The sequence below is a fragment of the Labrus bergylta genome, chromosome 21, assembly GCF_963930695.1.
Source record: "Labrus bergylta chromosome 21, fLabBer1.1, whole genome shotgun sequence".
NCBI classification, from domain to species: Eukaryota; Metazoa; Chordata; class Actinopteri; order Labriformes; family Labridae; genus Labrus; species Labrus bergylta.
The window spans coordinates 7,085,257-7,156,721 of NC_089215.1; the positions used below are offsets into that span (position 1 = coordinate 7,085,257).

At 40.5% G+C, this 71,465-nt stretch overlaps 4 protein-coding genes across 6 annotated transcripts in view; 2 read left to right on the forward strand and 2 right to left on the reverse strand.

Moving 5' to 3' along the window:
- Positions 1-1,449: 1,449 nt before the first annotated feature.
- Positions 1,450-41,713, reverse strand: psme4b (proteasome activator subunit 4b). The gene is made up of 47 exons (XM_029279490.2): positions 41,410-41,713; positions 39,621-39,761; positions 36,046-36,162; positions 33,734-33,778; positions 33,418-33,567; positions 32,307-32,370; positions 31,552-31,626; positions 31,311-31,433; positions 31,117-31,209; positions 30,657-30,835; positions 28,862-28,948; positions 27,643-27,829; positions 27,170-27,259; positions 25,887-25,951; positions 25,507-25,657; positions 24,567-24,665; positions 24,282-24,351; positions 22,934-23,001; positions 22,097-22,300; positions 20,378-20,535; positions 19,366-19,461; positions 19,148-19,203; positions 18,949-19,005; positions 18,797-18,852; positions 18,581-18,679; positions 18,435-18,497; positions 17,025-17,120; positions 16,613-16,744; positions 15,704-15,913; positions 15,474-15,610; positions 15,258-15,311; positions 14,847-14,976; positions 14,604-14,685; positions 13,420-13,573; positions 12,938-13,004; positions 12,725-12,850; positions 12,299-12,451; positions 12,076-12,180; positions 10,491-10,582; positions 10,124-10,255; positions 9,735-9,937; positions 8,116-8,201; positions 7,808-7,936; positions 6,553-6,708; positions 5,325-5,463; positions 4,952-5,085; positions 1,450-2,675 (listed from the first exon to the last, which is right to left on the reverse strand). The coding sequence occupies exons 1-47, from the start codon at positions 41,601-41,603 to the stop codon at positions 2,541-2,543; spliced, it is 5,439 nt and encodes a 1,812-aa protein (XP_029135323.2). The 5' UTR covers positions 41,604-41,713; the 3' UTR covers positions 1,450-2,540.
- A 2,574-nt stretch (positions 41,714-44,287) lies between these two features.
- LOC109992209 (thrombospondin-2-like) lies at positions 44,288-60,033 on the forward strand. Of its 2 annotated transcripts, none has more exons than XM_065949442.1 (21): positions 44,288-44,584; positions 44,713-44,778; positions 44,922-45,058; positions 45,969-46,238; positions 47,156-47,249; positions 47,343-47,507; positions 47,810-47,986; positions 48,073-48,246; positions 48,571-48,701; positions 50,077-50,211; positions 50,316-50,534; positions 50,616-50,723; positions 50,828-50,987; positions 52,038-52,156; positions 53,132-53,366; positions 53,736-53,963; positions 54,062-54,192; positions 54,880-55,020; positions 55,198-55,295; positions 58,503-58,642; positions 59,662-60,033. In XM_065949442.1, the coding sequence occupies exons 1-21, from the start codon at positions 44,578-44,580 to the stop codon at positions 59,667-59,669; spliced, it is 2,943 nt and encodes a 980-aa protein (XP_065805514.1). In that variant the 5' UTR covers positions 44,288-44,577; the 3' UTR covers positions 59,670-60,033. The 2 variants fall into 2 exon arrangements, with proteins under 2 accessions (XP_065805514.1, XP_020500392.2); XM_020644736.3 differs by having other exon boundaries at positions 44,288-44,575.
- Positions 60,034-60,930: 897 nt separating this feature from the next.
- Positions 60,931-66,869, forward strand: LOC109992191 (potassium channel subfamily K member 1). Its single transcript, XM_020644714.3, has 3 exons — positions 60,931-61,405; positions 63,204-63,608; positions 64,610-66,869. Exons 1-3 carry the CDS (start codon positions 61,054-61,056, stop codon positions 64,900-64,902), a joined length of 1,050 nt encoding a protein of 349 aa, XP_020500370.2. The 5' UTR covers positions 60,931-61,053; the 3' UTR covers positions 64,903-66,869.
- Positions 66,870-66,987: 118 nt separating this feature from the next.
- Positions 66,988-71,465, reverse strand: part of entpd1 (ectonucleoside triphosphate diphosphohydrolase 1) — an 11,361-nt gene continuing 6,883 nt past the window's right edge. For both annotated transcript variants that reach the window (XM_020644713.3, XM_065949443.1), the window contains 3 exons: positions 70,868-70,981; positions 70,614-70,751; positions 66,988-67,615 (listed from right to left, as the gene is read on the reverse strand). In XM_020644713.3, the coding sequence (XP_020500369.2) occupies positions 67,409-67,615; positions 70,614-70,751; positions 70,868-70,981 (459 nt within the window). In that variant the 3' untranslated portion in view covers positions 66,988-67,408. The remainder of the gene's footprint in view (positions 67,616-70,613; positions 70,752-70,867; positions 70,982-71,465) is intronic.

A 71,465-nucleotide genomic window follows, 5' to 3' on the forward strand; every position in this document is an offset into this window, starting at 1 on the left:
ATGTTGTGATGACGATGTGTTAGTTTTAGCATGTAGCACATAGCTGAGACTCAGTGTAATCTCCTCAGGCGCTAGCATGGCTGTGGATTACAAGTCTTGTCTACGTCTCATTCTGTAATGCCACAACTTTGAATATAATCTAGCAAAACGTTTTTCTAACACACGACTACCATTTTAGCAAAGTCACTCTTTTCCGTACATCATCTAGCGTGTCAGATTAGGCTACAAGCCAACTAGCATTCCCAGAAAAAAACATATCTGATACTCTTTTGATCCACACAGGCATGAATCCAAAGTGTAATGTCTGACAGAGGACCCTGGTTTTAATAAGTGCTTTACATCTCTGGTCATAATGGGGTTAAATACTGAAGCGCTGTTGAAAATAATCATCAGAGAGAAATATGTGAGGCTGCTAGGCTAGGTAGCATGGCTTCTGGATCAACATTTTACTGACGTGCTTTTACAGTGACATGATTTGGAAACCACTTACATTACATCATGACCAGCTCTTCAGTACTGACATTTGGCAGATTCAAAACCTTTCATGAGAGCGGCAGCCATCTTTTTTTATTTCCCCCCCCAAAAACAAATATCAGTCATATGATTGGACGAAGGGCAAAAAACGCGGGAAAATACACCGAGAGAGGCGTTGCAGTTCCACCTCCACCTGTGATTTTTCTTAAAAAGAAGCTTTGGTTACAGCCCATGCTGCCTCCACAGCATCAGCAGGTTTGTAAATGCTGGTTATTATTTAAGATTTGGTGCAGGAAAATAATGCAGTAAGGCTTTCGGGTATCTAGTATTGCTTTTAAACCTTTACTCTCCTGTAGGTCAATCTTCCTTAACGTAATGTTATCACTGCTACATACAGTACAGGCATGACTCACTATTCTGCTTTCTTCTGTGTCTTTTGAGAAGTAACCTGATTAAATCATGCTCCAGCACCAATTCACACCACTGATACAATAATTCATATATAAAACCCATGACTTTCCAATACTTTAGAGAGATTTCTGCAAGGTTAGGTCATATATTGCCATTGTTTTATTGGGAAATAAAAAGCAAGGTCCAGACAGGAATCCTCAGAAGAGTCACATCCCTAAAAAAGCCTCAAAATTATTAAACCAGTTTTATTTGAGGTGAGCCATTTTGCTTACAATCAGGCTGGACGGATGTTTTTCTTTTGCATATTTAATCATAAAATAAAAGATGAAATTGCAGCTCTCGTTACAACACTATCACAGTTGACAGCCGTACGAGTACGCCCTGCTTATTCCACACAGTACTCACCAGATATGCTTCTCATTCTGTCAGCGTACCTCTCAGCACAGTAAACACATCAAAGTCAACATCACTGCATCAGAAAAATCAGCATGCAGACTGAAAATAGTGACAGCTCTATCTTTGATGTTGTTCCTCCTAAATACTCACAAACTCACACACAGATGCAACCAGTTACAAGTGTTTATTGACTGTGGTCTGTAGCAACATGTGTACAACATGTTTGGTTCAAAATGAAATGCTGTCCACACAGAAAGAAACACCTTGTATTTCTATCTGTGCAGAACTATAACCTGCTGTGTGTTATATGAATGTATGCAGATAACCGCAGTTGTTTTTTTTTTTAATGATCAGTATCTCTGACAAACATCTCCACAAGAAATAAAATACACTCCTCTCTTCATAAAGGATGAAGTTAATTTACAGTATTCACAGCAATACAACAGTTAATGATCAGAGAGGAGCTACAACAGAATGTGTTGTATAGGAATATGATACAAGTGGCATTACAGCATCGTTATATCATTTATAGTTGTATGCTTTAAAGCAGGTAATATCACATTTTATACAAGTACAATATATGATTATATATTTTTACTCTTGACTCTTGATCTGCTGTTACAAGTGAATTATACCCAACAAGAGATGAATTAAGTTTCTTATCTTATTCGCACATTGCATGTTAAGTTCTATGTTATACATGTAGTTTTGCATTCAGCGTTTGTAGTTTTCTACTAATATAAAATTGTAGTTTAATGTCATACACTATATGTTCTCTTATATTTACAGAATACAAATTGAGTTCCAACTTTTAAGTATTATTTAAATAACTTTTAAAAGTAGGTACAGTCAAGTACATAAATATAAAATAGAGATTTGAAAATATATTTCTGACTCATGAATATATATTTTTACAAGAAACAGAAAGTAATACATCTATAGGGTGGGTAGTGTAAAGTAAGATGGCCACCTTTGGGGCTGCTGAACTGTTTGTCAGGACAAAATAAATCCACTAGGTTAAATATTGGAAATCACTTTTGCCCAGGACTGCTTGTTTTTTTTTTTTTTTAAATGTGTGCTTGGTTTACTGAAGGCCAACATCGGCGGTGAGGTTCCAGACGCAGGGCTCTCCGCCACTGCAGCAACATCAGAGGTTATTTTAACAGGCGGCACTGAAGAGTGTTCAAAAGTGAAATCATATTTTTGGATGGGCAGGTCGGTCAGTCTGTGTTAGAGGACGTGGGAAGGCAGCTGGCTGTCTAGGCGTAGTAACAGGGCGACACCAGCAGGTCTGTGAGCACCAGCAGCTGGTCATCGGTGAACGACTGACGGTGCTCCTGCCAGTTATCGTGGTGGGTACGCCTGAACTCAGAGAGGGTCTTCTTCACCGTCAGCTTTGGACGAAAAAAAACCCAAACAAACTCATTATTAGCAAAAACATCAAAATAGCGAATGAGTGACATGGTGAACACAAATCTGTGCAGACATAACATAGGCACATGTACATGGGGCACGCACACTAACCACAAGGCCACCGGTGCCCCACATGAGATGTGTTTGAATGTACATATCAGGCCTGTATGATATATAATTACTTCAATATAAAAATAAACAAAGATTAAAGAGTGTATGATGGCTGTAACTCAGTTTTTACGTCTTTCTATTGCTCTTTAATATACAATGTTACACAATACTTGTAACTACTTTGTAACATGTCCCACCTGAAGCCAAAAAAGCTGTTTGTTGTTTTAAACCAACAAATTGGACACAATCAATCTGAAGGAAGCTAACAGTTAGCTTTGGCTTCTTCCAACTGCACCAACAGGTTTTTAAAGCATGGTCACTATACCTTGGCCTCAATCAAACAGGTCAAGTGTGCAAGTGTTCCGAGAGAGAAACGCTTTTTTTGGTTGCGACAAATTCAGACCTCTGCGATGTATTTATTGTGAATGCTCATACTGCGGTAACGACGCCATTGCGTTTTATTGTGCAGCCCTACACCTGAACACTTCAGGATGTTGTTGAGTCTTACGTCAACACTGAGCTCTTGAGCGATTATAGATGACGCCTTAAGAGTCGACAAATAAATTCACTAAGCACAAATGTTCAGAATCTGTCTATCTCAAGCTAGTTAACAGTTCGAACAAAGATGTTATATTTTTGGGGCGCTGGATAGCCTAGCGGTTACGCTGGGCACTCTATGTACGGAGGCCATATAGTCTTCATCGCAGTGGCCGTGGGTTCGAATCTGACCTCGGCCCTTTGCTGCATGTCATTCCCCACTCTCTCCTCCCAACCCTTCCTGTCTCTCTTCAGCTTTCCTATCCATATATTTCTAGTGTAATATATGACACATGGTCATTCTGCAGCGTCGTTAAAGTAAAAAACATACTAACAGTTTCTTTGGGTTATGCCAAAAAAATGCGAATTCCTTTCTTTTATAAAACTTGATTGAAAGCTTATCTGACATGGATTCAAATTGAATAAAACATCATATATGTTTAAACTTCGTATCAGCCCCCTTATGGGTAGCATAGTGCTCTTCTGCTCATAGAGAACTATAATGCTCCATCACTGTAGTAAACATTTCAGAGTGCTGTGTTTGTGTCTCACAATTTGGACATTTCCATTAGAGTCTGCAGTAAACTCCCACAATAAAGAGGATGTTGATTGTTCTTTTTATGTTGCCTCATTTGTGTGTTTGTGTTGGTTTTCTTTTTAGAAGTAAAAAGTTAAGAGCTGATAAAGGCCTTTAAAAAAAACAGCTACAACAATGAAAGCCCCCCCCCCCCCCCGCCCCCCCTCAGATTTAAGAGCGGAGCTGGAACGAGTCTGAACATTACAGCTGAAGAAAAAACAAAGACAGTGATGATGACTTCTGACCTGGAGACAGACACGTTAATATGACCCGCCACCACTGGAGTTTGTTGTTTCATCAAAAGCTAATGAAGTCATAATACATTATTAACGATAAATTGCCACACGTAACAATGTTGAAATTATTTAGAATGAAGCAAGTATGATTTGAAAGGTAGCTTGGCTTAGCAAGGACACAAGACATTCAACCAATAATCAATGTAACCAAGGATGTATACATGATTTAATCATCAAGTACATTTAATATACATGACGGCCGCCGACAAGAATTTTTGATTTCAGAGAGGGAGAGAAGATGCCTGCTGCCTGAAAACCTTAATGGACTACAAATTAGTAAGCCTGAGGAAACTAAAACACATTATACTCCTTTATTTCCTGAATAAAATCCTCCACTTTCATACAGAACTATTCTTTCCAGCAGCTTTTGTAAAAACCGAGTTATTCATCTACTTGCAAATATATATTTTTTAATGTGTTCCTTTGTGTGTTCTTTCTCATCTCTTTCACTTTGCAAGAAGAGAAGTGTCAAATTATCATCATCACCGGCTCCCCATCACTGTAATGTATTATTCAAACTCTGCACTACGGATTACATTGTATGTCTTTTTCATGCCTGAAGTGAGACCAAAGACACAATTTTCTCCTCAATTGGACAATGAAATTGTGTTCTTTCAGCTCACACAGTGTTGAGCTGGATGTTTGTGTGTATATATGTGTGTGTGTGTGTGTGTGTGTGTGTGTGTGTGTGTGTGTGTGTGTGTGTGTGTGTGTGTGTGTGTGTGTGTGTGTGTACCTCTATAGGCTGTGGGTCATTGAGGTGGTCGCTCAGGTTCATCAGAATCTGAGGCATCCAGTCCGGGACATCATAGGGGCTCGACAGAATGCATGCACTGAGGCCGAGCACTCCAGCATGGCGCCGCACCAAGTCTGCACACACACACACACACACACACACACACAAAACACACACACACACAAATGGGAGTTAAAATGGGCCTTAGAATTTCAAGGTTCGCAATTCCCGTGGGATAAGAAAGGGTAATAGGGCAAGTATTACTGTGATTGCCTCATTGTGTTATTTTGACGTGCATTTTGTGTGTGTGTGTGTGTGTGTGTGTGTGTGTGTGTGTGTGTGTGTGTGTGTGTGTGTGTGTGTGTGTGTGTACCTGTGGAGGACAGCTCTCCTCTGGCCTTGGGGAGGGGAGTCTGACTCAGCGTCTGGAGCTGTGTCTGCAGACTGGAGTCCAGGGGGAAGAACTGGCACTGCAGTAAACCACTGAGGGTGGTGCCTGCCATGTCCCTCACCTACAGGGAGGAGAAGGTAAGGAAGGAGGGAGGGAGGAATGTAGGAAACAAGGGAGGGAGACAGAGAGAGTGGGTAATATGTTTTAGATGTGGGTTCAAAATCAGAACAGACAAATAAAGGATGCAGTGGAGAGCAGGAGGCTGTTTCAGGGCGAGAAACGCTTTTGCAATTTATTAAAAGAGGCAAGAGGATCAGTGTGAAAGACGGAGGCACACAGGAGAGATGAGAAGAGGAAGAGGAGGAGGAGGAGGGATGCTGAGTTGAGCCGAGGTAACATTCACTTGCAGAACGTCGCCGCCTTCCTGCATCACTTTGCATAAATTATGAATAAGCGCTGAGTGACGACTGATGTATTGAAATAGACAATGAGACAAAGACAAAAGTCACACAGTCCTACACCTAACACCGTTGACAAAATACTCAAAAAGCCTATTTATAGTGGGAAAGAAACCCCAGGTGAAGTCTGGAGCTTATTGATTTTTCACCTGCACATCCAGCCCAATGAAAAAAAGGAGGTTTTAAAAAGCCCATAAGAGTAAACAAAGATGTGGACTGATCATACGATGCCATAACTCAACAAGGTTTCTGTGTATTCTATGCACAAGCAGCACAGTTGATTTCATCACACTTAATAAACAGACATGAATAATTCATAAACTTAACATTTAGTCAAGATAAGCAGTCAAAAAAATATGCATTTCCTGATGATATTTTGGGAATGAGCTGGCTTTATGACGTTATTTTTGACTTCACTTGAATTACAACCGGCTACAAAGCATGGCAAGGCAGCCATAGTGCTCCATCAACACCCCTGTAAGCACAAAGGAAGAGAAAGGCACCGAATAGGAAAATAAATTAAGAGCTGAGCAGTGAGGTAGAGTGTTATTTTTAAGCTATAACCTGAACAGAAAGAAGGGATTAAGATTTAGTGAGGAAAGACTAGGGGACAATAAGCGCCCATTTATAATCCTGTGACTGTTATACCTTACAGAGGGGCCGGAGCTGTATTAAAGCCAGTGTGTGTGTGTGTGTGTGTGTGTGTGTGTGTGTGTGTGTGTGTGTGTGCTGCCTTCTTGTGCATACATTACCTCGAGTTGTTCATCAAGCAGCAGCTGCATTACGAGCTCACGGATGCAGAGTACCTCCGCAGGAACACTGAGCAGGATAAACAAGTTGTAGAAAACCATAATCTGGAGGTAGGTCAGTACGGAGAAACGGGCGTGCCATGACCTGCTGCCTGCCATCTAGAGAGAGAGGAGAGAGAGACAGAGAGTTTTAAAAAATACAATAAAAGACAGCGTGTGGTGTGCCTGTTATTATGTGGACACAAGTGAATATATTGTGTACATGAGATTAATACTTTATGTGCAAAAGCTCTTCTCTTTTAGTTTTTTTTTTTGTTTTACCTGTCATAAAACTGAAATATGAACAACCATGCGTGAGGTTTGTGAGGCTTTATCTAGGTGCAGCAGTGCTTTGAGCTAAAGCTAATATATGACTGCTCTAAATAAACATGCTTACAGACTTAATGCTTGGCAGGCAGGAACCTGTCCTGATTTCTTTCTTTTATTTGCCTTGGGTGGCTCAATTTGGGAAATGAGTTATGCAGGGGTGGCATAAAGTCGTGTGCATACACGCCACACATCTAAATAGCATGATTTCCCATCTCTTTTTTTATTACTCATATCTACTTTTAGGACGATTAAGACGGTTGTTTAAATCACATGTATAGGTGGCAGTATATTCCTCTTCAATGCTCCTTAAAGGACTCAAAAAGAAAGAAGCACCTCCAAAGGTAACAGACTGTGGAGGACTGCCCCACACAGGCTTCATGTGTGTGGGTTGCACACATGAAGCTGCCTCCACTGTAGAACCAATAAATAAAAAGTTATAGAAAGGAACAACCATCCACCCATGAACAGAGAAGCACATACCAATGAAAACCACAAAACCTCCTGTCCAAGCGGGGCAGCGCCACTCACTCATATCAATCTTTCTCACAAACGAAGATGCATTTCAATAACGTCACCACGACATGAGATGTTGTTCCTACAAGATGAAGTCTGAGCAGCATGTCCACTGGAAACCAAACACCGCTGCTGCAATGCTTCCTTATCCCATCGACAATCAAATATGAATGATGGATGTGTATTTTAAAGGCATTCTCACACACACACAAAAAAAAAACTGCAGCAGAGATTCTATGAGCATCACAAAGTAGGCAAATTAAAAATAGCACAGGTTGTTTTTAGTCTAACAACACCGTGGGCAGCATTAGGCTCAGCACAGTGACAGCAGGCAGGTGGGGCAATGTGTCCGTGTGTTTAAGTGTGTGCATATTACCTCTTCCAGCGCGGCCAGCACCAGAGGGATGTGTTCGGGATACAGCAGGCCCTGGGACATGAGAGAGAGACACGTGCGTGCATCCTGCTTCATCTCATCATAGCTCTCATCAATCTCCACCGGGGCGATCTACAGGGAGAGAGAAAACGAGAGAGAGCGAGAGAGTTAGGTAGACACACAGCTACGCACCATTTTGAGTAAATGAAGAGAGAAATTGAGTTTAATGGGCAAGTAAGATTGAGTGGGTAATAATGCTGCGCTGGGACCTGTGTGTGTGCGTACGCGTGCGTGTTTGTGTGTGTTGTTACCTTGAAGAGTAAAGGCAGGAGCTGTAGTTGCTGCTGAACAGGGGTGGTGAAAGTTCGCCCCGCGCTCGCCATCAACCATTTCAACACTGCAGATTGCAAACACAAACACACAGAAGGAGGGCATTTTGGGTCACTGCCAAATAACAAAAAAAAAACAAAAAAACAACAGCCTCGGCGCTGTGACCTGACTGCATTGCACCGCTAATAAAACACAATCAATCATAATTTAGTGTCTAATGATTTGGATAATCTTCTAACAAGTTATTTATCTGAATAATGGAGACTGGAGTAGTAACCGAAACTGAAAGAGCAACAACACACTAAATACTGAGGCAAGAAAACAGATCTCATTTCAGTGTTTGGGTTGTAACACCATATAATATTCAGCAGGTGGAAATACAAATAGAGGACGGAAATATTAATTCAAAGTTAATGATCTGCTCTGAAACTGTGAAGAATTGTAACCACAGAAACACACACCTGACCTCAAGGAGCAAAATCATAAAACCTGTTTTTATCTTCCTTTGGTAAGGTGGAAAAACCTTTTGCATTGTGAGAGATAAAAATATGGCAATATTTTCTTCTGCTTTTCTTCCTTTTTCTTTAAAATTGTAGCTTTGTTTACTTGGTTTCTCGTGGTTTTAAGCCATTCAGGTGGCTTTCATTATTTTGAGCACAAATGAAAAAATAACAAAGTTAAAGATTTTTGCTGCAACTTTCTTGATGATCATCTCGCCTCTTTATGGAAAGAAATACTGAAGCTGACTTTAAGGGTTCTGATATTTGAAAACCTTCTCCAACAAAACCACAACTGCATAACTACACATCAGAAAAGAGAAGTGATTAAAATGTAGACTATTAAGAATTTAAAAAATACACCGAAAACAACGATTTAGTTAAAGCTCCTTTGAGGAACTTTTTGGCTGTGTTGATTTTAGAAACAAATAATCTCCTGGTTTATATTTTATGTTTAATATACAGTATATATATATATATCACAATGGCACTTGGTTTGGAAAAATGTAAAAAAGGCTGTTTCTGCAGCATGCTCTTTATCGCTTATGTGAAACCTACCCAACAGGACTATCAGGTTTATAAAATAACTATAGAAATGATCAGTCTTCTCTCCGGTGGTCTCGTTTACTACTGCAAATCATATGAAGGATATGAACATATGGAGAGCAGACCTGAGGAAGCCAGAATACTAATTGGTTGTTCGCAATGTTTTATATGAATTCAACTTTGAAGTCTATCTGAACAATCCTCATGTGCTCTGGATTACTCTGATCTTGATATAAACATATCCATACTTCAGTCTGTGTCATTTCCAGACCCTCCAGAATATAACCTTAGACGTCTCTTCATAACTTTTTTTTATGAAAGGCTTATAAAAAGACCTTGAAGCCCCTCTTCATGAACACCTCACTACCTTTTAAAGTAGATGTTAAAGGTAAAATCAATGAGGGGTCACAGCGTCCAGCTTTCACCTGGCATCACTGTGTCAGTCTTTTTCATCAAGAGAACGAGCTGCCCTGGTGTATTTTTTTTCCCCCTCCTCTCCTTCAGTCTATCCCCGGCCTATACCATGTCAGTTTACATGCTTGCATTCACATTCTGACCCGTCTTGAGCAGTTTGACAGCCTGGGTGCGCTCGTCCGTCTCCTGGGTGTTCTCCTCGTGGACGTGGTTGTGGATCTCCGGCTCCGACGTGAGGGGCTTGAGCCGCTCCAGGACCCGGGTGACAAACTCTGCCACGTGGGGGGAGGACGTGGGCGCCGTGTGGGGCAGAGCCACGTCTATCATAAAGATATAGGTCAGGACACTGGAGAGAGAGAGGAGGAGGAGGGAAAAACATAGAGAGGAGGAAAGTGGAAAAAAAAAAAAACAGAAGTTGAGATAAAAAGGCTTAGAATTTAAAAGACCAAACATTGCACACAAGTTAATTAGTTTAACCTTTTTAACCTTGATTATTTAATCCATAAGAGATAACACAGAGTTAATTTAGTACCTTCCAATGCGCTCCCTGACATTCTTATACACCTGGGTGAGTTTGGGCTCCAGGTATGCCAGCAGCCGGTGCAGCAGCTCAGAAACTCTCCACTGCTGCTGGGCCAGACCCCCCTGAAGCACGTACAGCAAACTGACAAACAGAGAGAGAGAGAGAGAGAGAGAGAGAGAGAGAGGGGCAGCGAAGAGGGGGTCGTTGTGTTACTGCAGCACGTCAGCTCAGGTTACCACTGCAGCCTGACATCAGAAACCTCAGAAATGCTGCGAGACATAAACATATACTGTGTGTGTGTGTGTGTGTGTGTGTGTGTGTGTGTGTGTGTGTGTGTGTGTGGTTTTTCATTGCACATGGATGCACACACACATACCTGGCATCTCTGAACGAGCCGCCCTCTCCGCTGAGCGGGCTCTCCATCAGTAGCTCCATCAGCCAGTGGAGTTTCCTCGGGTCCCGGCCCTCCTATTGGACAGCAGACAAAACAAGAAAAAAAGGGCTCAATTTTCTAGAGCAATATTTTCTACTAAGCAACCCTGACTCTTACCAACGTAAACTGTGGCTAAGTACAGCATCATTGTTGGTTCTTAACCTCTTCTTAACATTATATTCAAATGAGTAATAGGACGGTGACTCTCTAATTGACCGCGGTATCTACTGATGTGATGCTCTGAAGGTAAAACAGGACACCCAGGCTAAATGTGGTTTTCCTGAGTGGGATGGTGCCCTCCCTCCCCCCCCCTTAGCTGCACCTGAAGTGGTCCTGGTTGTTTGTGGCAGTTCTAAAGGTTATAAAGCCGCACAGAGGAGGGGAGCTAAGCAATCTAGAATCCTATAAAATAAACAAAGGTTTTCCCAACTAAACAGATATGTACTTCTTTAGGAGAGGGCTAATAATAACACATTACAGGACACATAATAATGTGGAACTGTGATTGATCATTTTATGCCAGAAAATTTCTCTGACTTTTCCTTGAGTTTGAGGCAGATTTAGTCACACTGGCTTCACACATTTTATGTAACATCCAAGTAAACATGGAAAATGAGAATCAAGATGAATGTCAAAAGACAAAAGACAAGCTAGGTGTTATAGTACGTCAGCTTGTGGTCTCTCTGTCGCTCTGCTTCACTAACACACCCACCTCCTACAGATACCCTCTTCTTTTACATTAGTAGCATTCTAATAGAACCTTATTAGCTTAGCATTTAATACACTGTACACCTGCAGCTGATGAAAATCTCATTCATTTCCCAGATATTTAATGATTAAGACACAAAGTTGCCTATTGTCTGGTTTTATCTGGCTGTTATAGTTATTATAGTGCGAGGTGAAAAGTGAAGGGATTAAAGTGAGAACAATTTAAGTTCAGATTGACCTAAATGTCCATAAAACAACTCGTGAAAATCATTTTCGATACATTTCTACCTCGACAAGCTGGAGGAGCGACAGACAGTGCTGTCTCTAGAGCAGGGGTGGGCAACTGGCGGCCCGGGGGCCACATGCGGCCCCCAGGTCAATTTTTACATATCAGTTAATTGGAAAATCTGCCATGAAATCATGAAAACCAGAAATATGTCCATAATAATATTTGATCACAAGTATATATTGAGTTAAATTTGAGACATAATTGACTGTGATGGTTTTTTGTGTGCTACAATGTGGCCCTCTGGCCGTGAGAATTAAATGAACGTGGCCCCTTGCTGTGAACGAAGTTGCCCATCCCTGCTCGAGAGTCATGTTAGCGACACACATAACTAAAGACGGTGAAGAGTCTTAGTGCGGAGATTGTGTTTTCAAAATCCAATTTTCACCCAATTGTTTGTTTCATTGATTTAAAACAAAAATCAATGAACCCTGATGTCCAACACATACACAGATGAATCCCACGTTTCCTCCACAGCCACTACGCCATGTAGCATGTTGTGTACAGTATATTGTACGCATGCGAGACACTCACACAGGCAGTGGCGATGCAGGTGCCCCAGTCTGTGTAGGTCTCCACTGTGATGTTGGTTAAAGCTGTTCTGATCAAAGGGCACAAAAGCTTCCACAGCCTGTCCACCTGACCAAACACACACACAATAATGAAAGTTTTTATTAATATTGACTTTTCTTATCAAAAAGTACTGCAGTGTGTGTGTGTTTATCCGTGTGTGTGTGTGTGTGTGTGTGTGCAGTACCTGGCTGAAACTCCAGAGTTTGCTGCCCCTGATTAGTCCTGCAGTAATCTCACACACACAGCGCTGCGAGCTCTCATGGGGATCGCTGGCAAGCTGCTCCAGGTGAGGCCATAGTAACGGCAGGAATACGTCACCATAGTTACGAAACAGCCCCTGTCAATCAAACGCAGAGGTTGGTTGGATGTAGAGGAACCGTTTTCTCTTTCTTTTCTTTTTTTTTTAACACCCCAGAAAGACAGATTACAGTCATTCGTTTGAGGCAGGGAAACTGTCAGCTGCCTGATGGGAAACAATGAATCACAGGAGTTGATGACACAAATTCCACCTCTTTGTTGCTCAATTCAGCCTGGCTAGACGCGGTATGCTGTGTCACTTCTTCGTTAAAAGGTTTGCCGGATCGATTGAGGCTGAGAGTTTAAATTGCACCTTGAAAAGGCAGAAGCGTCGCGGGTTGAAGCTGTCTTTTCCCTTCCGATCCTCCAGAGAGAGGAACTCCATGAGCTGGTCGATAAACTCCGGGTCCGAGAAATATTCAAAGATGATCTTTTCACCCTGAGTGACAAAACAGACAAATGCCTAAATGTAATAATAGCAATGTTGAGGCGGAAGATGAGGGGAATTTTGTGTGTGAGCACGCACCTCGCTCATCTCTTCATACTGCAGGTCATCTTTTGACTTCTCAGAAGCTGCATAGATCATCATTTCTCTAAAGAGGAGCGGGAGACAAAGGGGAGGCGGCTGTGATTTATAGATAACAACAAACAGAGAAAATATAGACAGACACACACTGGCTTCAAATAAGCAGCGAGGATAAATGAGTGATTAAAAAGCCAGTTAGTCAGCAGGCCCTCCACCTACACATCAATTCCTCTATCTAGGCCAAACAGTAAGCCGTTCAGTCAGCCTTATCTAGGCCAGGCCTCGACAGGAAGTCACTTCGACACCCTGCTAGTTATGCACCCGCCCAGATCAGTCACAGATCAGTCAGTCAGACGTAAAGTTAGCAGCGAAGAGAAGCATCAAATCAGCGCGGCAGTTAAGTCAATCAGCTACTTAGCTCCATCCAAGCAAGCAGTCAATCAGCCGTCCACTTCCTAAATCAACTCCGCTGTCCCCCTCACCTCGGCCATGTGTAGTAGCCCAAGTGTGTTTTCTCCACAAAGTGCTGAGAATCCCACTGCTCCTGACTCAGGGGGAGGTTGTTGCTGTCGTACTGAAGCCAGCAGTTCCCCTCACGATCCCCGACACACACGCCCTCTGGATCCTCCAAACCACCTGAGCACACGTGCAAACAGTAAGAGAACATGAAGAGCTGAAAAACATATCCTACACATATTGACAGCAGCAGCAATAAGATGTATCACAATAAGCCATAAGTGGTTAAACTGACCCCATGAGATGGACTGAGAAGGTTTGGGAAGTTATAAAATGGTACCCCATGAGACTCCAATGAACACTGATTAAAAGATGGACTCCTGCCATCAGCATACTGATTCATCGGCGTGATTTGACTCCACCTACTCATTCTGAATTTTACCTGTATGTTTGCCCGCTCCAACTCAAGGCACCTCTGTGCACATACTTTATATACGCTCATGCGACTACACACCTACACACACATCGGTGCATAACTCCCCTCCATAACCCATACCGTCCCCCTTCTCCTTTTCTTATAAAATGTTTGTTTATTCATCTTTTCTTATGTATAGGTTTTTGCTTTATTTTAAGTACTTTAATCAAAGTTTTTGCTTTGTTTGATTTTTATTCAACGTCGGTAATTATCTTCTTATCATATAGATTAATCTGTAAGGAGAAAAAACGAATTCATTTGATTATGTTGCTGAAACTCAAATTAAAAAAACTGAAATTAAAAAAGCTCCAAACCAGGAGACTACACGTTATAAAAATATACATTATGAAGGACTTGTTTTTCTGTTATTGGATAGATATCTTAGTATCTAGTCTGTAAAGAACGATCTGGAAGGATAAATGGTATTGCAACATGTCTAACATTTGGTATTCACATGACTGAAATGTCATTTGTGTGTGATTTTGTGTTTGTGGTGACTGCAGACTGTTGGTTAGTTTCTCAAATCAATAGGACATATTTTATTTCATGAAAATTAAAATGCAGTTTTATACTTTGTATTTCTTCATTGTGAAATACAAGTAGGATGTATTATGTTATTCATATTCGATGCTAAAGTTGCAGCTGTTACTGTGATGGCTGCATTGAGAGATGGCTAACATTACTGACTTGTCCCTTCATGTATTTATATTGTGTATTGTTTCTGATTAAACTCACTGATGTCTGATGGTTTAACAGCTTCTTTCTTTGTTGGTCTTTTCAGCTGTTTCAGGACTCCGGCCAGCGCTGAGATCGCCACCTACAGGACAGAAATATGCGCGGCGTTAAAGTATCGCTACAAAAAGCAGTTTCTACAGGTCAAGTAAAACAGGCTGTATTTGTCTTCTCTTGGATCTTTTAAACACAAACAATTGTAGATCCAGCTCACACACACACACAAACACACACACAGGCGCAGACCTTGCGTATACTGATGGAGTCATGTATGAGGCCCTGTGTGAAGAAGAGGACGGCGTCGTGGGGCAGAGGATGATCGTCTCGCAGCTGGAGAGACAACAAGTCTGTGGCCATGTGCTCAAACTTCCAGGGCCTGAGACAAAAAACAAGCGCAAGCAGAGAAATGTTTTTGGGACAAAATTTCTTGTGGTATCTCACTAAACATCTGTGGTTATTCTTGGCTCGAGAAATCTATTGAGTTTCTTTTAAACCATATTCTTTTTAAAGTAAGAGGTCAGAATCACGGCCTAGACACTGTAGGGGGAATATACCAGCATTTCAAACACAGCATAAAAAAACAACATATTCACTCGAAACTTTTACAAAGCAAGTGCATTTACTCATAATTCACAAACAGGCTGTTAGAAAACTTACAGGTCGCTGTCCTCAAGGCAATCCAAGAGATCATTGACCAGCTTCTCATATTTTCTGCATTAGAGAAGAAGAAGCATTACTCACAAGTACAACTTCTACGACTAAAAGTACAAGGCAATGAAAGTGAAAATATTATGAGCTCCTCTGTAACCTTGAGAGGAAAAAAACCAAGACTGCTTTAAAAGTGGATGAATGAACTGCAGTTTAAATTTCCACCTTGCTGTAACCACATTTCTGATTCGCTGGCGTTGAAGCCCCTCTTTCAGCTCCTCTACAGACGGTGCTTCTAAACAAGGGGTGGGCTTTTTGGACTGAGCGATGCGATTGGCTACCTCTACACAACCTTCAGATACCTAAAAGACAAAAGAGAAAAAAACAGGAGAGCATCAAGCTAAAGTTAATCAAACTGAGGCAGCGTTCTTGAGCGTTACAGATCATTTTCTCACAGTAAAATAGATTCCGATGGTGTCGTGCTGGCGGTGGATCCTGTCAATGATGTCATCCAGCAGTCGACCAATGGAGGGATCGTCCAGGGTCATGGTTGGAGACAGGCCACAACGGACCAGAGCGGGCCACACAGCCCCGACACAGTCCCAGTCCCTTGTACTGGCCAGACACATGCCACTGTGCACACTCAGCAGGCAGTACAGAGCGCCCTGTGCAACACACAAACACACACACAAAGACAAACACGAGAAAGATGCACTGGTAAATTGGCAAGCATGTGCTGTGTCTGAATGAATTGATCCTTCACAAAACAAAAACACAAAGCGTGGCCCTGATCGCTGAATTTCAAGGACAAATGAGAGTAAAAATGTCAATCTAGAAAACAGGGAGAAACTGTTTTCATCTTAAATCATGTTGAAAAGTAGATGTACCTCACTTTTGATAAAAGCGTCGGCTAAGTGAATTGTTGAATCGTGGAATTGTATATGTTCAGGTTGGAAAAGTGCTTCACACACATTTAAGAGAAAGTAATGAACATGTTCACAAAGTCACATAATTAAACATAACATATTACGTGTGCTTTATATGATTTAACGTCTGTATTACATATTTTAATTCGCAAACAAAAAGACAATCAAATAGGCAATCAAAGCGAACCTGACTGAAAAACAAGCAGCAGAAATGTAATTAAATGCAAAGTCAAGGGTGCGAAGTGCTGATTGGGTTAATGCAGCCGACAAATAAAAGAGCCTTTTAAGCTTCAGCACCACGGACAGCTACTGTTCTAGAAAGCCGGGGACAACAACTGATTACATCATACGGTTTTTGTATCTGTTTGTCTCTCTGTGTGTGTGTGTGTGTGTGTGTGTGTGTGTGTGTGTGTGTGTGTGTGTGTGTGTGTGTGTTACCTTAAACTGCTGCTGTGAGCCTTTTGTTAGTTGTGGGGAGAGCAGTTGGAGGATTTGGGGAATCAGGTCTCTGTAGGCGAAGCTTAATGTTCCCATAGCGGCCATCAGCACACTCTGGGCCCTGCTGCGAACCTGCACAGGGACACACACACATTCACATTCACATACACATTCACATACACATACACATGTACACATTCACATACATCCACAATTTCCCAGTTTGGGATCAATAAAGTAATTCTATTCTATTTTATTCTATACATGATCAGATGCGTATATATAAATCTTTAATCAGTCTATGACAGGACTAAAACGTCTATGCAAATACCATGAGGTAACTGAGAAGCAGCTGATGCCGTGATGGAAATGTTCTCGTTAATGTTCCTTGTGTGTGATGTGTCAGTCTCACCTGGCTGTAAGTGCTGGTCGAAAGCAGCAGCAGATTACAGAGCAGCTCCTGATGAACCACTTTATATTCACTGCCGTCCACCACCAGCTTCCTCATCTACTCGCACAGAAAGGCAATTTTAAAGCATTATCAAACCGCAGACTTCTCACTAAGAATAACACAACACACACGTTAGTTACAGCTACATCTGCGACCCTGTGCAAAGTGTGTCTGTGTCGGTCACAGATGAGTGTTTGTTCAATACATCTTTTTAATGGAATTAATGATTAAATGAATTAACTAAAAGGACAAAGAAATATAAGCAAATATCAAAAGCCCAAGAGTCCATGTGTAGAAAAGAGCCTAAGGGAGCTACAATACAACCAATCTCAGAACCCATCGACTCTCTATTGTCGGACATTGATAAAGCCTCTTAGAGCAAGTTTTCAGTGTAGGCAGTGGTTAATGTGAAAGGACTTCCAGGCCAAGATTTAGTTTTCCTTGGTTTGTCATAGTTTAGAGTCTGACAAGCAAAATGTGAAGCAAGAATGAAGTTGGTATTTAAACATTATCTAAGAAGGATTATTAGCAGATAACCTCCCAATACAAACTGAACACTGAACACTGTGCCTGACTCAATCACATTTTTAAACAATGTTTCTTAAGGCTGTATGGAGTGTGCAATAGGGTCATGGTGTTTTTGATCCATTTCTCCTATTTATGTTTATGTATTTATGAGATCTTGGGCATTATTGGCAATGTGCATGATCAACTGTTTGTGGTTTTAATTGGTATGTGCTTCTCTGTTTACATGTGGATTGTTGTTTTTATTGTTTTCATTTATTGATGCTACTGAGGGGGGCAGCTAAATGTATGCAGCGCTCGGGTCCAAGATAAACCTCCCCAAGGGGTAAGTAAAGTGCATCGCATCCCATCGCATCCCTTCCTGCGTATCGTTTCTTAAGACATGAATTAAAGCTAAATCCTTATAAGATGACTGCCGATGGGTTCCCCTTCTTCACAAAGACCATTTCCCTGTGTACAGCTAATTCCTGCTGAAAGGCTAGTGACTTCAAATAGTAACCTAAACACTTACAACTTACAATGTAATACAGCTGATGCTCTTTACATAAAATCAGCTCTATATGGGTTTATAGGTAATCTTTCCTGTCCAACATTTAGCCAACACATGGGTATCAACTTAATGTTAGTTTCCATAACTTCAATTTCATGTATCAAAATTCAAGAAATCTGCTTATGCTGTTGGTACTCGATGTAAACAATTCTTTTGTAATAGCTCCTTTACTAGCAGCAAGCCTTTTTCTAAACATTCATGGCTCAGAAAAGCTGCGGTGCCATCTTATCCAAATAAAAACCCTGAAAACAAAAGTCAGCCTCGATTTTTAAAAGTGTGTGTGTTGTTGAGCTAACCTCATGTTGGAGCAGAACCCTGTCAATGAGCAGCGCTCTGATGTGCTGCTTTTTCCCGAGAAGCTGCGAGAAGAAAAAGCAGAAACACTCAAATCACCCTGCGAGAGACTGATTTCAACGGACAACAAACCCTTCCTCAAACTCACCCTGTTTTCCATGGACTTCTTAACCAGAGTGAAGCTTTTCCAGCGCGAGTCAAACTCTTTCTTGTGAGTGCCGCGGAAAAACATGAGGTCACTGATGATCTGTAGTCAAGACAGAAACACACAGAGGGTGCTGTGAGACCTTTTGCTGGCCTACCGCAGGATACAATCATAACATCCCCAGACATGAATAATAGAAAAATCACAAGGGCTGGACACCTTAATGATGACAAAGAGCGACTTTGTGTCATCCTCAGAGTGCTCCAGGATGTGATCTGGATGGAGAGGAGTGGATACAGATTAATTGTGCTCCACATTTGAAAACAGAGAAGAGGAGTTAGGAGTGTTTTGGAGTTAACGTCTTCACTCACGTAGCAGCAGTCTCATGGTTTGGCAGATGGACTCTCTGTAGTTCTCCCGTGAATCATCTGGAGGGGAGGAGACACGCAGACGTCCCGTATGGACACAGAATGCAAAATGAGCGGCCTTATCGCACACAGTAACTGATGAGGGAGCTGCTGCTTGTGCATGTGTGCCGCGTGGCTGCTTGTTTGTGGGGTTTTGTCTTACCGTATTCAACGCCTATGTGCAGCTTGATCTCGCCCAGATTTACCATGGAGGGCACGCTGAGAGGAAACAAAATGTACACGGGGAAAAAAAACGTGACAAGCCTGCAGGAAAATGTGTGTTCATTTAGGCGTGTGATAGTGTGTGTGTGTGTGTGTGTGTGTGTGTGTGTGTGTGTGTGTGTGTGTGTGTGTGTGTGTGTGTGTAGCTGCAGGACTCACAGGTCAGATACGTGTGGTCCATCCAGAGGGGGCAGCATGCTCCCAGCTCCGAGGAGGCAGTGCTGCACGATGGCAAGACTCTGCAACAGCTCCTCCCTGTGAATCACAGCACACGTTACAGCTTTTTCAAGGTAGTGTAACTGTACGCATGTGTGTCTTTAACGTGGATTGAACTCTTTGAACTCGCACCTTATTTATTAATTAATATCGGAGGTTTTATGTATGGTTGCAGCATAGGTGAAGAGTTCAAGACAAATTTCTCACTCTGTGGGACAGAGTTCATCTCCATCTCAATGCAAGACCCTTTCAGAGTAAAAGTAAAAAGCTGAGTTACAGTAAAAAAAAAAAAAAACTCTGTTGTTCTCCTTTGCCTTTGAATGATTATATTCTTTCCTGCGCCCTTATTTTCTCTGTAGATCATGTGGCACCTTAAAATAAATAAAACTGCACCTTTCCGTAGCTGTATTTGACATTTTAAACTATTTAATCCAACACTCACTGTTTCATTGTGTCAACTATTTTACACAGCATTCTCTTTTATTTACATTGGGGTTTTTTTTTTAAACTATTTTTACATTTCTTGACTGTAGGAGGATTGTTTTTCTTATTTGTATGTTTACTATAATGCAACAATAAGACAAATCCCTTTGATTACCTACTTGGTAATAAACCCTGATTCTTCTGATTATTGCTTCCTTTTTCTTTTCTTGCTCTATAGATTTGTCATTTCCTTGCCTATGTTAAGCACATTTAAATGCCTTTGTGTTAAAATCACGCAACATAAATAAACCCGCCTGGACTTGAGTGACTAATAACTTTTCCCCCACTTCTGTCCCAGGTTAGGGTTTCAACAAAAGGTCTACAAATATTTAAAACAGATGTTAAACTTTAATTTGGACGCAAATTAATCTCATTCATCATTACTGAAAGGCTATAGGTTTCTTTGTTTTGTTTGTATCTGTGCCTAACTGTGTTTAAAAGAGGAAAACTAAGCGAAGGAACAGCAGCACACCTGCTCATTGGCTGATCTCCAGAGATGTGGCTCTTGATTCGCTGCAGCTCCGGGTGCAGGAGGCGGGACAGCAGCTGGAAAACAAAGTTCTCCTCCTCCTGACTGGGCACGTGCCAACACACACCCAATGCTGCCACATCTCCAGCTCTGCCCCAGTCCTGGAGAAGGAGAGAGAGAGAGAGAGAGAGAGAGAGAGAGGGAGAGGTTTTTTTTTTTCCCCACTGGAACAGCTGGCAAGAACACCAGCACAACCAGTACTTTATGCCTCATAATTACAATCCTGTCCCAACGTGTGGGATTTAATTTATTGTTGAGGACAAGGACAGTCAAAAAAAAGAGATTCAGAACAAATTACCCAACAAGTCTACTTTGGTGTGACGGATGAAACTCAACGAGAGAGAAATTCAAAGAAAATCAAATCCAAACAAAACAAAACAAAACACAGACTCAGAGACCATGAACTGCAGATTAAAAAAAGGGAATAATTTAAATTCTGCAGAGTAATGAAGGTATAATTGCAACTACCTACGTAAAAACCCAAACACACTTCTCCTGCACTCAAAACAATTTCAAGGTTTTGGAAAAAACCCGAGAAGCTTTTCTCTCAGGGTAAACACAGTAGATCAGTTCGTCTCCCGCTGGCACAAAGCAAGACAGAAAAAAAGAAGAAATAAACCTCAAACTTGCATCCAGCAGCTCTACAGGAACATTATTCAAATTAAATGAACGAAGAGTTTGGCAAATCCATTAAATACAAACTAAGAGTTTATCTTATACGCAAGAACATTTACAGCTACCACCTTAATGGTTTGGAGTGACCAGAAGCTAACGCTAGCCAATGTTAGCAAACAGTGTAACAGACTTTACTGAGTCACTGAGCTGACTTCTTAACCCTTCACTCTATCTGCTTCTCTTACGCTATAAGTAAGCAATCAGAGCTTTATATGTCGGTATATGACATTGAATTTTAAACTCATGGTTCCATTTGGAGTTTAATTGCTGATAAAACATGGTATACCTTCAAGCATGGCTTATTCACGGTTGACAAGTCGCTCTCACAAAATCCCGAATTACATTGTTCAGGGTTCATTTTGATGTAAAGAAACGATAAAGATTTGTCTGTTTATTTTTCCAGCCTGCACATTAAGAGTAAAGCCTAGATAGCCATAATTAGCATTCCAATATCGATCATAGTGAATTACAAATGCAGCTTGCAGTGATCGCAGCATTTGCGAACTCCTTGTTCCTCTCCAGTCCGAGCCTCTGCAAAAAATAATCACTTGTATGGTCACAACTGGCTCTAGAGAACCGATATGATAGCATAAATTCCCAATTTGTGGCTGACGTCACTTTGAATACGAAGCTTTATTGTCAATATTCAGATGTGCAAGAAAAAGATTTTAAAAAATGTTTATGATGGCAGGAGTTAAACCTATAAATATAATCTGAAATGTTGAAATAATTTTAGAAATAAAAACAGTTTAACATCAAATACATTTTTAAAACAGCTTAATAAAAGTGACGCACTGTGTCAATACGTTTTACACAGCAACAATGATATATTTAAAAGAATTGACAGTTCAATTTTATAAAGACTTTTTAAAGAAGAGTCAAGAAACATGGTTCAACTGTAGTTTATCAGATTGATTTTCAACACTTGCTTTCTTCCTCCATGTTGCATAGCATTAAAAAAAGGCGTGTTTTTGAGTGTGTGTTTACCCGTATAGGGAGGTCAGTATTGAATCCTCCAGGGGTGCTGCGGTACTCGGTTGGATATATGAGGGACAGCGAGCGGAGCGTGTGCTCCAGCAGATTGCAGGCGAGTGTGTACGCTCTTTTACAGCGCAGACGCACGCACACACACAGGATCCGCTCCAGGTCCCCTTGGTATTTCAACAGCTGTTCACCATCCACACGGGTTATCTAAAAACAACACACAAACACACACACACACACAAGCACGAGAACATGCAGACACACATACACAAGCAGTTTAGTGGAGGGTTCTGTCTTAAATATTGAGTTTCTCCTGTAAATCACAGCATCTGGCTCGCTCCCACTCGCATTAAGCTCCCAGGAGTAATAAAACAAAAGAGAGAGGGTATCAATATGTTCTGGTTAACGACAAAGCTCTTTGATATTTATGACCGAACAGGGTTAACACTGCAAAAAATGTCACTTCAGTCATCACTTTTTCCTCATTCAATGTTGCTTTTATATTCTAATTTTTCCAAACGGGTGAATCTCTCCCTCTGGTCCTCGCATGCTAGGTGTTTTTATTTGATCCTGGAGCGTCATAGAGACACATTTGAAGTGTAATAGTCGATAAATCCCTTCAGTGGTGATGAGGCAATGACGCCTGACTTCAAATAATTCTCAGAGCAAATTGATCCGTAAAAGGGACCAAGTGAATTTCCCCAACCTAGTGCCAGTCTTTTCAATCAATTTGAGATTAGATAACATTTTAAAGGCGAGAACGATATGAAACGCACGAGGAGAATTCTGATTTTCTTTCAGTGTTGAAAGAACTCCGGATGTGATGGATCCTCCTCTCACCTCAGAGAGCAGCTGGAGGTTCCACAGCAGCTCCTTATCCAGCTCGTCCTCACTCCGCAGCTCCTCATCTGTACACACACACACACACACATACACACACACACACAAACAAGCACACAAGCACACACACACGAACTGTATGAAGAAGCTGAGTAATGTACTGTATTGCTCCCCTGACAGAATGAGCTCTTACAGCTGAAATCTGAGGTCATTTCAGGTTTTTTTAAAAGAGCTAGCAGCCTACAACAGTTCAAATTAAATCTATACGACTATAACCTGAAAAATGACATGCTCATTGGCATTGAAGTAGCAAGCATATAATCATGCAAAAGTTAGCTTTTAGCTGAAAACACATGTAGCCAAGTACGGCAGCCTCAGGAAGTAGCAAACAGGACTGTAGCCTACGGAAGCCCTAAGTGGACATGCATCCATACACTTTGTTTACTCTGTTTCTTCCTGTGATTAAAAGTAACAACAAGTCGTTTTCTCAATATCCTCGATTCACTTATCTTATCATCTTGAGATAGAAATGCTGGTTTTCCTGTGATGAGTCATTTTTTTGTTGTTTACTTGGTTGTTATTTCTATCAATATTACGATATAAAAGCTAGTTTTCTGATTATCATGGAATAATTTATCTTCTCTCAAGATAACAACCCGGATTTCTTGTCATAGTGGGATAATTTCCTGCAGCCTGGAAAAACAAGACGAAACAATGGGGTGGTCACTGCGATGGGCCAGACAGATTATGACATGCCATGCTGCCATTGCCCACACTAATGAGGTGGGTTACGTTTTTTTTTCTTCTTTTGTGATGTTGTAACTCGTTTTTTTTTGGAAAACAGAGTAGATGAAATGTGTAGATGCAAGTCTGCTTAGAGCTCCCATAGTAGTTCCTACGCTTCATGTTGTAATGTAATTTAATGAAAGGTAAATTTTCTTTAAATCTGGCACTTATTTTGTTACATTAAGAATCTGCTTTGGCAGCCAGAAAGTTAGCATCACCTTGCCTCACTGGACAGACAGCAAATGTGATTTGTCCGTTGGATTTAAGATTCTTGCACACAACAAGGTTGATGGCAAACAGAAGTGAAATCATCATGAAATAATCATAAACGCAAAAGCGCCAGAGGTAAAACGGCAACAAACAAACAAACTACAACACAGCTGCAAGACTTCAGAGTCACCACGAGAGATTTTGTGCCGCCTTCATGAAAACACAGTACAGAATCTACTTTACACACATGTGCACTTACACTACACTGTTCTACACACACACACACACACACACACACACACACACACACACACACACACACACACACACACACACACAGCATGGTACTGACTGTCTGTTATGTGGAAAATGACGCTGCAGCAGTGAGGGACGAACAGACGGAGAGACTCGGCAGGATGACACTGCAAACAGACACACACAAACAAGCACACGCATTTTAGATACACGAGTGGAAGTCCGAGCAAGCAGAAAGTGACGCCACCGAAAACATGAGCAAAATGAAACAAGCCACACACGAGAGGTGAAGAAGATAACAGGCAGAAAATGAAGCCGTGACGACAATACGACATGTCATTTAAAGCAAAGAAAACTGATTGACTATTTTGTGCACATGTACCTTTGCCGCAGCTCTGCACATGTCAGCCACCATCCTGCCCGACACACACGTCTCAAAGACGTTGCAGGTGGCAAAGTTATACACCTTCTGCAACGCCATCTGACACAAAGACATTGTTTGGAAAGATCAGATGATGCTTATGTTAAACTGTAAAGAGCCCATATTATGCCCTTTTTGGGGTTCGTATATTTAATCTATGTACCTACTTTTGTACGTTCACAATAGATAAAGTCCGAAAAAAGTGTCTGTTTTCATGTACTGCTCCTCCTTGCTCCCTCTACGCTCTGAGTCCGTCAGCTACGCTCTGTTGAGCCCACACTGTTAGACCCCACGTGGGCCAAGTCTGCTCTGATTGGTCTGCCGATCCGCTCTGTCGTTATTGGTCAGTTGCTCAGCACGCGTCTCGGAAATTTCAACATGAGCTGCAGGGCTTGCCACAACAAGCCACTGGACCTAGATCAGTGATCTCACACTGACAATGACGGCGCACTGACAAATTTTATCGAGGGAGGCTAGAACCGAGCGTTACATGCAGCTAATGCTACAGCTAACAGGAGGACGTAGGAGAAGTTTCCGCGGACTTTGAATTTTTGCACATAGATGTACCTAAACATGCACAGGACACTTGGAAAACACACTAAAGGGCATATAAAACCAGAAAAAGCATAATATGGGACCTTTAAAGTTTGAACCTTCAAAGTTGCAATGATACAACATTGAAGATTAATAAAAACATTACAACAATCTCACAGAATCAGTTCTGTTTTATAGTACTGGAAATTAGAAACTGTTTAAAAAGGTATCTTTAGGGCCTTTAGATTACATCAACTTTAATTCAAAGATAGACCTTTTGAGTGTGTGTGTGTGTGTGTGTGTGTGTGTGTGTGTGTGTGTGTGTGTGTGTGTGTGTGTGTGTGTGTGTGTGTGTGTGTAGCACTACCTTGTATATCTGTTTGGAGCATTGTGTGAGGATGGTGCTAACAGTAGACGAAAGGCCAAGCTCCACCAGACTCTCCAGATGAGTCTGTGTATCTGTCTCCATCTCGTCCCTCGTCTGTTCCAGAGTACTGCTGTCTATCAGAGCAAAACACCTGCACAAGCACACACACACACAGAAAAACAGTTATACACTTGACAGCGATGAAAATGTCAACAAACAACATTACGGTGAAAAAAAACCCAGAGGAAGGCTGTTTTACATGGCCAGCAGAGCCAGTGATGCACACGGGTGCATTTCAAACAGAAGGAGATACATTCATACTCAAACACTGACAACAAGGCTTTACACAGTGACAGTTTTACTAATTTATTTGTCTCTACCTGTCCAGAAACTGGAGAACGAAGTCTTCAAACTCAGCCGAAGCAAAACACAGATCTTTTTCAGTCTAACAGGGAGAAATGGAAATGATGGGTTAGTGTTTTTATGTAACATGAGAGTGCTTTATGACAACACATGTTTGATATATTTTAATATATTTATGTAATATTAAATATTTATTTATTTGACCCAAAATCATGAGAAGAAGGGGGTCAAGGGACAAAGAAACAGTCAATTATTCTTTTGCCAAGTGGAGAGAGGAGATTTATAAAACTCATGTTTGCGTGCTGCATGTAAAGCAGTCATAGGGATAGTTAGCTTCACTTTAAAAACTGCTTTTCAGAGGTTAGACAATCAACCTACAGAGATCCCTTGAAGACAACATAAGTCTGGTTTGTATAAAGTACAAAATCAGATATTTAGCAATGGTAATTTGCAATATTTTGGTTACAGTATGTGCTGGGCTAATGGTCTCCTGCTAGTAAGGCAATGAAAATGTTATTGATAACAAGACTCATATAAATCAACAGCTTGACTTTTTTATATTTCATCATTTTTTAAATTAGAAAATAAGATACCATTTGCTGATTAGTAAACTTTTGAGAAGCTAGTAGAGAATTGTTAGTGAGAGAGAGTCAAACTGTTGTCCTCTGTTTCCAGTTGTTATGGCTGCATATTTAACACACAGACAGGGAGGTATCCATCTCTACGGAGATGTCAGACTAGTTACAGTTCAGTCCACTGTAAGATTTGTTTCATTGTCAAACTGCACAGATCCTCCATTGAAAATGTTGTACATTTTGTGTTTCTTATATTTTTACATTTTTAAATTGCATATTATATACTGTAATTGCTTCCATATTTTATTATTTAAGTTCTTGCTATTTTCGCTTTATTTCATTTGTTAACTGTTTTTGCACCAATACACCAAGTCAAATTCCTTGTATGTGTACTTGGCAATAAAAACCGATTCTGATTCTGATTAAGCACCATCACTGTGATGACAACACTCCAGTAATCTCAGGTTAACCCACAATTTATCACTTTAAATTTCTTTCACTTTTGTATATGCAGGACAAAGAAGCGATAACATGTGAATTAGTAAGCGTTTAAGGAGCTAGTCAGTGGATTCGGCTGTCTTCAGAGTCAAGCTAGCTGTTTCTCTCAGTTTGTACTTTTTGTGCTACGCTAAGCTAATGGCACAAGATTTGAACATGTTGATCTGTACTTATTGTGTTTATTCCATCCTTCATGACTGAAATGCCGATGCATGTTTCGTGCGTACCTCTGTGAGTTCACTGTATCGGGAAGGAGCAGACGAACAGTCCACTAAAGGCACCAGGGTGGTGAAAGTGGCGATGAATTGGAAAGTTATCTGAAAAAAAAGGGCGATACAACGAGAAACGGATTAATTTACATCATCTGACATGATCGGGGCCTTAAGTCAAATAATCGACCACATGTCGAAGGACTGATCTCTTCAAATGTATTCATTCATTCTGAGCTGATGGATGAATTTAGTCAGGAGACAATGAGCACTCAGAGGAATAAAACCAATCCATTTTACAATCCAAGCAGAAAGTGAGGGCTGGGACCGGGTAATTACGACTTCTTGAAACTGAGATATTCATTCCACTTTCAGGAATTATAAATAGGATAGACCCGAGTACGCTGAGAGGGAATTTAATCAGCAAGAGCTGAATTGTCTACTTGTCTGACAATTCTTCTTCATTACTAATCAACACATCCATTACTCACCATGCACTTGCTGAAGTCGTTTGGGTCAACCCCTGGCAGAGAGCCCATGAGCAATGGGAGCACGTGTGCACGGCCCTCTGGGTAACGGTTGTTAGGGGAAACCAGGCTCCGAGCCATGCCGATCATGCAGCTGAGCGTGGCTGTTAGGGTGTGCGGCTCCGTCAGGGTCTCCATCGCTGCGTACATCCTGGTTTTCAGAACATACGAGGAGGTAAATAATTAGCTAACCCTGTCAGAATTAACTAGTTCGTTACAATTTATGTTTTTGATTTTTATCGTGATTAACCACATGCTAATTTTTCCATTTGGGCACACTGTGGGTAAGCCTCCACAGAGACTCACTGTAGTCACAGTGACGGTAAAGAACGACACTGCTGCATCCTGGAATGTCTCATTTCACTTAAAGAAAACTCCAAAAGCTCAGCTGACGAGTCAAATATAATATCCACCTTATGACATCACACATTTCACTTTTCAACCATTCCTTTGAGCTGTTTTCGTTTAGTTTTTGACCTGTAATGACTTTCTTTTTCTACGGTTATACATTTCTAAGTTAATGTCCTAACCTTTGATCTACCAGAAGGTCCTTATTTTAATTCAAAATAAAAGCAGGGTTAAATTGGAACAGTTAGTAAATTAGTCTCAGCTTAAGAAAGTACAAAAATTCAAAATAAAAGACGTAGGTTTTTATTTTATTTTTAAAAGCAAATAATCGAATTTCAAACATGGGAAACTCCAGAACACAAAAAGTAACAGCAAGAGTCTGATGACTATGAAATCTACTTTATGTGTTGATTTTGTCATTTTAATTCATGCTAAAATAAATAGAAAAATTGTTCTTGGTTACTGTTCTTATTCTTTTTCAGTGTTGCTTTGGTTTGTGCAATTTGAATTTCTTAGTGCTTCCTGTTCATGACAGATTCTATATACTGCATATATAAAGTTGAGTTGAGTTAATCCAGTGAAACATACAAACATTTCATGGATACATCACAAACATGCACCGCAAAAAGCTAAGTTAGCATACCATTAATGATACTAAATTGTCAAAATATAAAAAAATATAGGATTTAAAACGACTGTGCTCGAGTTTTAGCCCATAGCTACCTAACCCCGAACTAACCAGAAACATAAAGCAAGAATGTCTCCCAGATAAAAAGTTAGAAAAGATGTGTAAGACAACTTTTTTACATTAAAATATTATCTTATAAAGTCTTACTTCTCAAGTACAGGTGGGATAACGAGTTCCGGTGTGAGGAGAGCGAGGTTCTGCAGAGCGTAGGCTGCGTCTGTGCTCCCGGTTTTACTGAAAATCATCAGAGGATGGAATTAAACACTCAAAAACATACATCACTGCGTCATCAACAAAAACAACACACACCCACACACACACAGGCAGAACAACCCAGGTGACCGGTCTTTGTCCAGATTAGGATTGCTGTTGCTGAGGCCTCCATCTCCAGGTCAGAGACTGATCTAACTAGTAAGACACAGGAGGGTTTGAACTTGTTATATAACTGCCTGGCACTGATTCAAATGTCATGGTAACTATCCAGTAAACAATGAGAGGGGGAATTGTAGGTCAGACCATGTTTAACTAGTCCATGGTAGGATGAATTTTAGGTGCTGAATTTGCCTGTAAAAAGGTTATGCATTCATTTCTTTGTCACTTATAATCAATGTTGTGCTGATCTTATTTTTATTCTGTCAATTTCGCTTTGTATTTTTTTTTTTATGATGACCAATCTGGCACTAGAATTTCCTCCAGGATTTTCTTGCAAAAACATGGCTGTAACTTCATCTCAAAGGCTGCATTCTTTATAAAAGCCCCTCCAAACAATGCACTGAAGTAGTACCGTTAAAATGCTGTTACATAATGTAACCTAAATAACGCCCAAACTTCCTCTTTCAGCCACAGGGTAAGCTGTGATATTTAGCTGAAAAGAAGAACTGTTTTTATCACTACTGATAAAACACATTACTTTGTGTTGGAAAAACAAATCTGTGGTCAGAATCTATTTGTGAACTAAAATCCAGCCCAAAAGATACAAGTTTGTTTTTTGTCATTAAAACTGATTAACAGGAACACTGATTGGCTCTGACTGTGTAAAACAACGCTAACACCTTCTCCCACTATCACACCTATGGTTTCTAATTCTGCCTGAGTGGAAATAGTTTCTTTCGGCCTTCCTACACACGGTCTTTGTTTGAAATGTCATCGAGCTGCTCGCATAAAAACTGTTGTATTGTAAATGTATCTTTGTTTGGACATCTCTTTATCTCCCTCTTTTGTTCAATGTTATGGTGCTTTGACTTTTCCAGCTATAAAGTATTCATCACAGGGAATAACAACTTGTTCTATGTTCATGTTTCTCTGTCTTTCATCTGAACACTTTGTACATCATGCTTAAAAAGTGCTCTATAAATAAAACACTCCCTGAGTGGTGCTCAGTTACTTTGTTGTATTTGTAGAGATCAAGCTGTTCGAGATCAGATGTAAGAGACACAGACATATAATTAAGTGCAAGTATATTGTTTATAATGTACAGTATGTATGTATAGATGGATTCATGGGATTCAGTAAAGACTGGCGAATGGAAAAGGGATTTTCAACGAGACAGAAAAAACTCATTAGGTGCCTCACCGATTCATGCAGATCTGTTCATCTTGTCTCACTTCAACGACAGTAAAATATTTCTATTGAATGTATGTAATGAAAGCTGGTTTAGCTCCTTTTATAAAGGCTAGAGTTAATTGTTGCTGTGGATCAGTGTCTATCTGTAGATTCAAATTGATCTTTTTTGGCGAATAAATATATCCGTTTTAAATCAATAATAATATTTCCAAATCAATATTTTATGTCAAAGTATTGATCTATTGGTATAATTTATAGTGAGCAGGTGTTTTTTCATCTGTTATTACAGCATGCTCACTATAAATATCCTTTTTCTTCGATTGTACACACAAAGCTGAGGTTGTTATTTTATGTGCCAATAACTACCATATTGCAGTACCTGAACATGGCCAGCAGGGCGGCCCCAATCAAGCTGCGGGTGAAGTCCTGCAAGTCCTCATCAGTCAGCCTCTGGCTCTCAGGAACCAGCGTGATCCAGCTGGGGTCAGCATTGCGCTCCCGATGCACGCGGCGCACGACGCTCGCTGGGAGACGCTGAAGCAACCTCATCAGTCGGGCCTGCACACGCAAAACACGCACACACATTAAACATCAGCGTTATCGTCCAGAGACAGCTTCACACAGTGTGCAGTAAACAGATCTGTGATATCGCTCTTTTCTTCAGCAGTTGTGCACTTCATTATAGCGCTGTTAGCACGAGGAGAGCCTGCAGAGTGCTGAATGACAGGTCATAAATCACACGAGTGTGACAAGAAGCAGCTGAAAATGTGTTTGCAGTGGGCTCAGGGTGTGTGCAAGTGTGTGTGCGTATATGTGTGTGTGTGTGTGTGCATGTGTACCTGCCAGCGACCATGATTGGAAGGATGGTAGAAGGAGGCGATGCTGTTGAAGAGGCAGGTCAGCTCCTTCTGCGCAGGGTTTCCTGGTCCACCCTGCAGGGAAAACAAACAAGGTCAAAACCTTAGCCAAACAGAAATAAAAGCATATTTCTCTAAAGTTTAACTTAAGAGGACACAGTATCCAAAATGTGTACCAGAAGTGCTGTGATCCACAACACCAAGTGCCCGGTGTCATAGGAGTTGGTCAGATACCTCGGCGCGACCATCTGACTGACCCCAACTGGAAGATTGAAACTGCGCAGGATCCTTGTGAAGATCTGCACACACACAGTTATTGTACAGTTTTACCTCACATACACACACAGGCCAGCAGTGTTCCATTAAAGACATTAACAGACACACTAATGCATCCCCATAATTCTGCTAATGACTCACTGTGGGAATATAAGGTGTCCAGTCCACGTATCCGATGTTATCGTTGGCGAGGCGAGCCAACAGGTTCACTAGGTGCTGCGGAAAAACACCAGACAAACATTGGAATACAGAGAACATTCCCAGAAGTGAAGGTTGCTATAACAGGAATTACAGAAAATATAACAAATCTTAAAGTCCAAGAGAAGAGAGCAGAGCCAGGTCAAATCAGTCTTTAAAGTTGAAAGAAAGCAGAAGAAAGGCAAAAAATGGAAAGTTGTATCTGCATGCCGAGTGGAAACTGCCAAAATGTACAAGATTCAAATGTTTCAATCAACAGGAAGTGAAGGAAAGTGTCTGTTGATTCTGAGAAAACTGAGAAGCTCAGTGCTGTATTGCTCAATGATTTGTGGTTGTTTTGGCAGATTTGTGTGTTGATTTAAAAAAAGGGGAGTGGTCAGCAATTTCAACTTTATTTTGAATTGAATTAAGACATTTGAGGCAGTGAAATGTTAACAAAGCAGGAATTAAAGAACTAGACATTTTGTGCTTGTTACTTTTCCTTTGGCCTCTTTTTTTGTTACTGGTCTTGATATGGGGGGTTGATGGGGGCTATTGTCAATTGTAATTTCCATCTACCACGGTAAATTTGGATAGGATTATACTTCAGATACTTAAAAAAAGGAAACTGTTAAGGATTGTGCAACTGTGTGTGTGTTTGCGTGTGTGTGTGTGTGTGTGTGTGTGTGTGTGTGTGTGTGTGTGTGTGTGTCTCCTACCCCTTCCCAGCTTGGCTGATTCTGCACTGATGTCCAAAGACTCATCAGCTCATCAAACCACAGCCTGAAAACACACAAACACACAGTGATACTGACACTCATGACGCAATCACACATCTGAAGCTAATGTCCTCTTACCGATCTACAATTCCTAAAAATTATGAAACCCCCCCCCCCACCCCATGTGGATCCCATGGAAAAATTTGAAGGGAAAAAAGAGAGTATTAAAGATGATGTATTATGGAAACTTTGCGGAAACTGCAGATAATTCCAGGACTTAATCCAGACAAATCACTCCTGAGAGAGAGAACACACTTAAGAATGTCGTTAATGCTGTGAAGAGGCTCTAAAGCTGGAAGCAAACCATGGAGGGTGAGAAAGAAAAGGAGCAATGGTTTTCCAAGGAAACGAAATATGAACAAAATAAGGCGAGTGCGAGCAGTGCTCACGCAAGAAACACATTATTCATAGAGACTAATGAATGTGGTGACGCCTTCAGACTGGCAGCAAGGAGGCAAAAAATAAAATAAAAAGACAAAGTTCTACAACCAACTTCAAAAGTACAACTTCAAAAAATAGGAGAAAAATGGTGGGAGTGATTTGTATTAAATAATGCAGAGCTTGGCCTGTTGTAAATGGCTTGCAGGAATACTTTATTATTACAATACAGGTCAGTTTTCAGAAACTTAAATAAGAATCATTCCTGTTTAGATTCAAACTAATGTCAAACTCTTTTCTGATGTCTACTTTTATGCACATGAACCCTGAATTACATCGCTAACAGGCTGTAGTGGATTTGATTTTAAGGAGGTTTTAATGAACACAGAGCACAAACATGAGGTTCTTCATTACGTACACCCTTAAAGCAACAAATGACGTTAAGAAAAATACATGATTTAACGACACACTGAAGGTTACGTTTCCATCACAGAACCAAACATGACTAAAAAAACGCAACACGTTTAACCTTTTGCTGCTGGCCCTGATTGTTCTGTAAATAAACAGAGTTCTCTTCCTAAAACTTTAGAGACCCTTGATGTTTGCTCTGGCTGAGTATAGCTGCGCTTGCCGTTTAATCTAATTTCTGAACAGAGCCGCCTCAGTCACTTACTGGAAGCCCTGGCCGTGCTCCTGTGGGGGCATGATGGTGGGCAGGAAGAGCTCCATGTTGCTGATGGCCTTCTGCATGGCCACGTCAAACACACACAACAGGGGGCGCCACTCATCCAGCATCTCCTGGGTGGATGACACCGGGAAATACCTGGGAAATTCAGACACACACACACACACAGGACAGGCATGAGCCCAAAGAGATAAAGACAAGCTGGATAAACAAATACACACACAGATCTACTGTACACAACTGAAGATCAAAGCAATACATTATCCAGCACATAAATGGCATGATCACAGAGGATGAGACTTACAGTCTGCAGCTTTTGATCAAAGCCTTCAGAATGTGGTCCACTGAGCTGCAAACAAGCACAGACACGAGGTGTGTGAGAGCTGGAAAATGGATTATACTTTAAGCATTTTGTGAGATGCTTCAGTAATAAACAAAAAAACAGGCTGCAAAGTGTAATTATTGTCTCCATTAATCTATTGTTTGCTTAAAATTTGAGATAACTCTTTGAGTCAATATACAGGTAAGAAAAAAGTGCCAACTGAAATGTTCAGAGCCCAAGGTAACGTTTTAAAATAGCGAGGCGTGTAGCACCAACAGTCCTAAAAACCGAGAGACAAAAAACAGAGTGATTACAAAAAAGGAGAACGAAAAGGAGACTGGTTGGCCTTCTTGGCCCACAGACTTTGGGATAACATCACACACATTAAATAGCTTTCTTGTGCTCTGGGAAAATGATCGCTAATAAAACCCTCATGGTTTAAAAATGTAATCAAGACTATCAAAGTTAGTTTACCATCCATAAAAAACTCACTACATTTACAAATCATTTCATTATTTTTCCTAAGAAATCAATCCAGACTTATGCAACAGTAATGCTGCTCAATCATCACTTATGTGGTGATTGTGTCTGCAGAGACTCAGTCCTCTGCCTGGATTTTGATAGTCCATGTTGTTTTGGTTGACTCGAGGCGTTTCTGGGTGGGGGGAGCTGATGTCTATCCTCCAGCCAATGACATCGCACAGGTGAGTTTGGAGTGGATACAATCCAGCGATTGGAAGCGCTTCAAACTGACAAATATGAAAGACGCCGTAGCAGCAAGGAAAAGAAAATATAGTCATAGCGAGGCGAAACGCCAAGTGCATAAAGCTCATTCTGACACGAGGGTGAACCTTCAATTGGCTCTCCACCGTGGACGTGGAGGTGGTCTGCTTTCTGTTGGACAGGCTGGTGCCAAACACCAGCAGTTAGCTTGTGCTAGCGTGATAAATTATCGGCTTTTCCTGTCAAAGTAAATGTAATATTCTTGGCTAGTTTCCAGTGTAGGTAAAAGCAGTTAATGTGCAGGTTTAAGTCCTGCAGTGAGTGTTCTTCCGGGTGTGATGAGCCCAGGAGGACGGGGGATGTTGTTTTTATGAGCTGCAGGAAACATTTCTACTGACTCCACATTTAAAATTTTGTCTGTGTTAGCTGGGCTGGGCGATATAGACCAAAAAATATATATATCTCAATATTTTTTTCAGTACAGATATTTAAAAAAAACAAATTCAGTTCCAAGTCAAATCCATATGGGTAAAATGCCAAATATCACACAGGCCCTTTTATTAACAGCCATGCGTAGATAAAAATGACTAAATAAACTACCCATTTGTGAGATAAAGAATAATAACATTGTATTAAAAATGTTCCTTAAATTAAATACAAAATGTACCTTTCCTGCATAAAAGAATACACACAGCTGTTTTTGTTATCATGCAGATGGTTTTTGAGTTTTGTTCAGAGAGGGAGAGAGGCGGGGCAGAGTGAAGAAGGACAGACAGTGAGAGGAGAAACGGGTGAACTGTTGAACGATTTTCAACCCAACAAACTTCAGCGACTTCATGTCGCTGTCTTAGCCTATACCTCGTTCGAAAATCTATGGATGCATCTTGATATATTGCCCAGCCCTAAGTGTTATGGTGCTTTTGACTTGCAATGTAAAAAAGGGCTAGAGTGTCGACAAACACTCAGACTAAGCTGCAACTTCAACACAGAAAACAATCCTGTATTAGCCATCCATCCAGGCTAAAACTGATCTATCAAAACTTCAGTGGGCCAGACAAACCCATTTTGTACTTTGTATTTAGAAATAATTCATTAAAAATCATTATGGAAGGAATGTCTACTATCTATCTATCTGTCTATCGCTTTCTGAATCCCGTTCTCACAGTTGCAGGTTGTTTACAACATGGCAGCCTTCCACAGGGCACAGAGGTAAGTGAAAAATCTCCCTGAAAAGGTCATGTGTCTTCACTGTCTTGCCATCAGTAAACCACTTTTGGCACAGTCACTTTACCCAAAAGGGCTCCTCTCTCTTATCTCATTACAGTAAAGGACACCAAAGGGTCAAAGAGCCAGGCGAGGAAAGCCTGTTCCCTGTCTATGGCTAAGTTAAGTTAGTTAGCTGCTTGCATTTGTCTCATTTTAGAACATTTCAAAATGTCCAACTTCTCATATTACAGATATGATTTGAACTAAAAAAAAATGTTAATAAATCCCAAAAGGGGGTATTGAACCATTGAAACTGTCAAGAACTACACAGATATTTAAAAAGTACAAGTAAATGTAAAACATACTTGGGGAACCAGACGAGTCCGAGGTGCTCAGTCTTGGAGTAGACGACCCTCTCGTACAGATCATAGAGCGGTCGCCATTGCAATTGAATGTCTTCCCTTGACAGCAGTTCCTTCTTCCTATTTACAAAAAAAAAGGAGTCAAATATTGAGTGTGTGTCAGGTGTGAACCTCTCAAAATAAAAACCTAAGTCAAGGCAAGGTGACAGTGCTAATGTTGGGTTGGAGTGAGAAACCACAGGGTGTCTGATAAAGTCAGTAATTGTGGGAAAATGAATCAGTACGTCGAGGAGCTGTGCTCAACATGATGTCTGCCAGACCTCTGACTTGCATGCAAACACGTCACTGTAATTCTTGGTTCAATACAGCATAAAGAGGAGGACAGCTGCAGGTGATGGTAATTTGTAGGTGTAGACTCAGCTGGTGTAAAATGTTCACAACACAAACCAAATTTTGAGCGGGAGTGGGAGGACCCGTTATCTGGAGCCCATAATGACGTTCTTGCAAACACAAAAATGATGACCGTCTAATTTGCTGTGTGTGTGATGTGATTGGTCGGTTCGTGTCAAGTCTGATTGCATGTTGATAACTGAGCAGTTTCAAGTGTTGAATCTATTCACTGTAATGCAATATGTTTGTGTTGATTATGGAACACATTATTTTGAAAACAAGTAAATGACGTCTGTAGTTAATAAATGTTACATAATAAATAAATATTACAGCCGTTAGCGTGCTTACATTGTGGAGGACAATGTAATGCCACAAAAAGAGGCTATTGAGAACCATGAGGGGAATAAAGAAGGGGTTCTCTCTGACCGGCTTGCATTGTTGTTGTTAGTTAGCACGTTAGCTAAAAGTACGCTACTACTGCTGAGTGCTGGTGCTCCTCAGGTCAATGTTAGCCACAGCTAGCAGTGCTAGCTAGCTAGCTAGCAGGAGTTGTGTGTCGCTGTTTTCATTTTTCAGTAATTTGAAATGAATCTGCTTCATGATGAAGTTTTCATCTCAAGCAAGCTACAATCATGTTTCTAATCAGCTGGTTATGGAAAATATAGCAAAACTTATAGCATTCAACTGAATTAATTCAACACCTGGAGAGATGACGTAGAAAATGAAATACATGAAGCTGCTGGAGTTATGTAAGCTACACCTGAAATCAACTATTTTTTTTGTTTGGATCCTGATTGTTTGTGGTTGTTGTCTAGTTTTTCAATTAATTGTGCTTGCTTTGTACATTTAATAACCCCCATACAGGCCTACCCAGGATGAATGTTTGTTTTTTTTTTTTTAGAAATCATTAGTATTTGCTCTAAACTATCAAGCTCCTCAAACACACTTCCCTGGCTTCATTGTTGCTCCATAGAGAGGAATGAATTAAAGTCTTTATGCCAATACAAATGTTTATGTGTTAGCAAAACAGCACTGAAGTTTTATTTTACTATGATTTTTGATTTTTCAAACACCCTGTTGAGCTATTAGTCTGCAGTTCCTGGATTGCCACTGATGAGTGCTTTAAAGCTTTAACCTCCCCCCCTCCCGAGGTACTTTGACGTTGCTGCTTTCATTGCACTCTATTACTTCCGTCTTCTGCCTTGTCTCCGTCTTTTTTTCTAAATTCCCAATTTTTGAAAAATAAACCCAACAAAAAAAGAGTTGTAAAAGAGTCCCAGCAGTGAGCAATAGCACAATTTCCCCATCCTCAGATTCCTCTCGTCTCCTGTCTCCCTCCCCCCCGATCATTCATCAGTGGAACTGAGTCTCAATGGGGAAATTTGAAAAATGAAGAGAAGAAGAGTCAATCAGGGAAATGACGGTGAAATGCGAGGCAAGACTTTAAAAACAAAAAGCCTATTGAGACCTGATGCGTGACGTTGAGTATCAAATTAATCTCTGAGCTGTGAAAACCTGGCACTTCATATACGGTTAGCCCAGATCTTTCTCTTTTCATCTCATGGAAAACACTCAGATAAATGACATGTAACTTAAGGTCCCGTTTTGTGATGGATGTGGAAATCATGGAAACAACTAGAGACAAATGGAAGTGATGAATGAGGGCTTCTTGGAGACTATCGCGCAGACACTCGAGTTTGGAAGAGGTGATTTGAGGAACAAAAGGAGCAAAGAAATGATGACATAGGTCAAGTCTTAAAGAGTCATTTATGTTAGTAGTGTTTAGTGTTAGGCCAACAAACCTCATTATCCTTCATATGAAGTGTTTGTCTGCTATGTTGTGACTGGAGCCCCTGAATCCAAGGCTGTGTACATCTTAAGTCAAAGACCGATTTTCTAGACTTATAATTAGCCTCCCCGTCGCTAGATACAAAAGTTAAGCAGGATCATTTATTATGTAAATCCAAAGGTTTACTTTTCCACTGACAGGACACTCTTTCTTTTGTATATCAGACATCTTTTAAAGGTTTATTTTGGGGCTTTATTTCTGCCTTTAGTTAGAGTAAGGAGAGTGGAAAGAGTCAGAAATTAGGGAGAGAGAGAGAGAGAGAGAGAGAGAGAGAGAGAGAGAGAGAGAGAGAGAGAGAGAGAGAGAGTGGGAATTACATGCAGGAAAGAAGCCAGAGGTCGTATTCGAACCCGGGGCTGCCCGCTTTGAGGACTACAGCCTCCATACAAAGGGCGCATGCACCAACCACTACGCTTCTAGCGCCCCATATTATAACATTTTTGATATTCCTTTAGATATGTATATTTAGTATTTGGACTGCCATTTCATTTAAACTAAATCAACACAGATCTAATACTAAATATTCAAGAATACCTAGACCTTATGAAAGAAGTACATGTGACGTTAGTACCGTTAAGTAGACTTCTATATTGAAGAGCGGGTTGGTATTTTAAAACAGTTTGTACTTTTTCTTGGAGATAGCTCATACAGCTTCAACTGAACATCTATTTCAGAGGATTGTGCAGTGTCTTGGACGTACAGTGTTTGCTCTCTGAGTGCTTTCTGAATCACTTTCTCGAGACCACGGGTTGTTAAAATAGCAGCGTTCGAAGAGCCAGCGAGGTAAGTGAAAAATCCACTCCAACACGTCACAAGCATTCCCATCATTATCCCACCTGCGGCACACACTGTTTACCAACCAGGCTGCTCTCTGATCTCATTAAAGGATACCAAAGTACGCGAGATGCTGATGCTGTGAAGTCCAGCTTTCTGACGTCAAGAGCTCTCATGGCAAAAAAAAAAGATTAAAGTATTTCTTTCATAATTTATTAGTCATACAGTTATTTCACTGTGCTGTACTGAGTTGTATAACCCATCTCAATATCAAGGGGAGGGCAGCACAGACATGTTTCTCCCCAGCCACGTGCTCCAGCTCCTCCTAGGGGGATCCCGAGGTTTTCCCAGGCCAGATGGAAAATGCAACTCCCTCATGCTCTGGGTCTGCCCTGCGATCCACAGGGAGGCCTGAAACCCTTCAACCTGATTTATTTTATTAATGTGAAGGTGTAGCGGTTCTCCAAGCTTCCTACCCTGCCTTTGTGACTGAGAGACTCAGATATATTTGTGTAAGCATTTTGTGTATTTGTGCGTTTTTTTTTTTTTTTTTTGTCACACCCACTTGAGAAGCTGAATGAGCAGCTTTGCGTAGCTCTGCATCATGTGAGGCTCCAGGTCCGGCAGCGTGACCAACTCGTACAGCAGCTTGATGAAGAGGATGTGGTCCTCTTTGCTGAATCTTCGTCCGTAAAGCTGCAGAAACCTGAAGTTGAGGAATAAGGGGTGGTGACTCAAGATGTTCAGGGTTCATTTTCACCTTAATAATACAGATTCTAATAAATAGACATGAGTATTTGCTGGTTGTGAGTATCCCTCCTTTACCAGCATTGGACAAAATACATACTATAATTATTTTTAACACGTGCATACTCCACCATAAATCAAAAACAAGCTGTGCTCCAAAGAACCCCAATTTTAAAGTTAAGATACAATTTTTTACAGCAAGTTATTTAAAAAATATATATACAGCCATAACATTTGTGATAGGAAAACAATGACTGTTTAAATGTTGAGCTTTAACTAACATTAGCGTACACTCTCTGCTAGCGGCTCTTCCTAATGTTTTTAATTTCCGGGCTGTTATTTTACAATAACTTAAGCATGAATCTGTTTTAATTATTTTTAACGAAAAAAATAAATAAATAAAAAGGGAAAGCATGATCGCTTATATTTTAGTTAGCTTAAAATGAGATGGCACTTTTTGCAGCAGGGTTGTTTACTAACCTCAATTAGCAAATGATCCACAAAACAAGGCCGTTTTATGGTTAAAAACTAAGTTTCTTTGACCCTTATTGGCTTCCATTATGTCCTTTGTTAGCCAATAAGGGTCAAAGAAACTTTATTTTTAACCATAAAACTGCCTTGTTTTGTGTTTATACTTGTTTTCATTGTCTACACTTCAGATAAAAGAAATACAGTTTCAAAAAGGGAGAATGGAAAACACCAAATGATGACACTTTGACCAACATTTCACTTTCTGCTAACACAGCACTTTCAGTTTGCCATTTACTAATGAATATGCACCTAGGCTATTATCTTTTCCGAACCCTAGAGGTGTTCATAAAAGCAAACGCAGCCTAATTTCTGTGTAGGCTACCGTTTAGAAGGAGTTTCTGGCAAGGGTTTATAAATTATTGTTATGGATCTGTGCATTCACTGTGCATACTTAATACCATCTTTTAGTCAATGTAACTGGAGGTATTTTTAGTACCGGTATTTAAATGGATCATCTCGTGGTGACAAGAGAAGTGTACAGCAGATCCCTACCTGCTTCCTCTAGCTGACCCACATCCTCAACCAGAGTCTGAAAATATGCAGCTTCAGTGGCCCACTTCCTCAATGTAAGACCTTAACTCACCTCCTACTCGGAGTTGATGCCAACAAGAAAAAGTGATTTAAAAGTCAGTTTTATTTACAGTTAAGGGGTAAATCTCTTCTCTCTGTGAAGGCAGACAGCACTTGTCTGTAAGTCCAGACAAAAAACACCACATGGTCTATCATTAAATACTCCTTTAACAGATAGGCTATTTATATTTCTTTATTCCACATTTATTCCTTGATATTGAATATTTCAGGTTTAAAGTTTAAATGTATAGCAGATGTGGCCATTTTTAATGATTCACTACACACCATCATTGAATATAGCATTACTTTGACTATAAGGGCCCTTAAATGAACCTTAGTTATAATGTTTTTGGTGTTTCTGTGCCAAATAAACTCATTGATACTTTAGTAAATTCAGGGTTGGGTTTTTTTGGGGACAGCTTGCATTAGGCTATAGAATAAAATATACATTGCCATCCTAGGACTAATTCTGGATTTAATTTAGTTAACCTTGCTAAAACACTTACGAGAAGAGTTTCCTGGACCAGAAAGCAACCCCGGGCCAAAGCTCCCTGAGGAGGACAGCTCTGGACAGGTTCGCTTTGATTTCCGCCAGCAGCTCCGTGGCCTCCCGCTCCAACCGGTCCGAGTACGGCAGCAAGCCGTTATACACGATCTCCTTTTGGGGGGTGAACCCAGCGGTGTCCCCCTCCACAACCATACCTGGACACTTCTCTGCCTGTTGTGCGCGCGTAAAAACAAAAAAAGGAGCAGAAAAAACGTCCCTCTAATAAACCAAGTGTCTTCTTGGAAGTGCAGGGCTGAAGTTAGTGCACATAATCCGCAGTGTTCAGGAGCCGAGCGGAAGACAGGCGATCACTGGGGAAAGTGTGTCACGATAATTAAGCCTTTGTAAAGCCCCGAGCAACCGGCGGGCAGGTACAGCAGGCACTCTGACCTGCAGCGTCAGGTGCTGCGTCAACTCTCACCTCTTACGTCACAGATACCCACTTGCAGCAAACATTTAAACAATTCTTGGTGCCAAATATGAGAAATATATTTTGTGTAAGAACTCACTATTACCCTATATGCTGAAAATTAATTAAATAAAAAAATAAAAAAATCACTATTCATTTTCAACATTACAATTAGCCAAGGCTACAAATTTCCATTAAAGCTATTGCAAGCGTGGCACCCCAAATTTACAGGGTAAAAGTGAATTTTAAAACTCTTACTTACAAAAACTTAAACAATTAAAATGAATAATTTTGTCAGCTTAAAGAGGATATTCTTCTTATTTTCAACCTATCTTTTTTTTCATTCCTTTTTTGTTGTTGAGAGAATGTTAAACTATCAAATCTTTGGATACATTTATGTTAAACACATGCTTGCAAATTGTTTTTCCTCTCTAGCTATAGAGTTTTATTTCGGGCGATGTGAAGACTTCAATGTACAGGTGCTGCTAGGTAGGCTAATCGATACAGGTGTTGCTTGCTAGGAAGAACCCTTGGCTGGGAGGAGAGTCATGATGGACTACAAGTCCCAGAGGCTGTATAAGTGCGTGTTGCTACCTAATCTGCCATATAATAGGATTTTCTAATAGCCTAACTGGATTAATTACCCTCTGTTCTACTGACCCACAGTGACTGTCGGGAACGATATGTACTCGGTGTGTGGGGTGAATGTTGTGAGTCAGCATATCTATCTATCTATCTATCTGTCTATCTATCTATCTATCTATCTATCTATCTATCTATCTATCTATCTATCTATCTATCTATATAAGAATAACTCTGATTTTAATTTCAGTTACAAAGTTCTTTACAGAGGCAGCAAATTAAAAGAGGCAAGTCATAAAATAATCAGGTTTTTTTTTATGACAAATATAGGCTATCTTTACAGTTTAGGCATATAGGCCTATTAGAAAAACATATTTTTTGAAGAAATAAAAGAATATAAAAACTACAATATCATCTCACAGGGGCTCGGAGGTGAAAGTAAGTCTTATAAGGTGACTTAAAACTGAAACCATTTCCCCCTGACCTCCTCCGTGCACTCTTGCATTATGTGCCCCCTTCCATGTAAATCCCTTTACTTTTAGCCGGTGTAATTCTCTGACCGTGTAATTCTCTGACCACTACATACTTAGAGCTGTTATCACAGGAGGGTCTGTCTGCAGTTCATAACAGCAGTCAGGTCTCACAGTCATCATGGCTTAGCGCATAATGCAGAAAGCCCCTTTGAGTTCACTGGTCTGGTTACATTTAGAGAGATGGGCCATTTGCTGCAGCCCTACATCAACCTTTTTTCTTAAGCTGTCTGATTGCATAAAGTGCCCTGTTTCTCAACCTGGCTTCAATCTCACTGGTGGTGTTCCTGTTGCTTTTGCAGGTCTGTCTGCTGCTCATCGCAACCTGAGCCATGTGCTGTCTTTAAAACAATTTTCTCTCTATAGACAAAAGAACTGACTTCAGGCTCCCAGAACTGAATGTGCCTTTTACTTAGCGCACCATAACTTTTTCCCAAGGTCCTTTTTTCTTTTATACCCCCTTAGATTTTATTACTTTTTGTGGCTTCTCAGAGAAGTGACAGGCAGCACCTGTTTTCACTGTCTCTACCAATGACCCACATCCAAAAAGAAACATCGGGTCTGTCCCGGTTTGTTCCTCGTTGTGAGGTTTTTTTTTCTGCTCTCTGGAACTGGGGAATTTGTTGATGTGTTTGTGCGAAAGTCTGTGTTTGTATGGGCACAGTCGCACACATCTGTGAAATTCATTATTCCACAAGTGGAGGCTACAGACGGAAAATATGATTCAGGAGGATGATGATGCCTCTTTGACTCGGCGGGGAGACGACCAAACAGAGAAAAGAGAGAAATAAAGGGAGAGAGAGAGAGAGGGGGAAAGAAGGATAGAGAGATAATGGTCCCATTGGAAGAGGTTTTTATATTTCACTATTTTACTCATCTTTACCTCAGAATGTGCAGACGTCAAGACAGAAGAATCTTAAGAAACACACATGAACACACACATCAAGCCTCTCATATTCACCAGGGATTAATTGGGTTGCCAGTTTTCCCGCTCCAAATATTTTTGGAAACTCGGACAGCCAATCTATATGTGTGTGTGCGTGTGTGTGTATATTTTTTGTGTGTGTTTGAGTTTGTTGAGTGACAAGTATGAACGACATGTCTCACACACACACACACACACACACACACACACACACACACACACACACACACACACAGATCCTTCTATCCAGCTGGGTTTCTTGCTGGGAGATATGCAGCCCAGCTCATCGCCAGACAGACGGTTAAAATATGGCCCCCGCTCCTGCCTCACACACACACACACACACACAGGCGCACACACACACACACACACACACACACACACACACACACTCAGAGAAATACATAACCACATTAGGACTTTCTGCAGAGCTGTCTGCATGTTCTCTACTCTTACCAACCTTTCCCTTTTTTTATTTTTGACACATTTTAAAACTAATTTCTGAAAGCTGTGACGGGCCAGATTCCAAGGTGGGAAGGACACAAGGAGACAAGGAAACAAGGGAGAGTGAAAAAGAGGTAGAGATTCCATCACAGCCTCTGTGGAGCTGCAGCAGGGACCATCCTTCCTGCCGGGATTTTTAATTGCTGAGAAAAGCAGAGCAGCGAGGAGCACGCAGGTATGCAAGGTTAATTCCCTCTTCATCTTCTTCTTCTTTTATCTCCTCTGCTGCAGCCCTGCTTGTGTTGTGTGCTGGTGTTGCAGTATAGCAGCTATACTTCATGGTGAATGCATATGTGATTAATGTGTGAACAGGAATGAGTCCGCTGAGAGGTTTCCCCCTGATTCTGATATTCCTCCATGCAGCAGCTGTGCGTGCAGGTACCAAACATCCTCAAAGAGACACTCAGAATATCTGCATTAAAATGCATGTGCAAAGCCAGATTCTTCATAATCTTATTAAATTATTTATTAATGCAGATCTACAATCTGGCACTGATGACACACGTGTGCCTTCTCTACAGGTGTGGGTGGTGTAAAGGTGGAAAATGTGTCGTCACAAATCTGTCGTCATCCGTGTGATGAGCTGGTGGGTTTGCTCACTGAAATCCAAGGCCTGAGGATTGTAACCAGCAACCTGCTGGAAGACCTGGACAGAGTAGTAAGTAGTCACATGTATGATCTGCATGTTTGCAATTGTTTTTCTTTTGTATGTAACTTTCTGATGCTGCTTTTATTTCAATAAGAAGGAATTGAACTTAACATCAAATAGACATTATTAGAAAAAACATGTAATAACCTTTTAAAGGAGTGTTTCAAAAATGTAAAAGAAAGTGATATTTCAGACCTTTTTAATCAGTGAGTAAGAGGTCTTATAAGGCTCTTAAACAACTTAAATCCAGCTGTTTAATTATGGATAAACTGAAGGTATAAAATAAAATGCTAATAATCAGAAATTTGTAAAGGGAGGGGTCAAGTGAATTAAAAATATAAGTAAATGACAACATTATATATATTTAAACAAAAAGCTAGTCCTATTTTCTTGTTTAAAGATGCCCTGTTTGCACATTTAAATTCATCACTTTAAAGTTCTGACGTAGAAAATATGTCCGATCCCTTGTCCCTTATTAAAAGAAACTAAAAAAGGCATTTTATAGTTTAACATTTCTACAGCAATAAAACACTACAAAAATAGTTTTGGTGTTATGGTTTTCGACAAATAGAGCCAGTTAATGTGAATGCCGGCTAAATCAAAACTTCACACTGTATTTGCTGGGGGAGATTTCATTATGAAGTCTGTCTTCTTCCAGGGAAAATTGAACAAGTGGCATAATAACTTTCTGGCGGGAAGCTCCGTGGTTTGTGGTGGATGTCTTGGTAATTTGGGGGGGGGAAACATAAACAGAAAAACCACCAGTGTTAAAATGTTGCCAGTGAATTAACTCAAGCACCATTCAAGTCAAATTCAAAAGGTCTCTGTGTACAATGGAGGGGAATAGATACAAATCAACATGTGTTGTAGTTTTTCTGATGAGGATTTTACCGTTTGTGTGTGATTTTTGTATTCTCAGTCAAAAGAGAATGAAGAGATGCGTCTTTCTTTGGCTGAGCTGAGCAGCAATAGCAGCAGCCGGAGCAACAGCAGTGGAAGCAGTCGTAGAAGCAGCGGCCGAGGTGATTGGCACGGTGACGGCCGCGGCAATGACTATGGAGGAGGGAACCTCGATGGTTATGACCCTGATGTAGACAGAGCTGAGGAGGTGTGGTGCGTCCAGGACGGGCGGGTGTACGACCATGGGGATGACTGGGAGGTGGACAGCTGCACCTTCTGTACCTGCCAGGTCAGTGTTTCACCAACCTGATGCAAATGAAATCTAAAATATTCAAGGCAGGGGGTTGCCTATCAAGTCTCTGAGGCACAGAGAACAGAGTTAAAATAATCATCTTGATAAAAAGGTACACCCTGACTTTATATTCCTGAATCTTTCTGTTTTATTTGCAGTGCAGAACAGTTTGTTTTTTTTGTCCAAGGCATCTCTCAATTCCGGTTCTGTTTAAAGTTTAACTCCAGATTCAAGTCTCTCTCTTTTTTTATAATTAAAAAACATTTCCTCTCTTGACTTGTATCTGACTTCTGCAAGACTTTGATTACTTGGGAGTTGACTCTGTTGATGACACGTGTAACCTTACATTTTCTTTTGCAAATATTCTTTTTCAATCCAGGAAATAAAATAAATTCACAAATCTTCCTCCTCTATTGTAGCGTCACCTTACAGGAAGGGTTCAACAGTTTGGAAAATTCGCTTATTCCCTTTCATGCCGGTAGTTAGATTAAAAAAAAAAAAAAAAATCAATTCCACTTTCAGACTTAAGAGTGGGATTGATCTCCTCTCACTCTTGGCAAGAAATCAAATAAGCACATTTTCCAAAACGTGAAACAATTTCATTGTAATTTATTAAACAGTTGGGGAGATGCTAAAGTTTGACTTAAACCCAGTGTGGTTTCATTTAATTCCTCTGCTGCCGTTTTTCCAGTCCATATTTCATGCTTGCTTCGTCCTCCTCTCTGCGTCTGTTTCTCTTTATGAAACATAATTAGTTTTAGTCAAAGTTTGGATTGAAGGAACAGCCAAACTTACAATGAGTCATGACAGCAAAAAAAATCATCTGCAAGGACGGGCAAAACATCTGGCCCAACGTGACGTATGTTGAATAATGTTTGTTCTAGTTTCTTGTTTTGTTTCTCCATCTTGTGTAGGGAGGGAAGGCGGTGTGCCAGCTGATGTCATGCCCTCCTGTTTCCTGTATCAATCCCTCTTTTAATGAAGGAGAGTGCTGTCCAGTGTGTCTCAGTGAGTTCCTGCAACGTAATACTATCCTCGACATTATATAAAGCAAGTATGACAAAGTTGTGCTGACCGTGTGTGTCTCCGTTGTGTGTAAAGATAATGAAACTGGCTGGTCTCCGTGGTCTGAATGGACGCACTGCTCCGTCACCTGCGGACGAGGAGGTCAGCAAAGAGGCCGATCCTGCAACAGCATCGTGCCGTCCTGCTCCGGCCCGTCGGTCCAAACCCGCAGCTGCATGTTGACGAAGTGTGACCGCAAGGGTAAGAGGGAAATCAATCGGCACGCCTGATGTCATGGTTTAATTTATTCTAGTGATTGATTTAGCACAGCCGCTCAAAGGGAACAATCGAACATTCCTCAATGAGCAAAAAATATGGAACTTCAGAGTAATGGATTCTGAAGATTATGATCATAATTGGAAACATGTGGTAGCTTTGGGGATGTATACACAGTGTGGAGCTTTGGCGGTGGTCTGTGTTGAAGACCTCTCCTAGCTACGACACAAAAAAAGAGACTTTTTTTTTTTTTTTACAAACTTTTCTGTGTTTGTGTCATGTCGAAGGTCGTGCTGATGGGAACTGGGGACTTTGGTCTCCTTGGTCTGCGTGCACGACCACATGTGGAGACGGAAACATCACACGGGTTCGCCTCTGCAACAGCCCTCCACCACAGAAGGGGGGCAGAGGGTGCACGGGCAGCGCCAGGGAGACACAATCCTGCAACAACACACTCTGCCCCGGTGAGTTTCTTTTTTTTTTAAATAGAAATGCACAAACTCGCTTCACTGTAGACATCAACTTTTTGGAATGATATTTTCACCTTCAGTCGCTGGAGGTTGGACCGGCTGGAGTGGATGGTCACTCTGCTCAGCAACATGTGGAGGTGGCCTTAAAAGTCGCCAGAGGGAGTGTTTAAACCCGGCCCCTCAGAACGGAGGGAAACCCTGTGCCGGAGACGCCACAGACTATGAAGCATGTAACAAACAGTCCTGTCCTATAGGTAAACCTAATCCATGTCCACAAACTTCAGGCTAGAGGTACAACTTAATAGAGTTTGCATACATCATTCTTTAAGTAGAGTCACATGCAAGAAAAAACAGAATTGCTTTTTAACTGGTGCAACATATTTTCATACAATAATGGATTAAAAAAAGATTATCCTGCAGCCCTTATGCTGCTTTTATCTAATTATTCAGTCCGAGGAGAGAAAAGACAAATGATTCATATCTCAAATTCCTGAGATAATCAGAGCACCTTTAACCCCTATTTGGATTACTTTGCAATGTGACTCATTTTAATGTTTTTTTTTTTTGTTTTTTTTTAGATTTATGTTTGCTGTCGAATCCATGTTTTCCGGGGGTGAAGTGTTCATCACATAGCGATGGATCGTGGGAATGTGGACACTGTCCGCTGGGTTTACAGGGAAATGGCACCCACTGTGAAGATGAGGATGAGGTAATGCGGGCATGCAATTGTATCTGAAGTCAGCTGCTCCTGCTCAGTACTTAGACTGCGAGGTAACACCACCACTTTGGTGACAGAAAAAGCTTGGAAAATGCATGAATTATCCCTTTCAGGTTTTTATTTCATTACTGTGTTGTAATTACATTTATATGTAAGCATGGGCTTACAGGACACCATGAATTTACACGTTCCAGGATAAGAGTGCAGAGTCTCAATGTCATGGAACAAAAAGACAAAGCAAAAGCAAGACAAAATATCTTTTTATATCTGTTTTCCGAGTTTTTGAGACAACATTAGCAAGCTTAAATACATTAATCTTAAACAGCCATTCCAGTTGTTGCACATCTGTACACCCCATTATTTCTTTTTTTTTGAAGAGCAACATTATGGAACAATAGCTCAATAACAAGTCATCATATTTTGTACAATGCAAAAGAAAATGGGAATCACACATTCTTTAAGAATATTTTTAAATCGACCGACTCCAATGGCCAGAGGGAGAAAACCAGATCTGAACTGTGCGACCAAGGATCTTTGGCTTCTACATAAACGACATGTTACATGTAACATTTGTTAACATATGACTGATGGATTGGCATTAAATTTAGTACAGGTATTCAAGGTTCCCAGACCATGTATCCTTGTAAAGTTGATGGCTCCCAAACGGTTCTTCTAATGCAAAGAGCAGGTTGATGTTGAGGTTTGGAGTTAAACGTCTCACATCGACTGGATACAATGGAATGAATCTTTGTACACCCATTTATGTTTCCCTCCAGATGAATTCTATCACCAAGTCAAAGTTTTATTTTGTCTTTCACTCTGCTTTAGTACCCATTACCTTCCAAACAAATGATTTTGCCATCAACCTCAGCTGAACTTTGTGTTTGCTGACAATCAGTAAATCTCAGTACGCAAACACATTGAGCTAACATGGAAGTGTAAACATTAAAGCTGCTAATTATCAGCATGTAAGCTTTGCCATTGTAAGCGTGAGAAAAACCCTCGTACTAAAATACAGCCTCGCAAAGAAGCTTGTGTGCATGTAAACTCTCAAATTTACCGTCTCTGCCTTTTTCCCACAACATCTATGACATGCACGATAAATCTCAGGTTTGGTGGGAACTTCCAGATCCACAAAGTTTTCCCCTAATCCTCCTGATGACTTTAGCACTTCATGGAGGCTGTGAAAGAAAGCTGTGATTGGTCAGCTTTATCTGACATTGCGTCCCTCTAGAAAGAAGTAAATGTTACGTACAGTAGTGTGATCCAGGCCAAGGGTTCCAGCTCATAAACACCGCCTGTCAACGTCTTTTTCTTATGCTAGTGCTAGATATACTTAACATGGCTTTCTATTCTATTGCTGCAGTGTGAGGTGGAGGATGTGTGTGTCACACAGTGTGTAAACACAGATCCTGGGTTCTACTGTCTGCCCTGTCCTCCTCGTTATAAAGGCTCCCAGCCGTACGGCCTGGGACTGCAGGAAGCCCAGAAAATCAAGCAGGTGTGTGTTTCCCCTCCATGATAAACTTTTCTTTTTTTTGTGTCTCGACTACTTTTCTTTTCTCTGAACTAAAGTCATAAATCTCTTCGGTGTTCTCTCTGTAGGTGTGTGAACCATACAATCCTTGCAAAGACAACACACACACCTGCCACAGGTTTGCAGACTGTTTGTACCTGGGCCTGGCATCTGAGGTTTTGTACAAGTGTGTGTGCGCTGTCGGGTTTGCAGGCGACGGCTTTCTGTGTGGGGAAGACTCTGATCTGGATGGTTGGCCCAACAAGAGATTGACCTGCAAACAGAACGCAACGTATCACTGCGAAAAGGTACAATTGTGAAAAATGTGGTTGGCTGTAAGTTTTGTGGTTTAGTGTGACTTGACTAAAGTTGGTTGTGATTGGTTCCAGGATAACTGTCCAATGCTACCAAACTCTGGACAGGAGGACCTGGACCAGGACGGACAGGGAGACGCCTGTGATCCTGATGATGACAATGATGACATCACCGATGAAAGGGTGAGACTGTCGCTCAAAAAAAAGAGATAAAATCGCTCAAACAGGCAAAAAAAATTACAAATTCTCAGTATGTGTATGGTTGCACAAATGTGTGTCTGTGATAGGACAACTGCCCGCTGGTGTACAACCCTCGGCAGTTTGACTCTGACAGAGACGGGGTTGGGGATCGCTGTGATAACTGCCCGTTTGAAAGCAACCCACTGCAGACAGACACTGATGGGAACGGAGAGGGAGACGCCTGCAGCATCGACATTGATGGAGACGGTGGGAGCTACTCACTGAACAGGAACAAAAATATGCAGTTACTTATCTGATTATAGCAGTCTGTTCTAATATCCCATAAATTCAGTATTCAGAGAGAGTCTAAGGATCTCATTATGTTCAATAAACCAAAAATAATGTCCCAGATGACAATGTGGTACCTCTTATCTCCTGCTGATCTGTTCCTATACATGTGTAAAAAAGAGTTTTGTCTCCTCAAAAATCTCGTCCTTCTTTGTTTCAAATCGTCTTTAAATCTTTGCCGTGGAGTGAAAAACAAAAGGCTGACTCAGCAGTGTGCTATTGTTTACATCGTCTGACACCTACCCCACAGCCAAGGTTAAAGGCATAATGAAAAAACTGAATAGAAATAATCAACCATGCTGCTTATTGTCTTGTTTGCTTCGGTAGGTCATGTAGAGGTATCAGTGTTAATTTCATTAATATTGACAGTTAAAAACTCCTTATAGGAGCTTCAACTTTAAGTTGAGATGAACCAAAGTTTGAAATCATCTAACCTTTATTTTTTTTTACATGTACCTGGGAGAAACAAAACAGACAATGCTGGAGTAAATGTCTATTTGACTTTTTAATGGCAGGGGGAAAAGATAGAGGAACACATTTCCATCAAAGTGAAAATATTTTAGGCTGTGGGACAGTTTCCAGGATATTTTAAATTTCAGGTGGCCTGATGCTTAACCCCTGTTACTGTCTACTCTTCTTATAACTTTAAATTAAATGACTAAGAAGATGGCTAAATCTATTTAAACATCCAACGGTGTATTTTTCAGGAGGAGTCTCATGAGATATATCATAGATTTTACACAGATCGTTAGGGGAAGACAAAATAACTGAATTAATTTTCTGTGAAAGGAAATAGAAATCCAGAAGTAATGAGCACAGAATGAAATATGGATTTAAATGCATTTAACCAAATATTGTCTTGATTTATGTTCCTTTGCATGTCTTGATTTTAGTGCGTAATAAAACTGTACAAGGTCAATAAAATGTAATTTATCTGCTGGGTCTGTATTTTTCTCCTTGTTTCTCCAGATGTTCTGAATGACCGTGACAACTGCCCTTTAGTCTACAACACTGACCAGAGGGACACAGACCTGGATGGAGTTGGAGACCAGTGTGACAACTGTCCCCTTCTACACAACCCACTGCAGGTCAATTAAAAAAAAAAAAAAAAAAAAAACACACACACAAATCATTTAAACAGACATCTGTCCACTTAGAAACGTCCTAAGATAACAACTTGGATTAGACACTGTGCCTCAAAGAACATCTGGTATGGGCTTTAATTTTATGACTGGCTATTAAACAAGGAAATATTACAGGAAAGTCTTGGAAGTGTATTTCACTTATGATAAACCTAAGTGCAAAAACTTGTGTCTAACTTTACTGATTATACAAAGCATACACTGAATAAAAAGACAGGCAACATGACAGCTCCACAAGAGTGAGGCCTAAACATTTGGAGCTCCCCCTACTGACCGGCTGCAGTTATAGGACTTAAGCGCCACCTTCTCCATTTTAACAGATGGGACATGGGTCAAACTAGAAAAATAAAACATGTCAGGTTTCTGTCTTTAAGTTAGTTCTTATAGTGCTGATAGATTTCCAAGTTGTAGTCAACTTGTAACTCAACTGCATGTGATGTCACTCAGTCTTTTAAAGGGAGCATGTGCATGACAACTAAAGACCATGATTGACAGCTCTGTTGACAAATGCAGCTCCTGTAGTGCTTTCAGCACCAGGTGAGCAGAGGAGAAAAGGGGAACAGCGAGAGGAAAATTAACCAACACAGATCATTTAACTTTCTATGACCGTGTGGGGTTTGCTTCACACCGCCACAAGCATCTGTCATGTTAAAGAGTTTCCCGACGTGAGAGATCTTAGATGTTTTATCAGTGAGTTAAATGTGTTATTTGGTTTGTAGAAGGGGCAGGGCGACAAAAGTGCACTGAGTAACTCTGGCTGTTAATGATGTCACCTGTGCAATATGTCAACACCCGTAACAGGGATCCTTTTGTCTTCACTTTTGTACAAAGGGAGGCGCTTGAGACTTATTTAACGTCTTTCTTTAAAATCAGTGATACAGAGAATGTGAATAAAGTGTGCATGTGTTGTTTTCTTTGCAGCGTGATTCGGACAGCGACCTGGTGGGCGACATGTGCGACAACAACGAGGACATCGATGAGGACGGACTCCAGAACTCTCTAGATAACTGCCCTTACATCGCCAACAGTAACCAGGCCGACCATGACAACGATGGGAAGGGAGACGCCTGTGACCACGATGACGATAATGACGGTATCCCCGACGATCGAGACAACTGCAGACTGGTGCCCAACAAGGACCAGCTGGACTCTGACGGTCAGCGTTGTTTTAAGTTTTTCAAGATAATGTTAGCAGAAAGAAGTGTCACTTACACCTACGATGTGCTTCAAATCAATGTCTTTATTCTCAAATATCTTGAATATCAAGAACAAGATGGACATGAATGATGGATCGTTTGCTGTCACACGTTTGTATCATTTATGAGGAATGTGTTTAACAGTCATGCTGTAAAACCTTTTGGTCCAGTCCAGTCTGTCTGCAGTGATCCAGGTCATGTTAATGTTGGACATCAGCATAAACCGTTTACCGTGCCAAGTAGAGTCTTTTGCAAAAAGGAATCCAGGAAATCACATTTGGAAGAGAGTGCATCTCTGCCTTTTTATCTCTCTCTCTCTCTTTCTGCAGGTGATGGTAGCGGGGATGCATGCTTCGACGACTTTGACAATGACAGTATTCCAGATGCGTTGGATCCCTGTCCACTGAACCAGGATATCGGCTCTACAGACTTCAGGAAGTATCAGGTTGTGTTGTTGGACCCTAAAGGCACCACGCAGTCTGATCCTCTTTGGGTGATCCGCAGCCAAGGCACTGAGCTGCTTCAGACAGCCAACTCTGATCCCGGCATCGCTTTAGGTAAGATTTAATCCCCCCACCTCCCCCCAAAAAAAAAAAACCCAAGAGACAAACCTAAAATTGTTGAACTCAAAAGAAAAAAAAATCCTTTTTGCCAGGATATGACAAGTTCAGTTCGGTGGACTTCAGTGTGACATTTTATGTGAACACCAACCGAGATGACGACTACGCAGGCATCGTGTTCGCCTACCAGTCCAGCCGGCGCTTCTATGTTGTCATGTGGAAACAGGTGAGTTGTGGATACGATTATGAATAGAGGGAACAATCACTTCAGACCAGATGATGCCATATTACCACATTACTCATATTATAATGAGCTAATGCTACTTTCAACAAGGGGTGAAATACCTAGTATTACTTTTCTTGCCACTTTTATGCTGAAAATGTGACAAATATTTCCATAAAAACTTTATCAATATCTCCTTTTATCCAACTTTATTCTTATTGCAGCAAATAAAAGGCCAATATTGTCATAAAACCTGACAATCCTCTCATTCCAGTAAACTCAGTCCAACACAAAGAAACAAATGAATGTTTGAGTCAATCAATCCCTATGATGACAGATCAATCATGTGCATCTGTGTATCCATATCATATTGGAATGTAAAATATTGCAATGCCCTGGCTCACCAATCCTTATTGTAACTTAGCTCCACTAATGGTGGTATGAACTGAACCAAAACTGCATTATAAAAACCCTTAGATCTAAGTTGAAATCTCTCTTTACTCACCTTTAAATATCTCCTTCGACTTTGTGCTTCTCTTCAGTGTTTTTATTTATATTCTCACTTGCAAAAAAAGTGAAAAGTGTGTTAAAGAACCAGATTTTTTTCAAGCTATATGTGCACTGCAACAGTCCTCGTCTTAGTTAAAAGCATCAACAACACCTCCACATTCTTTCTGCCCGGGAGCGCAGGTGTCTCAGGCGTACTGGGAGAAAAAACCGTTCAAAGCTTTCGGCACAGCAGGGGTCTCCATCAAACTGGTCAACTCCACCACAGGACCGGGGGAGTATCTACGCAATTCTCTGTGGCACACCGGAAACACCAGGCACCAGGCATGAATCAGCAAACTTTGTCTCCCCTTTGTATTCTGCTTGTTAGAGCTCACTCTAATTTGAAACTGTCTTCAGAAATGACCTTGAACAGACCTTCTGTTGTAGGAATGTCAAAGTAAAGCTCAGAGGCTGGACCTGTTCTCTTGTCTGACATGTGTTTGTTTATTTCTGCTTCAGGTCAGAACGTTGTGGCATGACCCCAATAAAATAGGCTGGAAGGACTACACAGCTTATCGAATGCACCTCATCCACAGACCCAAGACTGGTTTCATCAGGTGAATAACACTGACATGAGACCCAACTCAAAAAAACGTTCTTTGTCCTTGTGTTCTCTGGAAAACGTTTCTCTGGTAAACAAGTCATTTTTATTGGCAAGGATAATCACAAACAAGTCTTTTGATCTATGAGCCTGTAGATGTTTTCAGTTAAAGCATTTGTTGCATCTTGTTTTTCCCCTTTTGACTCAGAACATATTTATTGATCTATTTTACAATAAAAAATGACTTTATTCTCACAGGAGATCACTAATGTAAAAGCAGGTTTTTATGTTGTTATTCTAAAGCTGGATAACAATATGGTTTCACATCAATGCACATGCCATTTAGTTTGCAGTCACACAATGCTTTGTAAGCCACTGACATCCAGTTAACTGCCTCTGCAGTTTACTGGAGACTGTGGCGACATTCAGAGGAAGTGAGCATAACCATGGATTTGGCTAAAAAGAAAATGGAAATGATCAACAGTGATGAATAACACATGAGGATGTGTTCGCTTTCAGTCTGATTAAAATGATTAAAAGCCTTCAAAGTAGTGAAGAGATGAACACAGGAACAATGTCTATGTAGTTACACTCTCTGCCAGGAGGGGGAGGCAAATGTTTAAAGCTCCTGTGAGGAGTTTTTTTAAATGGTTACAAAACAGATTGAAAAGAATAATGATCCCTCATTATGACCTAAAGAAGCAAATGAGATGATGATCAGGAAGAAACACTATTTCTATACAGTTCTTTTCAATGTCTGAAACTGCTACCTCGTGGTAGACGTCAGACAGAATGATAAACTGCACACTAACTCTTTCTTATTTTCTTTTGTTCGCTGGCAAAGATTCTTGATAAGGGATACATTTGTGTAAAAAAAAAAAACTACTTACAAATGTACAGGAGAAGATCAGCAAAGTGATATGAAGTACCGCTTTATCCACCAGGGGGCACCAAAATGTGCAGAAACCAAAGGTTTATCACCGTAGCTTTAACCAAGAAAAAAAACAGTTTGCAAAGGGAAAAAGATGAGAAATTCTAAACACTAAAATTGTAAGACATGCTTTTAAACCTTTTAAAGTATATGGGTTTTATTCTAAATGTGGAAGAACACTAAAAACATGGACTTGGTCCTGTGGTTCTAGCCTCAGGAACACCAACTCTACCAACTCGTCAATGAGAAATCACTGCTTTCTGAACAAACTAATCAGATTTGTTCCTTGACATTTGCTGCAGTTTGGACCGTACAGTACAAACAGTACAGAAATATGTGACAGGTGACAGGGCAAAAAAAAAGAAACAAAATGCACACATTTCAAAATCACCTCTTAGACTTTTTCACACCATTGTTTTTCCACGCACATTCACGACCCACTGAAGACGGCTCTGCGATCCCACTTTTGGGTCACGACCCACCAGTTGAGAACCACTCCGTTAAAACTACACATTTAGGACTCAGTCAGTACCAGGCCAGCTCAGGTCATATCGGTTTTATTGGCCCAACAATATGCTGAATCACTTCTTAAATTTGTGCGAATCACATCCAGTTCCTCCTTTTTTTAAACATAAAGTTGCCCTCGGATGTCCTCACGCTGGAGACTATCATTAATCTCCACGAGTTATTTGATCACAACTATGTTATTCACTTTCTGTGTTGTACCCTGTTCTCCTCAACCTGCCACATCTACTTCTACTTAGTTGTGCTTCTCACTAATGGACTTTTGAAAACAGGCCCCGGGCAATGTGTAACTTTTAATGTGCACATTGAGAGGGAAGTATCAGTACAAGAGCTAGGTTTTAAAGCTACAGAATGAAAGGACAAAACTGCAATGTTCAAGGCCAAGTTATTCTGAAAATACACTCACACAGAATCTATCTTTGAGGACGCAAGTGTTGCATTCTGTGCGCTGAATGATTGTAGGATGACTGTATGCTCATTGAATGTCTCACTGAAAAGAGGCTCCTGCTCTTTGTTTGTGAAGGACACACACACACATTGATATTTTGTCATTCGCCGGGAACTGTTTTTAATATAGCTCCATTTGACGTCATGTTCTCAGTTTTAGCCAGATTTAAAAAGTAAAACAGCGAACAGAACGGATGAGTACAAGAACAAAAAGACACAGTTGGCCTAGAAATGTTCGGTACATTCAAATTGTGTGTCCAAAGACCCAAATGCTTTTGGACACAAATGGATAAACTATCAACAAATCAGAGGAAAAAAGGGTAAGGGAAAGGTAACTTCATTGGTACGCGTAGGTGGATTTGGTTTGCAGTGACTGAGTCGGCCTCCTTTTGCACACAAACGACAGCACAGGACAAAACATGGTAGAGTGACAACAGTGCTCAACACTAAAGAGAAAAGCCCTTAGTGAAAACAAGATAAAGTAACCCATCAGAAAGAATAAGACAAATAAAAACGAGCTAAAAATAAGATGTGTGATGTGTGAGGCTACAAGGGTAGTTATACAATTCACTCGGCTTTCCATCAATCCAATACAAGAACGTTAGACAAGGCAAGAAAGAGTAGCTAAAACTTGCAACTTGTATGCACATCCAGTTTGTTCAATAATAAGAGTGGATACAGGATGTTGCATTTATGCCTCAACAGCGCTTAAACTCTCACAATAATGATAAACAACTGTGACTGGCCTGATGGTCCTGTGAATAAGAAGTTTCCACACTCCACGTAGACTGATGTTCTATGAGTGTCTTTTTGTGAAGCATTGTTTGACTTGTTAAGCAAATACATTCATAACTACGGTTTCTAACGATAGCTTGCAGCGTATTGACGTGAATACGGAAACCTTTAAGCTACGATATTAGATAAATGTGTTTTTGTGTTAATCTGAAAAGTTGTGAAAAAGGGAAAATAAGTATTACTGGAGTAAATGTGTTTCGTTACATCCCACCTCTGATTTTAACACCGAGGTAAACTCACTATTGATGTTTCACCTTTTCCATGAGGTGCCATCAGTTACATGTAGTCTGCATCTTTGGGTAAACACATAGCAAATGCGAGGCTCATGATGCTAGCATTTTGGGAGGGGCTTTCTGTACCTTTAATGAGCGGGCAGGACAGAGGCTACAGCTGGATGCAGGGTATGAGGGAGTGGGAGATGACATGCGGTGAAACAACAGAGGGTGGGAGTCAGAACCCTTGAGGGCTCTGGACTACCAACATGAGACAAACCCTGATGCTTGGTAATGTGTGTTCACTTTGCAGGGTGGTGGTGTACGAGGGCAGGAACATTTTATCTGACTCAGGGGCCGTTTACGATCACACCCTGGCTGGAGGTAGACTGGGACTGTTCGTCTTCTCCCAGGAACACGTCCTCTTCTCGGACCTCAGATACGAGTGCAGAGGTAAGACCACTTGTTTCTCCTGATTGGAGGTGGCAAATTACTCTTATTTAGATTCATGTGCTTATTTAACAGTGTAAATATATTCCATGACGAGTAAATGTCCTTCATGTAACGTACAGTTTAGTGGACAGTGTAAGTAAATGGTCTAAATCTAGACAGCTGGATGATTTCTTTACTATGTACAAAGTTATCAGAACAGGTAAGTCATTATAAAACCAGTTCCTTTAACTGTCTGAATTGTATATTATTTGATTATATGTTTGGACTCTATTTAATGTCTGTAATGTATGCATTTAGAATCTGAGAGGACATGGTGTGAATAAGGAGAGAAGACAAAAGTTTTTCTAGCCATACTTTTATTTTGAAATAGAGAGAAATATTAGAAAAGTCCTAAAATCTGTTGGGCCTCAAACTGTAATTGAAGTCAGATAAGTTAAAGGGGAAATTACTTCTGAAACTTTCCAACTGGACAACGCTTTTCAAATGTGTTTTGTATTGTTAAAACATTGTAATAACTTAGCTAATAAATAAATGACTCTCCTGATTGCAAACAAAGTTCATTGTGAAGAAAGGGCAGTCTAAACTGAACGTCCGAGGCACTCTGATGCAATATAAAAAATGTTATTAAATAGGGATAGGTGTCTACGCGTTTCTACTCAACTGACTCAGCGTTTGGACTCTGTTGCGTTGAAATGCGTAGACACATACCTGTTTAAAATAAACGATTTTTATATCCCATCAGAGTGCCTCGGACTTTCCCTTTAGACTGCCTTTTCTTCACAATAAACTTTGATTGTAATCAGGACAGTCATTCATTTATTAGCCATGCACGAGTAACAATTATGTAAGAGGTATTAGAGAAAATGTGTAATATATTGACCTCTGACCTGCAATTGAAGCATGAGGTTTAAGAAATACTGAAGCACATCACTCTACTTGGGTAAATCTACCACATGCCTCTTATGAAACACGATCCTCTGATGATTTTTGGACCCTAATTTCTGTGTTCTTTTCCTCAGACAACTGAAGAGACCCACCTAAGACCCTTAAACATGTCAGAAAATGTTCACAAAACTAAAAGAGAAAGATTGATTATTATGCACAAGACCCGGGCCTTCAACCTGCAAAGACTTATCAGTACGTTTTTATGTATCAGCTTCCTGTGCCAAAGACTGCTGTCTCATTCGCTGTATTTGACTCTTAAGACTCTAAGAATGCATTTCTAGTGACAGTTACCTCTTGCTACTTTCATTAGCTTTTCCTTTAATGGTGTAAATAATTATTTATTGCCAGATGCCAAAGGAAGTGAATTGATGCTGGATTAAAGAGAACGTTGTGCATATCTCTTGTGGTAAAGTAAATTATCAATAAAATACTTTTTTCACTTCTTATTTACTTATTTTTATCATAATTATTTTATGATACTTTTTTTTTTATCTCCACTTTTCAGCTCATGTTCCTCTCTGGAAATGTGGTCTGTATCGCTCTCTAGTGGTAGAAGTACTAATTACATCTCAGTCAAAGCAGAACAGGTGGAAAATGGTTATTTAAAGTTGTTAAAAGTTAAGCTCAGGCAGTCTTAACATCATTTCATATTCTTACAACTTCTTGACTAAAATAATAAAAGCATTCTATAGAAATACTTAGTAACAAGTACAAGTCATTAAAAGTCAATTTTACTGATAAAAAGGGAAGTGAAAGTACATTTACTCATTTACTCATTAACTGTAAAGCATGGCTGATGTAATGTTTTGTTTGTTAAATTTTGGACATTAAAGGAACTGTCTTGTTAATAGAACAATCATTTTTCTCTTTAGTTCTATCAGAAGTATCATATAATGTAAATAATCCGAGCCGAGTGATAACATTGTACTAAAGTGCTACTCAGTAACGTTTTGATGAAATAAAAACTGTGTTTGAGTCAGTGTTTAACATTGTGGAAGAGCAAAACTAATAGTAAGCCAGACTAAAGATTTATGTGTTTTATTATGACCTTTTAATTTCTAATTCTACTTTTGTTACATAGTAATTCTCACTGTAACTATTTTAAACGAGGGGAACAAGTTAGTCCATAAATAAATCTGGTCTGACCTTGAGCCTCAGGGAAAATAAATCCTTTGTAGTGACTCAAAACATTAAAACCTGTTGAACCGGTGTGAAGTTTCCTTTCACACACTCAGGTGCGCACACACACACACACACACACACACACACACACACACACACACACACACACACACACACACACGCACTCTCTACCTGGCGCGGTGAGGGAGTGACGTCACCGGTGCCTGCTTCCATTGAGATGTGGAGAATGAGGAAGACAAGTCCATCTACAGCAGAGAACAACTTTCTTTTGAACTAGTGTAGTACATGTTTGTGTTTCACACGTTTTGTCTTTACCTTGAAGGATGTCTCGCGTTTGTTCCTCGGGTTGTTTCTCTCGATTTGTGGAGAGAAACTATTCGGCGCTGAATTTTGCGCTCCTGGTTTTTGGGTATATCCTTTATCTCATAGTCGGCGCAGCGATTTTCTCGGCCATCGAGCTGCCGTACGAGCATGAACTTCGCCGGGAACTGGTCGAGGCCCGGCAGGACTTCCTGAGCAGCAACCCCTGTGTGTCCGACGAGCGCCTCGACGAGCTGCTGGCCCGGGCGCTGGAGGCCAGTAACTATGGAGTGTCCGTGCTGGGTAACAGCAGCAACCATAACTGGGACTTTATCTCTTCACTGTTCTTCACCAGCACCGTGGTGACGACGACAGGTGAGGCCCGGGACACAGGTGTGCCCACAAAGCGTGAGCTGTGGTGACCCCTGTCTGAATTTGGATTGATAGTTTTCCCCTCATAAGTCAAGAAGCCCTACGAATTCAAATCAAACATAGTATCAAAGAACATGTAAGTGTAGACGTTTGGCGTAGTTATTTGGGAAATAGAAGCAAGTTTGGAGAGGGAAATTATAATGTTTTAATGAGAACTGACGCCCTTGAAGGTACATGAACAAATAGAGCAGTTTAACCTATAAATAAAAGAAAATCCCCACATTCCTTCACCCTTCAGTCAGGTTGTGAAGGGCAGGACTAAAACTGGATCTATAATTCATTATGCTTATTATTTATTGATAGATTTAAGATTGAGTATGAATCGGATCTGATTTGTGTTTTCACATGAAGACACGCTGCTTTCTAATGAGCATCTGTTTTTTTTCTCCTTTTAGCCTAGATAATTATTATTCTGTGTGTAGAGATTCACTGCAGCAAAGTGGCTCCAGGGGAGGAACCGCACCTCTTATTATAGCCCTGTAATTGTCCACATATACACACACAGCTGTCATTTTCTTCTGACGTCATGCACAGTGAAGCTTAAAGCTGTGTTTAAAGATGGTCAATGACAGAAAAAAAACATCTCTTGGAACAGTCTATGCTCAAAACTCATCTCATTTTACAGACATTAACTGGAAGAAGGCTTGGTTTTTTCTTTTTAAATTTTGTTTCAGAAACAAAATGATATCTCAAAAATGGTAGAAAATATTCATCCAACAAAAGTATGCATCACAAGATTTGTTCATTTTAATCTACAATGTGCTATGCAAAGTTGAGAAGAAACCAGTGAGTCTTAAAAAAAAAGATATGATGCACAAAGACTCAAAACACTATGTCACCCAAATATACAGCCTACTTATTTATTTGCTGTAAACAACACAGCATTTATGATAATAATAGACTTTATTTGGCATGGACATCACAGATACATTGGACGAACCAGATGCATTGTTTAAGTGTTTTAGCAAGCATGCTAGTTCTCAACACCTGTCCACAGGGGGCTTTTGAAAAGAAAACAATTAAGATAGGGAGAAAAAAACGATAAAACAGAGAAAAACAATAATGGGAGAATACATAAATAGAACCGTAGAGCAAAGGCAGCATGATCAAACGATAAACCAGTCAGAAGCTCTTCATGTGAGCACTCGTTGTTTTGATTTTAGGCATTGTTTGAGTCCTCTGTTGAAAGCATTCCTGTTGCTCTCTAATTTTATGCCAGTGGGCAGAGAGCTCCAACGTTTTGCCCCCTTTGCAGAGAAAGCAGACTGGACCAAAAGATGTCTTGTACATTGGGACAAGACAATCACCGCTGATGGAGGCTCGTGTGGCTGCCCTACGAGAGCTCTCACGCCCAATGGCTATTTAGAGCCAGACTGTGCTCTGCATCAGATGCTTTAAAAAGTTCAGGTGTTATTTATATTTCAAAACCACAGAGTCCCACCCGTGGGTGTGGTCATCAGAGTGGAGCAAATTAGACTTTAAGCATGGAAAAAAAAAAACATGCCATGCTACAGGAACCTGGAATGAATCAGATTGTAGACATTAGACAGGTTTCACTCATATGTGTACAAAAATATACGTAATGTATACACAGCTACAACAAAAGCAGTACAACATTATACCAGCAGTGAAGCTTCCAGCATTTATTAACTGCATCTGTAAGCATTATGAGACAGGAACGTAGCAGCTGTATTAATAAAGTGAACTCAGACTGTACTACATGTTTTTTCTGTATTTTCAGGTTATGGCCACACTGTTCCTCTCTCAGATGAAGGGAAGGCCTTCTGCATCTTCTACGCCATCTTGGGTATTCCTGTCACCCTCTTCTTCCTCACTGTTGTGGTGCAGAGGATCATGGTCGTGGTGACTCGACGTCCAGTGGACTACTTTCATCGTCGATGGGCCATGTCTAAGCCCAAGCTAGCCGCCATCCACGCGACCTGCTTAGCCCTCATCATGACCCTGCTGCTCCTAATCATCCCTGCCTGGATATTTTACAGCCTGGAAAAGGACTGGGACTTTCTGGAGTCTCTATATTTCTGTTTTATCTCTCTGACAACCATCGGCCTTGGGGATTATGTTCCCGGAGAGACGCACAGTAAAGACGACAACCCACATCCGCAACTCTACCGGCTGTCAATTACAGGTGGGTGGAAGGATGAAGATACTGCTGGCTAAGGCTACTGAACAGATTTGTAGTTCTAAAAGTTGAGGCATTTGTCAAGTTTTGATTGCACTCGATAGAAACGGTTCAGAAATGGTTTTGAGAGTTCTTTTTCTCATCATATTGAGCAATGGTTCAACCAAGGACTTCTTGCCATTTTCTCAACTCAATTATTTATGAGAAGGGGAAAATTATCTGCTATTTAGCCAGGAATAGCAACGTCATTGTTGAAGCTTTTTGAGGCTGTATTTTTCGCTGTATCCAAATGAACTTTGTAGTTAGAAGTCATGGCAGGAAACACTCAAGTTGACTATGTTCAAATACAAAGAGACGCATAAGATTCCACAATGTGGGGGAAATTTGCTTTGCCTCAAGCAATTACTCGGCTCACTTGATGTCAGCACGTTAAATAGCTGATTTAATGAAGCAAAACATAAACTGTTTACATTTACAATATTTACTACCATTGATTTCTGTCCATTTTGGGTTTTGAGATTGGGGTTGATCATGTTTCAGTGTTTTCCTGAGTGCGTCTTCATGTTGTGTTGAAATGTAGACATTTACTGGAGAGCCCAGGAAGTCACCTGCTTAGTTTAACTGACACACAGCAATAGGCAGAGTGGAAAAGCCGAATTACTATCAAGACAGAGCGGACGTGGTGATTTTAAAGGCTCATTTGTTTGCCATCATGTTCAAACCTGCTGACATTCTTACATTTGTTTCTTTGTACTAAAACAAAATACAGACAATCAAAGTGTTGGGCCAACTAACAGACAACTTTTGTCCCATTGAGTATTAATAATGTGCTCCTACAGGATCGTCATGTTTTTGTTTTTCTTAATGGAAAGGTTTAACAAAGCAACAACTCTTGGCCACTCCACCCTTTACACACTGACCAATCCTTGATTAAACCAGTCACCCTGCCCTGGTCTTTGTTTAGTCATGATGCCATTGTGTGTAATATGTGCTATTTGCTTTCCCAGTCTACCTGCTGCTGGGCCTGGTGTGTGTCCTGGTCGTTCTGGAGACGTGTTGTGAGCTTCCTCAGATGAAGCGTCTCAGACAGAGGTTCTTCAAGGAAAACGTTCGGGAGCTGGACTCTGAGACCACCAACATCATCAGCAGGGACCACTTGAGTGACGAGCTGACCGATACGCCGGATCCCGTACCTGTCATCCCTTCTGTGTCAGACCAGGCTGCTTCTCTACGGGAGGATAGCAAATCAACACCTTACACCCAAGCATTAGGGTCTACCGCTAATGGAAAACTGAGGTGACGGATTTCCTTGAGTGGATTTCACAATATGCTTCCTTCGTGACTGCTAAAGACATGCCGCCGCCTTAAAGTGAATATATGAGTATATTAGGAGCCTGAGCACAATTTTTGTTAGGTTATCTGCATTTAATCTGAGTCACTTAATCACTTTGAAATAGATTCCTTTTCTCCAGTGCCAACACCAACAGGCATCTTTGGCTTAAAAGCAGGAACCACCCACAGACTGTCAGGATCAGGATGGCTTTGTTTTCTTGTTCTCCCCCTGTTGTGTTATTCCCTGTAGATAAGACCTAGATCTGTGACACAGAGGAAGGGCTGGGCCCCCAAACGGAGGGAAACCTCACAAGGTTCCTCTTCCTGCCAACGACTCGGCGTTGTAATCCCAAGGCGGCACAGTCTGCTCCTGGATGATTTCACACCCGCTCTATGCATATTATATAATCGACCGGGGTATTTGCATGGGAAATTTACCTCCTTGGAAGCAGGAGAGTGGTACCAGGAGAATTAGGCTTACTGTTTGTTGGTCTGTTGCACATCACGTGCAAGGATTCCAAGATGAAGATCAAATGAACATTGAACCATGAACATGGTTATTGACCTTGTTATCCTAAATGTTGAAATACACTCAGTTTATTCTAGAAGGTAGGCCTTATCGCAAACCAAGAAGCCTAAAATATGAGGAAATGATGGTTTATTTTTTTTTACACAGGTGGTGATTCAACTGTATAATTAATTTGCTGCAGTTCTTGTAATGTTTGTATCTGACCATAAAGAGATATTAAGCGATGCGCTGGGGGTTACACACAATGCAATACGATACAATACTCGATACATAGCCAGTGATGACTATAATATCACGATACAAGAACTTTGCAATGAATATGTGAACGATCATGTAATGACATCACAATATTTGACTTACTGAAAATATGAAATGCCCCTCACGAAGGTCAAGAGCAGGATTGCTGTATTTATTCACTGCAATTTGCTGTCAGTTTCACTGCCTAACACACTTCATCCTCTTAACTTTCACTATTGTCTGAAACTTTACTTCTTCTTCTTCATCTTCTTTTATCCTGCTGTCAACTTCTTCTTTAGCCAATAGATTCTGTTTGCGTAACCCCCATTCATGTTATCAAATGGGTGTCAAGCGCCATTGTGAGAAGTGGTGGGTCAAATTTCCAGGGAAATCTGATAAGAACACTGTTTCTTTTTGTAATTTATCAAAAATATTGGTATCTGAGGTATCACCAGTGATTCTATAATTGTATCACACGAGCCATGTTGCTGATCAATATTTTGTCTCACCCCTAATTTCTTTTATTTATTCTATTATCATTGATAAGAACTTCTGAGACAAAGGTAATAGAAAGGTGTCATTTTGACTATACAGCTGAATCAAACCTCCAATTCAATTCAGACAAAAACTTCACCTTTTACAATAACATGTACATTATGACATTATAACCTTCATAAACTTAGGGTTTCATTCAGGGCTGTTTAGCTGATACACTGGTATCTGAATGTTAGGCATTGGGATAATCATAGTGCAATATTTACACATCTTCCACTAGAGGGCAGCACTTTCATTTTCTATTCTGAACGGATAGATTACGTGGGATTCCTTGGTAAAAATGAATCTCTCATGCTTCTTAAAGGATATTTTTTTTCCTTCAATAATTACACTGCAAGAACATGTTATTGTTACACCTGAAGGTGGGGGAGCATGCTGTTACATGTTGCACTTTTTATTAGGCTACATTTTGGCAGAGCTGTCCCAGTTACAGGAGTGTTAAGCGGATTGTGATGTATAAAGTGTTTGTTTTATGTCAGGATTTTGTAGATAGCGAGCAAAAACAGCTTAAAAACTAGGTGCAAATTCAAGGTATGTCTTCCAAATATATATTTTTTTGTTATTTTCATTGTTGTTTTGTATATTTTAAGGAATTAATAAAAATCAGAACTTTATTATAGCAATTGTAATTAAATCAAGTCAACTCTCTGAATAAAGTGCAATCAAATCAAGCAACATTAAACTTCAGACACCTGATTGTATTTCCTAAAAAATATACTCATGACAAGCATATCAAACTTTTATATAAACTTGGGTTATTTTATTTATACATTAACATATTCACATAATAATTCAAGACACCAACATGCAGACTGATGTGGGTACACACAATCAAGCAGGCGTTCACATTCACACGTTCAGACTCACGCATACACACAAACAAACACAGAGAATGTCCTTCAACCAGAGAAGCAGAACTCACTCCTCTGAGAGAGATAGTTTTTGTCCTTCTGAAATGTCCTTGAATCCACATGAGCTATGGGACTGTTGTTGTGCAGCAGACTTTTGACCTTCGACCTCCCCACAGAGGCTGGAAAGTGTATAGTCGTCTATTGTTTCACAAATTGGGAGTAAAGCCGTCACCTTCACACTAACAGGCTCTCACAGATATTCCCCTTCTCAACTCAACCTATATGTATATGTATCTGTGTGTTTATACGATCTGGGGCTGTTTGGAGCAGCGGGGCCACAGAGGACGCAGACTAATGATGAAGAGGATCAAGAGCAGTATTGCCATAATGGTGACTATGGAGACGTAGCCGGCGTGGGGTAGAGGGGGGGAGTCAGGAGCCTCAGCTGGAATCATGTTGGTCAGATTTAACATGTAGCCCAGAGTCCAGCCTGCATCACTGCCTTTTATCTGCACACAAGCACAGGTAGAAAAAAAATACAGAGTAAATGCCAGACCAGTATAATGGCTATTTATACCAGAGTATGGCTTTTTAATTAATTATTTAAGTTGTAGGAGGATTATTATTGGCCTTACTCATTTTTTATAGTCCGATTCAGAATGCTTCACCCCAACTGTATTGACATATGATACCCCATACAGTCACGGACAAAACAAGATAGCCTACTTCCACTGTTAGATAAAGATACTTTTCAACGTTTACTTGACACTTTTGACGCCGTCACAAGCCTAACAACAGCCCTTAGCAACCAACCAAGAGAGTCCAATGACGTTCATTGACGCTTTTACAACTGGAAAATGCTCCCTTCTCCGATGATATCCACCTGGACGCCGCCGCTCCGGAAGACTTCCTGCGTTTAAATTATGAGCCCGCTCATAAAAAGTGAAGTTTCACAGAGTTACCTAAAGGACTTTTATTGCTGTTCATCACAAAAAAAAAAACTTCTCTGTCATTGTGCCCAGGGACAAGCTCAGTGGCGGTTCTAGACCACTTTTACTGAGGGGGCCAAACTGGGGCCATTTGTTTTGTAAGAGGGGAACATTAAACCCAGGTGAAAAATAGACAAAGATGATCGCTTTAAAATAAATATATTTATTATGCCAAATAATAGCACACATCATAAAATACCATGATTTATATTTGTTTCAGTAAGAGTATTTAATGCTAGATTGTGAGTCCGGTTGTTGAGTCAAATACTGTGTATGTGTTATTAGGGGGGGGCTCTTCCTTTTGGAGGGGTGGCCACAGGGGGGACCAAGCTCAGTGTGACAGGGGCACTGGCCCCTGTTGGCCCCTGCCTAGAACCGCCCATGGACAAGCTACAGGCTACTACAGGTAAGTCCATTGCTACAGAGCTGTCAATCAATGCTAGCAGTATTTAATGCCAGATGTGCCTGTAAACTAGTTTTGCCTGTACTGCCTTAAATTAGATATTGATGCTTGCTGAAACTTTCATTAAGCTTTAAGATATATAATTAGGCCTACTCTAAAACAATTGCAGATGTTCTTGCATGCAACTTCACATATGTTGAATAGGCTATAATTTAATGGGATTGCTGACATAATTTCCAATGTTTATTTACATTGGTTAAGTTAGGCTACTACTACTACAGATATGTCGGATTACTGAAGTGGCCTCGTGATATTTTCTCACAATGTTGTTTCCATTTTTGTTGGTCTAATTTCCCCCTAATTTCATCAACAGATCTCTAGCAGCAGATAATATTGGTTATTTTGCTGCTGTCTTGTGGAAATTATAAAAAATGAGTTGTCAATATCATTCATCATTGTTGGGGGTGTAAGGACTAAGGGAAGATTGTAAATAAAAAATCTAAACCTAAGTGTTTATATTGTTTAATACCATTATTAAGGCACACTTCTGTTGTTAATTGCAGTTCTTCCTAGTTTTCAGTAACATGGAATTATTTGGCTTGCATGTCGAGCATTGCTATCCATAGATAGAGTTCATTTATTTCCCCCACGCTGATGATATATTTGTGGGGCTGCTGTGTCTAGGAGGAAGAAAAGGTTGAACATTAATCACACGGATGGTGGTCCCATTTCCTGGCTCCTCCTTGTGAAAGAAAAATGGCGCGATGTTGAGTCAGTGGAGAGGAGGCAGATTGCAAACTGCCTTTTCTACTTTGGAAAATCCCAATGAAGGCCAACTGTGAGGGAATCCTTTTTACTCACTACAATCAAGTTACAGCTAAGATTGGAATTGATTGATTGCAACAATTATTGGAATAAATCTGGTCATATCTTGCTAAATGTTCTTAAGGCATATACAGTAGTGTTAGACAGCTGGTATGTGAATGAGGCTTTTGGTGCATTTTAAGACATTGGCAGATAGTTTTGAAAAGTTGTATGTGCCACTTGATTTTGTGTCTTGATTTTAAAGCAGGAAACCAACATTTGTTTGATGGCGGTCCATCAGCAGCATCATTGTAGCTGTTTGGATTCTTCAAAAGCTCAAAAAACACTGTCTTTTCTGAAAGAAATAACCACATTACCATTTACTTTAACGGTCAATTCCTTAACCCCAGTGTCTTCGACCAAACTGAGGAAATGTGTATCAGGTGTCTTGGAATTCTTTGATTTTTACTGATAAGATTGCTTAAAGGTTTTCTAGACTGAGCCAGTACTTGATGGATAATGTAGTTTGTGCTTTAGTTGGGCAATCCATTACAATCTTTGCAGCGGCTGGAGATGCTGTTAAAGTATGTGTTTTAAGTGCTGGGTGGTCACCCAGGATATCAGTAGTTGGACAAAAAAATGCTGAGGCTAAGTATCAGAGACAGTCAACCTTAAGCAATACACCTCACAGCTTATCAAACTTTTTTATCTCAAGCAGGTCATCACAAAGATAGAAGTAGAACATATGGATGTGATTTATTAAACAATATCACACAGGAGGGATTGTTGTACTTAATTTCAGACCGTCTGTAATTCAGACGAGGATAATCATAGCCTTGCTTATATTCAGCACTGCAGTGCAATCTCCAGTATGGCATTCCTTTAACACAGCAGGTTTTAAAGGTTGCAAATAGTAAAAAAATCACAAAATGAATTATTTTTTGTTAATCATCCATTTGGCTCCCCCAACACAGCCACCTCCACAACTTTTTTCAGAGCAAATTAAATGCAAACACTGAAAAAAAACATCCTGTTTACCACTTCTTTGGCGGACTCAGAGAAAAATGGATGTAAACAAAAACCATATGCTTGCTGAAATGTAAATTTACCTGATTCTGAAAACCTAAGCAGGGTGATACTGTAGTTAAAAGTCCTGGTGCTGTTGTACACTAGCCACACTCATTGAGTGCCTCTTGTCAAATCAGATTACATGCTTGGAACTTTAACTGGCCAAAATGATATGATTGAAATCAGGAAGTCTGGGCTATTGGGTGTTTTAGACAGGAAAGGAGTGGACAGTGATCTACTGACCTTTTTGATGAATTTAATATCCGAGTAGCTCTCTGAGGTGAAGTTGTATCCTTCTGTTAGCAGAGTGAGGATGTACGTGCCAGAGAAACAGTACTCAGCCAGATACTTCACTTTAACGTCGGGATGCTGCTGCATTATCTGTTCAAGAACATGCAGTGATAAAGTTAATGTAAAGTACTGGCAGACTGCAGGATATGGGAAAGACAGGAAAGTAGATAGGTATGAAATGTTTTAAATGCCCTATATGCGCTGACCTGACTCCAAGGAGTAGCACAGTAGCTTGCTAGCTTTTGCTTGACAGTTTCCAGAGGGATGGTTGTGTCTGTCAGGTTGAGGAAGTTCATCACAAAGTAGTAAGCGGAGAAAGCCTACAGAGAGATAAGAGGAGAGGAAAGGATGAGTCGAAAAGACATTAACTTGTCTAGTATACTAAGCATAAGATATACATGAGGAAATCAGTTTATAAATAAATGATACTTTGTTCTAACAGTTTGACGCAGATGGGTTTTGCTGACCTCCCTGACTCAGACTTTATTTGTCTGTGGCTTAAACGTAGATGTGAGACTAGGATATAATAACAGTGAGTTCACTCAGATCATGCAAAGATTAGCAACATATTTTTTCTTATAGGAACAACATTATCAGTATTGCAAATTATACTCTTATTGGAATTTAGCATTTTTTCCCATGAAGACATTTGAGACATACTATATTTAGATTTTTGGAGACCACTTTTCCTTGCTAATACCTAGACTTGTTAATTGACCAAAACAGAGTACCCCTCCTATACAAGCAAGAGTAAAAAAATAAAGATATAGTGATCAATTATAAGATATTAAATGAAAGTGCTAA

Excerpts from the sequence above, each read along its gene's own strand:
- psme4b (XM_029279490.2), bottom strand. The coding sequence starts at position 41,603 with ATGGTTGTGGAGGGGGACACCGCTGGGTTCACCCCCCAAAAGGAGATC. Across the intron at positions 33,568-33,733 it reads TTGATCAAAAGCTGCAGACT|GTATTTCCCGGTGTCATCCA; the intron begins GTAAGTCTCATC and ends TGAATTTCCCAG. Across the intron at positions 7,937-8,115 it reads TCCTGCCTTTACTCTTCAAG|ATCGCCCCGGTGGAGATTGA; the intron begins GTAACAACACAC and ends CTCTCCCTGTAG.
- LOC109992191 (XM_020644714.3), top strand. The coding sequence starts at position 61,054 with ATGTCTCGCGTTTGTTCCTCGGGTTGTTTCTCTCGATTTGTGGAGAGA. Across the intron at positions 61,406-63,203 it reads CACCGTGGTGACGACGACAG|GTTATGGCCACACTGTTCCT; the intron begins GTGAGGCCCGGG and ends CTGTATTTTCAG. Across the intron at positions 63,609-64,609 it reads CTACCGGCTGTCAATTACAG|TCTACCTGCTGCTGGGCCTG; the intron begins GTGGGTGGAAGG and ends TTGCTTTCCCAG.
- LOC109992209 (XM_065949442.1), top strand. Across the intron at positions 44,779-44,921 it reads TGCAGCAGCTGTGCGTGCAG|GTGTGGGTGGTGTAAAGGTG; the intron begins GTACCAAACATC and ends CCTTCTCTACAG. Across the intron at positions 54,193-54,879 it reads ATGTTGTCATGTGGAAACAG|GTGTCTCAGGCGTACTGGGA; the intron begins GTGAGTTGTGGA and ends CCGGGAGCGCAG.